Below are 72,089 nucleotides of genomic sequence, written 5' to 3'. Positions count from 1 at the left end.
GTCCGAATTTCCCTCTTAAAAGGACACCAGATATATTGGATTTAATCCAGTATGACCTCACCTTCAGTTGATTACATCTGCAAAGACCTTATCTCCAAATAAGGCCACATTCACAGGTTGTAAAAGAAGATGTATTTTGGGGAAATGCTTTTCAGTCCAGTATAAATGGAAAACCCCAAATTGGTATTTTGGAAAATAAAAATAGAAAAGGAATTTATTATTGTTTTTAAATGATCATGTATTATGCGATTTTTCTTCCTTTGCAAACCTTACTAGAACAATAGTGAAGGAATAAAGCAATCAAAAGGAGATAGCATAAAAAACACCCCCCAAAAAATGAATAGGAAGCAGAGATAATATAGCTCTATTCTTCTTAAACGTGAAAATAATACTGTCCAATAGATATATGAATAGGATGCTGTAAAAAAGGAAAAATCGAGAACAAAATTATGATAGAAATAACATTAGAAAAGGATTGAAAGATAAGTCCCAGGACCAAAAGTAAAACAAAAAACAAAGAAGTAAAGAATAGGAAGTATAGAAAAGAAAATTAGTAGATAAGTCCATGGGGGTTTATAATCCACTTACTAAGAATTACAGACAGAGAAAACAGAAGAGAATGAACTATCAAGAAAACAATTTTTTTTAGACACGAGGGACATAAAGCCCCAAACTGGGTGTGTCCAGCACATGTAGCCGACAGAAAAAATGAAAGAAGACCCCGAAAAACACATGAAATGTGAAATTTCAAAATAACAGCTATAAAGTAGAAAAGAAAATTTCCAGAGAAAAATCACAACAATCACCTATAAGAGATAGCAGCTCAGAATTGTATTAGCCTTCTCAGAACAATAGTGAATGACAGAAGACTTTGGAGAAGTATCTTAAAAATCCTTAATGTAAATGACATTTGATGAACAACTCTGTACTCAGCCAAGCTACTGATCAAGAATGAGAGTAAAATAAAGACATTTTTTAGGAATTCAAGGACTCAAACATATTTATGTACCTTCCAGGCACTCACTCATGGGAAGCTACTGGAGGATATGATGGAATGAACGATGGAGCAAATTGGGAAAGACAAGATGTAGGATATAGCAAGCAATGACTCAAACCCAGAAAAATGGCCAAATTTTTTGAGGCTGACTATGAAGGGAAGTGTCAGGACAACAGGCTGTCGGGGAGCCTCAGGGCAACCAGTCCACACTGGATGAGGAGAACGGACACTTGCAGAGGGGTTCTTGATATATTACTGGTTCAAAGGAAAAGTCCAAATGGCATGAATTATTATGGAATAAAGGGATGTTCAGATGAATTGCAAATGGAAACAAAACTTGTTTTCGACAGCTGGCAGGAAATCAATTAAATCACTACCCTGAGAGACAGAATTTACTTCCCGCTCAGTTACCTGCAATTTACAAAGAGTTGCAATCAGCGCAAAGAAAAGTAAAAGAGCTAGAATAGGATAACCTAAGGGGTTTATTATAAAAGATGCACACTTTTCCACGGAAACACAGGAAAAAAAATTTTCTGCCATTAAACAATGAATACGTTAACTTTGTGAAGTAGGTGTTCTTTGCCGAGGAAGAAACTCAAGCTAACAAACTGGTTATGTAATTTATATTTCCACAGTCAGCAAAGCCATAATGAGTACTGTAAATTGTACATACCTACGTGTGTGTGTATGTGTGTGTGTTTTCATGATTCTCCCTTGATAGTCCTAACTGTGATTTTCTTTTTTAAAATTTCAAAAGATAATAACATGTTCCTGTGTCTTATTTTTTTTCAAAGTTGATATTGACAACTTATCGCCTAGGACCCACTTGAAGTAAAATAATTTCACTTTTCAGGGTCTTTACCTACAGTGAATATGGCCAAATTTTTTCTAGTTGCTTCTCAAAAGGGGAGGCAATTTCAGGACAGCCAGGGAAGGAGCTTGGACATCTGTCAGTCCATAAAGGGCATGAGAGGACACAAAGAATTCCACCTCTTTCCCAAAAGAATGGCAGTCCTTTTTGTATGTGGGTGTGTGTTTCCTCGTGTATAATATCCATGTTTTCCCTTTTTTCCCCATGTCTTTGTAAATTTCGTCTCCTCCACTGTGTTTTCTCTCACTAGTCTGATTCTGATGTCCTAGCTCTGGTCTGAACCTGGCTGTACTTTGCTAACTTTGGGTACAGACTTGCTGTAACTAGTTTATACAAAGGAGGCAAGGGCCAGAGGGACCGTGCTGGTCTCTCTCACCCTTGCTCAATTTAGTTCTGGTGATATTTATAATTATCAGGCAATCTTTACAACAGCCAGTAGGGTCAAATGGCATCCGTCCAACCTATACCCTTCCCTAGGAAGCCACAGAAGCTCCTCCATACTCATACAGTGTGCTGTGGTGGGGGGCTGTTGGGATAACCAGGTGTTTGTAGTAAGTTAGACTCTAAAACTATGACAACCATAAAAAAAAAAACCCATTATGTTTATTTTTTATTTTAAATATTTTTATTTATTTATTTGAGAGAGAGAGAGAGAGAGCACAAGCAGGGTGAGCAGCAGGCAGAGGGAGAGGGAGAAGCAGGCTCCCAGCTAAGCAGGGACCCCCCGATGTGGGACTCAATCCCAGGAACCCTGGGATCATGACCTGAGCCACCCAGGTGCCCCAAGAGTATGTTTTTTAAAGGATGTTAAAGATCCTTTGAAAGAAAGGGAAGCAAGGGGTGCCTGGGTGGCTCAGTTGGTTAAGCATCTGACTGTTGATTGCGGCTCAGGTCATGATCTCAGGGTCCTGAGATCAAGCCCCATGTTGGGCTCTGCGCTCAGGACAGAAGTCGGGTTGAGATTCTCTCTCTCCCTGTGCCCATCCCCCCACTTGTGTGTGTGTGCTTTTTGTAAATGGATAAAATCTAAAAAGAAAAAAAGAAAAAGAAAAAAGAAAGAGAGAAACAAAGAGAGAGAGAGAAGCAAGGGTATGTATGGTCAATTTTGTCCTCAAGTTTTCCTGTTTAGTCCTTCCAGAGAGTTACTGTGCATCTATTACATGCTAAAGTCATAGTTTTATCAGGTGACTCAGAGTTATTAGCATCTTGGGAAATAAGTTCGTATGAATCACCAGAGAAAAATAAAATGAAATGTAGAAGTTTTAATTGGCACTTTCTAAAAATTTGCCAAGATTATATCATTTGTCTGTAATATGCAGTCATGGTAAAGAGAGTTGGGTGATTTCAGGAGATAATGTCCTCAGACTCCTACATTCAGCTATTTACTTCTGTTCGTCAAGGCAGCTGCCGGGATAGCAGGAAGATACGACCACATAATGGACACTGCTTCTCTTCACAGACTCTATGAGCTCAGTATCCTTACACTGTGACAGTATTAACCGCAAATATTTAACAATTGTATTAGTTGTTTAAGAATGGGATGGTAGCTTTCAATAGTCAACATCAGTTTCGGAAAATCTTTTAGTTACCTGAGGAGCTACTGGATAGATACCCCAGATTCGGGGTTAGCGGGTGCTGTCGGCAGCTTCGAAGCTGACCGCCCGCGAGCGACACCGGGTATTTTGCCATGATGCCGTCTCCTCCCCATGAGGGTGGGCTGGACTTAATGACACACTTTTAGTGATTAAAATATGGAAGACATAACGATACGGCATGACTGCGACGGGGTTTTGCAAAGACTGTGGCTTCTTTCTTGGGTGCCCACTCTCTCTCATATTACTCGTTCTTGGGAAGCAAGCTACCAGATTATGAGCAATACTATGGGGAGGTCTATATAGTGAGGAAATGACGTCCGGTCAACAGCCAGAGAGAAACCGCAGCTTGCAAACATGGAGATGAACTTGGAATTGGACTCCTCAACCCTGGTTGGTTCTTGAGAGGACTACAGCTAACAAGCTTAATGACAACTCCTGGGGTAGGACCTAAGTCAGAGTCACCCAGCGGAGCCGCTCCTGGAGTCCTGACCCTCAGAGACAGAGATATTCATCAATGTTTGTTACTTTTTAACTGCTAAATTTTGGGATTACATGTCATGCAGTAATAGATAACTGAGTACCTTGCGCTATGACAATATTATCTTGAATATTTAAAAAAATAATCAGATGGCAGCTTATTAGACATCAGTTGTCCAGTAAGATAGTATCTTATTAGTCAACATCAGTTGCTATAATTTCCTTGTTAGATTTGGAAAATCCTTAATCTATTTAAAGGAATACCTCATAAATATCTTGGACGTTAGATCTATTTGGAAAGTATAACAACTCATCTATTTACAACTTTCCATCAAACTTCCGTAGGTATATTCTCATATGCCAGAGAAAAAGGGCATCAACTCTACCTGATATTAAGAAATTGTATAATTTTACTTAAGCTCATATTTGGAGAATAGATTCAGGCCTTAAAACAGCATATTTATAAGAAAGGTGTTTTCTTAATTTGGGTATCAAAGGGTTGATAGCTTTGAAGATAATTTCACCCTCTTTACTTTTGAGGTGGGTCCATTTATATTCAATTTTGGGTCACTTCCGATGGATGAATTAAGGAGGGTTGCTTTAAAGAATTTTTAAATATTATATGTAATCCCATTCCTAACTTTCTGTAAGTAATCATGTAGGGAAAGAAAGTATTTTGAACTAAGTGATATGCCACAGTTTAAAAATGCTTATCTTATTACATATATTCAAGTCATTTAGGTTTCCAGTTCATAAATACTTTGATTATTGATCAGTGATGGTTCAGCTGTAACAGCCAGATTTATATTGATAATGGTAAATATTTTGCTTTATCATTTCTTTCATATATTGTATTACTTTATTTTGGTGTGAGTTTAACTAATGCCAGGCAAAAAATATACTCATTTTAGAATCATAAATGCCAATATCTCAATTCAATATGTGACTTAAAAAAAATAAAGGAATTTAAATTAGAGATCAATTATATCATTTGAGTTTTTCACACAAAACAGTGGCATCTAGTGGTCTATAAAAATCCTCCTGTTTCTAACTTGTCTTTGCTATTACTTTGAATCAGGCATTATTTGTCTATAGTTGGTTCAATGGCTAGTGAGGTTTACTAGGATCTCCTGCTATAGAGATTCAGACTTTCATAATATTAAATTGATCTTTTATCTAGTAGTTGTGCGTGTAACTTGATGTCCACGGTGCTGTTCTTTCTAAAGGAGTTACTCTAGTAGAGATCTTTATATGTGGATGATGCTAATACTCATTAACTGCTACAAAAATAAATTACTTTTAAGACATCAAATGAAAGACTACCTTAGACCAGAGGGCTATAAAAAGAGATTCACCTTTGGAGGCAATAAAATTCGCCTTTTTATCGCTAAGGCGGAAATCAGTAATGTAAGCTATTTTATCACCACTTGGCATAAATAATATGGATATGCTTTCACTTACTGACTAGTAGTCTGGACACGTGACCACAACATATTTATGTTTTCAACTTTCTTAAACAGAGCTCATTATAAGAAAGATACTGACATTATCTGTAACTTATTATGACCAAGTACAGCATGCACCAATTTGCTTTAAGAAAGGTAAATAAAATATTGTCATTTATACGTAAATGCATTAATTTGTAAAAATAGAATATATTTTTCTTTCAAACTGATACTTGTTTATGTATTTATCTGCATGACCAATAGAAGATAACGTGAGACTGCTTAAAAGTTTTAAATACAGGGATTCCATTTTTGTTTGACAACGTTCTGTTCACTCATATGAATGCTACATGTAAAACTCAGATATCGCTATCACTGTGCTCCAACTCTAAAAACAATTTTAAATAATTCTAACTGAAAAGGAACTCAGAGGTGTGTTGGATGACAATAATTAGCTTAAACAAATTCATATTCACATTTAGCTCCATATTTACTGTATGAAACAAGAACTCTGTAATATTCTCCTTGATCTGGAGGCTGCTTACATGGTATAAATTCGATGTGCTCTACACCCATGGCTTGCATATGCATTTATGCATAACATGTATATTACATGTAAATAACATTTACATTGAAAAAACTAGGGGATACAGAAATTGATCATTTTTTTAAGAAAGTTCTTGATATTACATAAGCACTACTTGAAACTTGCAGTCCTAATGGTGATTTTTAATTGAAAGAATTATTACAGTCTCTTTTTAAAACATCAAAATTTTCATGTCAGTTTAATTCACCTATTTTATTAATTTTTTAAAGATTTTTTATTTTAGAGAGTGAGTGAGTATGAGCAGATAGGGCGGGGCAGAGGGAGAAGGAGAGAGAGAATCCCAACAGGCTTCATACTCAGTGCAGAGCCCAACCAGGGGCTTGATCTCAGGACCCCGAGATCACAATTTGAGCAGAAACCAAGAGTTGACGCTTAAGGACTGAGCCACCCAGGCACCCCTGGTATCAGTATAATTTAAACAGATACTTTATTCAGTTGACCCTTGAACATGGGTTTGAACTGCATGGGTACATGCCATTTGTGAATGTTTTGCAGTACTGTAAATGTATTTTCTCTTCTTTATGATTTTCTTAACATCTCCTATTCTCTAGCCTACTATATTGTATGAGTATAGTATGTAATACATGCAATACAATAAATGTATTCATTGTTTATGTTATTGGTAAGGTTTCTGGTCAATAGCAGGCTATTAGTAGGTAAGTATTTGAGGAGTCAAAAGTTACGCATGGATTCTTCATGGGGGAGATGCCCCAACCCCCATGTTGTTCAAGGGTCAACTGTATTTGTTTTCATACTTCCCATATAGAGAATAACTCAATTGCTTATATTAAAAATAACTTATAGATCTTTTAACATTAATCTATCCCTAGAATTTAGAGTTATTCATTTAGGTAACTAACACCAGACCATAACCAAAGTTTAAGTTATCTTTAAGGCAAGTCATTACTCGGTAGTAGCCAAAAATAATATTTAATGCCAAAACAAGTTTTCTAACAGTGATAAATCTGTGTAGATCTCACAACTAATTCATATAAAAATATTTTTTCTCTTTAGTTGGTACTAAAAATAGGAGAAACAGAAACGAAAAAAATCCTTGGTGCAGGAATTCAAACTAAACCGTATGGGGTAAAGTGTTACTTTATGATTAGATATTAAAAACTCATATAATTCATCTTAGTCATTAACATTCTAAACTTCAAACAGATTGAAAGGTATAATTAGAAAAAAGTATAGTATCAGGTAGTTTCTAATTTGGGATAAATAATTCAGGAAATGAGTCAAACTATGAGCAGTAAATATTCCTAAAATAATGAACTGATGGTCTGAAATGCCTATTTTCATACCATTCCACAATTATAAGCCAATTATTAATTGTATATCCATTTTTAAATTAGTAATTAAGAAATAATACTGCTCTATGATTCTTTTTTTCTTCTAATTAAAAAAGTACCTAAAATTACTCTAATATTGGAACATAGGCGGTACTCCTCCCTGAGAGGAAACATTAATTCTATTGGTGTTTAAGAGACATTAACCTTCAAATCTGCTGATGTAGGTATATGGGGTTTATCAAACATTTTCACATGCCTCCTCTGAGTTTCCTGGCCTTGGCAAGCTTTCAGACCCACCATAGCCATCACTGCAAAATGTGGGGTCTGGCTCCCTGACAGGCTGCCATAGGGACTAGGTAATATGACATGGAGGTGCAGTGTCTATTCTTCTCATGGGGCAAACTGTGCCTAATGATTGGTAAGAGATACAAAGAAGACAGCAGATCATTTCCTCTCTATTCTTCCTGCCAACGGCCTGTTCCATTACATAGGATTTCCAAACATGTCCTTGCAAGGCTTGTCAGAGAGCGGCAGCCAGCACAGCAACACATCACCTTTTATTTTCTTCCCAACTTTCTCTTTCTCTCCCTCATGGTGCCCTGGGATTGTTAACATGCTAACATATAGGTATTGTCTCCCTCTCCCTCTCGGTGCCCTGGGATTGTTAACACGTTAACATATAGGTATTGTCTCAAGATCTTTTTTTCTTTTTTTCTAAAGAACCCAAACTAAGAAAGGAATTCTTTGAGTTCAAGTTATATAAGAACATAATGATATTACTAATGTAATCCATAAAAATAATATCCTTATTAGTGAAATGAATCTTTAGCTTTAATATATAACTATATTTAAATTGCAACCTTCACTTTCTTCAAATATACCTTCATAGAGTTGGCATTTATCAAGCTGGGTTGGAACATTTAAACTTGAGGTGACTATCAGACATCTAAGTAGAGATATAGAGAAGGCTGTTGGTTAGGAGTTTGGATTTCAGAAGAGAGGTCCAGGATGGAGATATAAATATAGGAATCATAGCTTATAGATTGTATATCATATGATGAGATTGAAAGAGATTTTCTAAGGACTAAGATTGATAAAGGGAGAAGATCCCAAAAGGACCAAGCTCTAGAAAACGCTCACATTCTAAGTCAGGATATGAAGAGGAAACAGTAAATAGACTGAGATACTGTCCAGAGAGGTAAGAGAATAACCCAGGGAGTGTAATGTTTTGGATGCTAAGAGAAAAAAAAGAGTGTTTAAAATGGAAGAAAGTCAGCTAATGGGTTTAAGGATATTAAGAGTCAAGCAAGAAAAAAAAAGGGGGGGGGACTGAGAATACAGACAGAATATTACAATGTGAAGTATGACAGTGAAGAAGAGATTTTGTACAGTGAAGGGGATGAAAAGTTGATTAGAATAGATTCAAGAGAGTATGAGAGGAGGAAATGTAGCTACATAGAGAGCTTATTCAAAGAATTTTGGTATAGAGGGAAAGAAAGAAATACACTGTCAACAGGAGGCCATGATGCTACAATGAGGTTTTTTCAAGAATAATTTTGAAAAACCAGTATTGTTATATTCTAAAAGGGATGACCTAAAAGAGAAATTAAAATGGATGATTCAAGGAAGAAAGAGTACTGTCTCTGAGGATGTGAGAGGAGATGGCATCAAGAGAACAATCGAAACCTGGCCCTCCATAACATAATGAACAGTTCACCCACACTAATAGGAATGAATACAAAGATTCAGATAGGTTTATACTTTACTGTTGTAAGCCAATGCTCCATCTTTTCTGGTTGCTTTTATTTTCTTAATGAAATAAACTCTAAGAGAGTGAGGATAAAAAAAGAATTGTAAAAAGCTTGAGAAGAGAGCAGAAAGGCAGAAATAATGTCTAGGTAAGAGAATGGTTTATGGATTTACAATATAGTTATTAACATTAAGGATGATTCGGGTTATGATTATGAACTTAAAGTGATACAAGGAAGTATGACTATGTTTTTCTTTAGTTATGCTCAGCTATGGATGGAATTACACACAAGGAGTAGGCAGATAATTGGTTTTAAGTAAGGTTATGGATTGGCAATACAAATAAAACAAATGAGAAAAGGATAGGGAATTGAGGATATAGACCAAAAAGTAATTATAATGAGCGAGCGTATGATTTAAGCTAGGCAAAGAGAAAAGACATAGGGAAGGTGGGAGACAAAGAGGATGGTATGCTCAATACATTGTAGGTGCTGGTGAAAGCAAATACTTGTGGGGTTTAAGGAATGATTAGGAAGGATTTGGGGTAGTATTGAAGAGACAGAGAAAGACTATATAGGAGTTGTAATTACTGGTATTGACAAGGTCATAGTAGTGAGTGGCTGAGGACGATGCAAAGGATCATTGGTAGGAGGTCCAGGAATTAAAAGCTCAGGGAGTTAAAAGGATCATCTATATGGATATTGCAATCAACAAAAAAATGTAACGGGACTGATGTCGGAGAGCATGACAATGACCAAAAGAGCCAGTGATCCTTATTGAAAGAATAAGGGGGGATGACCTGACCCTGGGAATTACAGATAGATGACGGTAGCAAGGACAGATAATGGGTGACACAAACTGATAACACAAATTCGAAAGCTGGGGACTTTCAGGGAAGAGAAGAGGAGAATGGACTGGAAAAGGCAAAGAGGAGGAAGGAGGATACCTATGACTTCTCTAGGCCCAATTTAAGAAGAGAGTGGAAATGAAATTGGCCATCATTTGAGAAGACGGTAAGTCCTCAGGAAAAAACAAACAAATAGGTTTCCATTAAAGCTAGATGGTACAGTGAGGGTTCAGAAGAGACCAGGGCTATAGAAGAATTTGCTAATAACCTACCATGAATTTCAGTGGTCACAGTGAGAAGAGATGGGAAGAGTGGAATATGAGGTCAGAAAAGGTGTTTGAGGGGCGCCTGGGTGGCTCAGTCATTAAGCGTCTGCCTTCGGCTCAGGGCATGATCCCAGCGTTATGGGATGCAGCCCCACATCCGGCTCCCTGCTCCACTGGGAGCCTGCTTCTTCCTCTCCCACTCCTCCTCCTTGTGTTCCCTCTCTCGCTGGCTATCTCTCTCTCTGTCAAATAAATAAATAAATCTTAAAAAAAAAAAAAGGTGTTTGACATCAACTGGTCGAAGAAGATTAGAGTTTAGTCTTAATATTTCCAAGGCAGAGGGTGGTAGCCAGGCTGTGAGTGGGAGTGGGAGGTCTTGTGAGGAATAGGACTCACTCCGGGCTGCCACATTTCTCCTGCCACAGCAAAGCAGATTTCTGCAGGTCAGAGTCTTATTCCTAGGGCAATCTATCCCTTCTTGACTTCTGAAGGAGGCCCAGGAAACAACACAATACGCACAAGAAAACCAGGAACTTGTTTGTGTCATGAGTTTAACAAGCTTTTCCTTTTCTATTTCATAGTTATTATTTTCATCCGCCAAAGTCTAGAAAGTTGGATGGCAGCTCTCTTTTCTTCTCATCCCTGGTGATCTTTATTATGAATGTAGGAATGTATGCCATCATGAAATTATGATTTAATAAAAATTCAGAGTATCTTTTGGAATTTATTATACCAGCATTATAATTTCAATTAGTTTTGACTGAACTTTTAATAAATATGTCTGTTGGAGTCAATTTTCTCTCTTGAAATTGATATGAAGTACCCATTATATGCTATTCATGTGGCCACAAACTCGGATAGACTGAAGGAACTCACAGTCTAATAAGATTACACTCGAAAAATAATTTCATTTCCCCTATGACATGATGGAGCTACATACAAGAGTCTGTGGGGGGTGGAGAGGTAAAGATGGGTAACTCAATTTGAGATGCTTTATTTGAATCTCTGTAACAAGAGTTCTCACACTGTTTTCTGCCCTGGCTCATTTGACAAATGCAACATGCTCTTTTTCTATGGCAGTGGGTTTCTATTACAATACTTTTCAGTTAAGTGTGTGGAATGATGCGTCATTCTACAGGCAATGGGTCAGAATGGCCAAGTATAGAGGGTGCTTAGATAGTTGGAAAAGCCTTCACCTCTCAGATGAGTATCTTCCATTCTAGAGACAGTTTTCTCCCACCCTGTGAGAATCTGCTTTGTAGGATAAGTAATCTTAATTAGAATTAGGAAAGTGCATTTTTAGGGGTATGATTTGTGCAAAAAAAAAAGAAGCCAGAGGTGTGGGGGGCACAGGTTGGGAGGGGGCTATGGCAAGACATGAGGTATGAGAAATAGGCAGACAATAGAACATGCAATAAATTATCTGGTTAAGGGGTGCCTGGGTGGCTCAGTCTGTTAAGTGTCTGCCTTCGGCTCAGGTCATGATCCCAGGGTCCTAGGATCAAGTCCCGCATCAGGCTCCTCCCTCAGCAGGGAGTCAGCTTCTCCCTCTCACTCTGCCTGCTGCTACCCCTGGCTTGTGCTCTCAATCTCTCTGACAAATAAATAAATAAAATCTTTAAAAAAAATTATGTGGTTAAGAAGGTTTGGTTTAATTTTTCTGAAGGTTATCAGGAATTATTGATGATTTTAAAATAATGGCATGATATAATCAGGCATAAATTCTCAAAAGCTCATTCTGGTCATAGAGTAAGGATGAATTAGAGAACGCTTAGACTAGAAATTGGAAGACTAGTTGAAGATATTGCCCATCCAAGCAACAGTAACAGACTAATGTAAGGCAGTGCTAACAGAAATTGAGAAAGAATGGATTTGAAAACACACAGGAAGGAGACTGAGGGAGTGATGGCTTAGACATGTGGGCACTGAAGAGAGAGGCAACTTAGTATTTTTGAAGGTCTACTATGTGTTTCATGTTAGGCACTTTTATTTATGTTATCATTTATTCACACAAAGCAGAGAATTTAGTGCTGCCCCATTTTGACAGAAGAGAAAATTGAAGATCAAAGAATATATTTTACATGCCAAAGATTATCAATTAAGTAGCAGGAGAGCTAGAATCAAGCCAGGTTGTTTTGGTTTCAAATTACACTCTTTTCCCCATCGTATGATAATTCTTCCAAAATTACAAAATAACATTAAGACTATCAGATCTCTAACTCGGCCAGTTTAGAGAAATGGTGGGGCCATCAATAAAAGTATGCAGTATTGGGCAGAGGGAAAAGATAACGTGTGCAGTTCTGTATACCATGAGCTTGAGGATCTGTGACTTCCCCAATCATATATAGAGAGAGATGGCATTTGCACATGCAACTCCAAAGATCAAAAGATACATACTCTGGGTAAAGATATACACTTAAAGTTATTCATCTACTATTTCAGTGAGCGGGCATAAAATGATAAAAGGACCTAGACAGAAATTTGGAGAATGACACCCTTTGACAGAAGCAAAATGACCCACAAGGAGACCAAGACTAATCAAATAGGCAGGAGGACAAGTAAAAGAAATTATTTTTATAAATAGAAGAGAGAAAAGAGTTTCAGGAGGACTTAATTGTTCACAGGGACAAAATGCAACAGTACATACAAGAAATGTGAGGATCAAAATATATTCTTTGGCATTGGAAATTAGGTCATTAGCGGCCCTAGTGAGAAGCAGTTTATTGGAAAGATGAAGGTAAAAAAGAATTTTAGAATTTATCATGACTACTTTTCCCAAAACAGTAAACACAGCATGGATAACAACTGGATAATACAGGTATGTGGTGGTGTTATATGTTACAGGAAGGCTACTCATCAGAAATCACACTCCCATAATACCTAATTAAATATAACAACAACAAAAAAAAAAACCCAGGAAAAAAAGAAAAAGAGACATCCAGCAGAAAAATGGTCAAAGAACAAGAGGTGACAATTCACACACACACACACACACACACACAAAAGAGAGAGATACAAATTTAAATTTAAGGAAAGCACGTTGAATCTTTTTGAATCTTTTTGGTAAGTAAAATATTACAAAGTAAACCACAATGAGTTTCTCATTGTTGGCAAACAAATTAACAGAAATGTTTAAAACAGGAGCTTAGTTGGTTAATTGCCTAACTCTTGATTTCGGTTCAGGTCATGATCTCAGGGTCATGAGATCCAGCCCTCTGTTGGGCTCTGTGCTCAGTGGGGAGTCTGCTTGAGAGTCTCTCTCTCTTCCTCTCCCTCTGTTCTCTCCCTCTCCCTGCATGTTTTCTCTCTTTCTTTAAATGAAAAATCAATAAATCTTAAAAAAAAAAAAAAAGAAATGTTTAAAACAATAATAACCTGACACTGAGATGAAATGAAAGTTAGTATAACTTTCCCAGAGGACATTTGGGCAATATGTACAGTACTGTAAATTTACTTTGATTCAGATATTTCATTTTTAGAAATTTGTCTTAAATATAAACATATGCACATAAACATGAACAAATATTTAGCTGTGCAATTTTAGCTCTTGTAGCCTATATTAATAAAACTGTTATAATTAGAATATCATCATTTCAGTAATGGTTCGTTAAACCAATCTTGCTTAAAAACAACTACCACAAACCTATTTAATAATGTGGTTTTGATTAAATAATTTATGGCATACCCATGAGATAAAATAAAATGCATATACTAAAATTCCTTTATATTATATAGCATATAGAACGGTTAATAATATTTGGGTACTCAAATGTTCATTAAAATAAAATGAATATAAAAAAGTCACAAAGCAGCATGCAGAAAATTGTCCCATTCACATGCACAGAATGGAAATAAAGACCCCCAAATTAGTAGTAATTATCTCTGAAAAAAAAAAAAAATTCTTGCTTGTGAAGGGAAAGGCATTTGAAGGAAAATTTAGGGTCATGAGACATTTTATATTTGTAGATAAGAGAACTTTATATATTATTTTATTTATAGTTAATTTGATCAAGGACTTACTATTTATCAGACGTTGTGCTGGCACTTTACTAACTTAGGAAACATCTGTGAGATAATGATATGTTTAAGAGAAGCCAAGTATAGAAATTTTGAGACACTTGCCTAAATTAACTAGCTAGAAAGAGAGCCAGGATTCAAACCTGAAGTTTGACTCAAGAGTCTTCATGCTTATCCATCGCCTCTTGAGGAAAAGCAGGGAGAAGCAGAGATAGAAAGTTCTAGAGGGAGAAGACGAATGGATGGAGGGAGAGCTCTGAGTACACACAGAGAAGAACCCCAGGCAGAGCAGGAGTGGTCATTTCTGCGGGTGAGAGAAGGCAGCATTAGTGCAGTGGCAGGTGTCTGTCAAGTGGGGGTTCCTATCTCACTAGAAAACTTTTCTTTTTCACCCAAAAGGTCTAACATAGTTTTTTCAAATAGTTGAAAATTTTTCCATTTTATTTTATAAACCATCTTTTTCCTTTTGTAGGAAATTTGTTTCCATATACTAAATACTGAGAAAAATTACAGAGATTTCGTATTCTGTTCAATTGATTCATCTGTTCATGTACAAAAGCACATTCTACTAGTTACTGTGCCTTTATTTCGCATTTCGATATTCATCCACAAAACAAATACTGAGCATCTACTACGTGCTGCTTGGCGTGGTGCTTAAATATTCACGGTGAATAAGCTCTATAGACATTCATATCCTCAGCTCTCAGGAGGCTCGTGAAGTCTAGGGATCCACAACATTTTCCCATAAAAAGACAGTAAATATTTCTGGCTTTGCAATTAATTCCGCCTCTATTGCAACTAACTCAACTCTGCCATTGTAGCTGACAGAGTCCAGACAGCATATGAAGAATGTGGCTGTTTTCTGACACAGATTTATTTACAAAAACAGGCAGGGGACTGCATTTAGCCTGAGAGCCTTGTTCTAGGTTGGCAATGGAATTCTCTGTATCATGAATTGTTAACAGTGAAAAAAATTGTGGAAGTGGCAATGGAAATTTAAGAGACTCTATATTTTGTTGTTATGTGGCTCTAGTCCTTTGTCGTGGATTAAGACAGAGTAAGATACATCTTTGTTTGCCCAGGACAGTGCAAGTTAATGCCTGTCATCCTGGTATATGAACAGAGCTCCTCTTTTCATTCTGCAATTTTGCAGTTAGGGTGGCAAAACTGTATGGTTATCCTAAGTTCAGGAGCTAGAACAATGATCTCCTCAATAGGAAAAGGAATCAGATACCAGTTAAGGCAAAACTAGGACAGGAAGATATAAAGGATGTAGAGAAGTTTCTTTACTGAAGAAGGGTTTCCCAAGGGTATGTTAGGAAAGGACTTCCGGGAAGGTCAACTGGAATTCTCATCCAACGGTGTCTTAGTTCAGGCTGCTATAGCAAAGCCCTATAGACTGGGTGGCTTATAGGTAACAGAGATTTATTGATCACAGTTCTGAAGGCTGAAGTCCAAGATCAGGGCGCCAGCATGGTTAGGTTTTGGTGGGAACCCTCTTTCAGGATGTGGACGGCTAGCTTCTTGCTGTGTCCATACATGGTGGGAAGACTGAGAGCTACCTCCAGGGCACTCATCCCATTCCTGCAGGCTCCGCCTCATGACCTAATTACCTCCCAAGGGCCCTGCCTCCAAATACCATCCCACTGGGGATTAGATTTCAACATATGAATTTGGGGGAAGACACAAACTTTCAGTCCATAATAAGTGGTGTCTATAAAAAAGGAAGGAAATAGTTGGAGGATGGAGAGTAAAGAAAGAAGAACAGTAAAGAACTAAAGCCTGGGAGAAATTAAAGATACACTGATTTTTTGGATCATCACTACAAACAGAACAATATTGATAACCCGTACCTACCTTAAAAAAAAAACCAATCTAGCCTAAATACTTGCCTCATCCTTACTCTGAAATAAGGCAAGTGTTCTTCGGGCAAAAGTTCATAGGGGAAGGAACAATTGAATGAAAGAGTTTATTCCAGGAATATTTACATTTCTATTTGCCAAATGTCATTAGTTTTCTGAAAACAACTAGAGTTGAGATAAACATTCAAATTTAGAATGTTTATCCATACCAGATATTTTAAAGCTACACCCATGGTAAGTATTTCCTGTTGATTTTTAAGATCAATATTTTCCCACTACCTGTTGCCTCGGTCTGCCTGCAACATCAGAGCTGCCCTTCATAAGGTTCTCTCGGACTCCCTCCGGCAGGAGTGGCCGTCGATCTCCGCACTCCCCTGTGGCGCTGTCCACAGATCCACTTGGAGATCGACTGGCTGTGGAGAGCATGACGCTTCAGAGTCTCAAGGTGAGCCCCCTTCCCAGCCAGAGGGAGGACCGGCCCACATGCTCACCTGGTTCTACGTTTTGGTGAAATTGGCAAATACAGGATTTTTAAAACTGTAATTGGACAAGTCACACCTTTTTTCACTCCACCTTCTCCTACTTTGTACTTCTCTAGTGTCCCTGGTTTGGGGGAAGCTGCAGGCATTTCTGGGATCTGGATAAGGGGAGAGGTTGAGCGTGGGGCTATGTTGAAAGGGTTCAAAGTCCTTTCCAAGTGCAGTTGCCTTATTGATAGCCTAGCAGTTCCATGTGGAAATAGCTTCCAGCTGTCTCCTGTGTGGGCTCCCCAGCCCTGCGAAACACCCCAAAAATGCAGATCAGAAGTTATCCCATATGTAGGTGTCTTTAGGTGAAGTGTTATGTATGTGGAAGAGAAAGAAAGATCGGTACAAGGTCTGCCTCAGTGGCAGAGAGCCGCCTCTGCCGACACCGTCCTCGGACCAGCCTGCGTGGAGTGACTGAAGCAGGAGGAGGTAAGTGGCCGATAGGGGACCTTTCACAGGCCACATCCCAGCTTGGCAGAGTCAACGGTGGGCCTGCTTTGCAATCCCACTTACTCCCTGGCCCAATTCTGCTTCCTCTCTTTCCCTTTCACTTACTAATGTCTGCTAAATACCGTATACCCCGATCTCTGCCTCAGCATCTGCTTCCGCATAATCCAACTGTGGCAATAATCTTAGGAAAATGCTGTTGAAGGATAATTTCCAGAAAATGGTAAAAGGACTCTGAGGCAGATATAAAAGTGAACATATGTTGAAGAACTTATTTTACCCATGATATGAGGCAGAGGCTACAAGTGTTTCAAAGGAAAGTCAAAACAGTATGAATTAATATGGAATAAAAGTATGTCAAGATGAATTGCAAATGGAGACAAAACTGGCTTTTCCAGAAGGTGGAGGAAAGGAATTAAATCACTTGTGGAAGAGCCAGAATGTGCAATTATCAGCGACCTACAATTTATTAAAAAGAATTGCAAAATAGCTCAATGACAATGAACAGGATTGGAGTCTTTTAACCTAGAAGAGTAGAGTATAGAAGATGCATTTTCCTGTTGAAACACATTTTTTTTGTACATCTCTTATTTGCAAAAGTGCTTTCCATCCTACCTTCCTTTTACTTTCAAAAGAAATAACAGGTAAAGTATAGTCAGCAAATTCTGTTGGGATTCCAGCACACACACATAGATTAAAAATATTTTATAAAATTCCAAACAGGACTGGATTAATAAGAAAAACTCAACAAAACCTTAAATAGCTATAAATGACTATCATTAAAAATTAAACATAATATTAGTCTAATATTTGCTTTATTATTCAAACACAAGCTTTGTAACAGAATCATAAACCCAAGCAGGCTCTTTTGAACAACAGAAAAATATGATTATGTTATAAATATAAATACTGAATTACATGTTGACTAAAATAGAAAATATGCAATATAGAAACATAATTTATAATAATATTGTCAATATGTTGGTGACCTAGGAAGGTGGTTTAGAAATGTATAAAATTATGTCCAACTGACATCTCTTTGGGGCCCAATTCATTTGTTTCTTCCAATCGTGTTACAAATTCACAAATGAGATAAGTTTCTGGTGAGTTTCTCATTTTCAAGTTCAATTTTAAAAGTACAAATACTGTCATAATTAAAACTATTAGAAAAAATATAAAGTCTTCAGAAGTTTGTGGACTTTAAAATTGAATTTTATTAGGTGGGAAACTGTTCATAGTGGGTATTTTATTAATATTTTGTAATGGTAATGCTTAAATTTTCCAATTCAAATGTTTGAAGTGTGACAATAGATTTTAAATGACTGATGTGAGTAATTTTAAATGTGTTTAATATTTTAAGGGTGCTATTTACTCCTCACAATCCAGTGATGTGTATGGGTGGTTATCTGTACAATTCTGTCACATCAAATGGAAGAATAGAGTTCTTTGTATTCAAGAAGATATTTGGAAGCCTGTTCTAAAGATATAAAATTGCTCTCGGAAAACACTAGGAGAAAACAGGCTGTATTGTTCTTCCTCAAAGAGCACAAAAGGCAATCAAACAAGGGAACTAGAATATGGTAATTATTGAGAATGTTGATGGTACCCTTAAGATTAAGCCACTGAAGATAAATGCTTTTCTGGGGATGAATTTTCTGAAAAAAATCTATTAAGTGGGGGGGGGGGGGGGAAGGCTGGCAAACTTCTGCTTCTACCTTGCACAAAGCAATCCATTTGTGTAATCTACCAAATCATATTTCTTGATTTTGCTTATAGAGCATGGACGGTGAAATCGATTACTAAGGAGATAACAAATATGAGGAAGGACAACAACAACAAAACAGGTAAAACGAAGGTAATAAAGGTGTTATTTCCTGAAGAGCTTTGGCATGTCAGGATTTGAAAAGGTAAACACATATGTGCTCCCTTTTGTTTGCAAGGCAGCCTCTGACAATGAAGATGAATTAAAGACTCAGGAAGCTAATGCCCTTGATGTTAATTTGCTTACAGTTCTCTTTCTTGCAGAAGCTCCTTGGAGATCAGATGGCTAAGACTTCATCTTTATTTCATGTTTCTGTAACTTTAAAACGAATTTCTCTCCACTGCTTCTCAGATACTGACAATAAATCCATAATGCAAATACTGAGAATGCTAGATTTTGAAAGAAACCAAAGAAACAAAGCCAAAACCTTATTCTTGATGAATATATATTTTTGAATCAGTAACGTAATGGCTAAACAATCATATTAGAATTGACACTTGCAGTTTTAGAGTGGGGATAACTTGGTGGCATGTAAAGTACCCTCGCAAAGGTCTCAGGTGATGCATTTTGGTTGACTGACTCTATTATTGATGAAAACATCAAGGCAGCTCTTCACTGGGTCATAAAATATTGTGACTATTTTAAATTGCCCTCATTCTTTTTAGTTTTCCAACACTCCTACTTTTGACAAAACCAAGCACTATGGCGTGAATGCTTATGTTCTCAAAATTCCTAGGTTGAAGTCCTGACCCCCAGGTGATGATATTAGTTGGTACCTTTGTGAGGTGATTAGATTATGAGAGTGGAGCCTCATGAGTGGGATTAGCGCCCTTATAAATAGAGGCCTCAGAGAGTTTGCTGATCCCTTCCACCATGTAAAGATACAGGAGAAGTTAACAGTCTACAACCAAGAAGAGGGCCCTCACTAGACCTTCATCTTGCTGGTACCCTGTTCTTAGACTTCCAACCTCCAGAAATGTGAGAAATAAAAATCAGTTGTTTATAAGCTACCCAGTGTCTGTTTTTTTTATAGCAGTCCAAACAGACTAAGACACCAAAATATTTCCAGTGTGTTTTAAAATATAGAAGCAGCTACAACATAATCCCACTTTTTAAAACAGTAGAATAAATTTTAACAATTATTTCATACTTGTAGGAAACCCTCTTGAGAAGTCCCTTTAAAGATAAAAAAGCATGGGGACATCTCTGGGTGGCTCAGTTGGTTAAGTGTCCACCCCTTGATTTAGGCTCAGGTCATGGTCTCAGGATTGTGAGATCAGCCTTGCTTTGGGCTCTGTGCTGGGTATGGAGCCTGCTTAAGATTCTCTCTCTTCCTCTCTCTCTCTCTGCCCCTCCCACCCCTCTCTTGCCTGCTCTAAAAAACAAAACAAAAAAAGACAAAAACAAAAAAGACCCCACATGTTATCTTAAATCTCCTAGTTCACACTATCTACTAGTTGATTATTAACATGGTCCATGATTTGAGTAAGTATATGAGGAATGAGAATTTTTTTAGGCTCACACATACACATATTTATCATAAGCACAGGGCATTATACTATTTCTTGCAATATTATCATAAAGCAACTTTATCATTTGGACTCCCACCACTACTTTAAATTTATTCATTGGGACCATGTCCTCCCTCACATGTGGATGCAGACTTATACTGAACTATGACTTGACTTCCCTGTTTTAGGTTATTGAAATCCCTATGGGCATGTTCCCATTTCAATTCCAAAATGAAGCAAACTTGATTTTAAATTGAGATTTCTTCTTTTCCTTTGGCTGATTTCTTATCAGCTTACTGCCACCTCTCATGTAAATAATACTGCTGCTTTCATTCAAGATTTTTTTTTTTTTAAGCATCTCTTCCGTACTGGTCACTGTGCTAGGCAAACCAGACACAAATGGTCAGTTCTTTCAAGGAGCTTACAGTCTGATCGGAGGAGAAAGATAAAGATTCAAACAGACAAGTAAAATGAATAAATAATTGTCATGCAACACAAAAATGGAAGAAACACATGAAAAGCTTTGACTGACCTGTCTTCGGGGGTAGCCCAAATCCAATGGTGATCTCAGCAGATATTCCCATCCCAGCTTCCTAGAAGATCAATGTTGTATATTCCCCATAGTACAACTAAAACTGAGCTTTGAAATTTAACTGAATTTTACAGAAGGCTTGGAATAGCCTGAGTGCATCACCTGGAATAAACACCCTCCTGCATTAAGTGGTGGGTCTTAGAACCCACGGGACAAAAGCTGCGCACAGTCCCTACCTACAGAGTGACGGTCAGTTTCACCAGCATGAAGCCACAGACATTTCTCAATTTTACACCATAGGCCTGTTAGAACAGAGTGTAGTGTTGGCCTGGGATGATGGAGGGTTCATCCTTTTACTTCCCAGGTAACACATTCTCATCATCGTGAACGAGCAAAACACACATGACAACCAATATCACACATTCAAAACCCAGGTTACTCAGCTTTTAATAACACAATTCTTAGGACAAAGCCTACTCACTCTTAAGGAGCCCTTCTCTAAACCCGGCACAATTCCTTATTGTAATATGTGCTCTGTTATAAGTAGAAAAGAGCCCTCCTGTGCATTCATATGAGCGATTTAGACCAATCTCTCTTTTGAGGAAGTTCCTAGACGAAAACAGAAAGATATTCCAGGAACAAATCACAATCTTCACATACAGGTCAACCTAAATCCACATTTAAATAGAAAATATTTTCTAAATATCCAGGGACACACGTGATTTACATTTCTGTGTAAATTCAAACCATGGGGTTTGAAATCAGCTCACCAGTAATCAGAACTTGTAATAACAACGCATAGGGAATTGCCTCATCATATCCTGTTGGCTATCATCAAAGGGTTGTTTTTAAGAACAAAAGAAAGAACTTCCCTAAAGATATTTCAGTATTCACTGTAAAGAGCAAGAAGTGCTTGTGAATTCCTCCAAACACAATTTTTCCAGTCCAGATCCATCCAATTTAATCCACCCCATTAAACATATTTGACTCTACACACAACTGAGCCTTTTAAGGCCTGAATTCTTATATTTTTATCTTTGTGCTCTAACATCTAGTCTGCCTAGCTGCAATATTTTTATAAAAGTCTGAGTGAAGAAATCAAAGAATCACCTCTATCTTAAAGGTGAACCACTTAATTGCCTCATGACAAGGGTTAATTATTTAACCAATCAAAGGCTCAATTTCATCACCTATACATATTCCATACAATACTACCTATTTGGTAAGTTGTCATTATAAGCGAGAGCTAGTGTTATTAGTATTGTTGTTTTAAACAAATGAATCTGATTAGAGTTAGATTTATAAGTAGTGTGTTCCAATCAGGCAATGGAGAATCAGGCTGGAGAAGGTGTCTGGGGATCAGTATAAGCATCTGCTCATATTAAAAGAAACTGTAGTCAGGAAACCCCACAGACATGGTGTCAGATCCTTGACTGTGACTCCACTGATTTGGGAGGAAACATTGTGGCCAATGAGATCCACACACATGCTCTTTCTTATGGAGTCTTAACTATTTTTTTCTCATTGTATAGCAATAGGTGCTTCTTTTATGTCAGTAGACCAAAGACATGTTACAGAGTCTTTTGAAGGTAGCCTTCCAGCAAGACTTTCACTTGCAAACAAGCCTCAGATACCAGGTCTGTCATAATCTTTCTAAATTTCAGACCATTTTTTCAGGCCAATTTTAGTGGACATATGAAATTTCACAGATGGTAATATGTTAGTGAGAGATGGATGTTCTTAAAAACACATGTTGACAAGGAGAACAGTTCTTTATGTCAAACATATTGGAGCCTTTTCCTCCTCCTACCTCATTCTAGTTTCCTCCTAGAAATGTCCTATAAACGTCTAGGATAAAAAGGGATGACTGGGTGATGGTTACACACCAATGTTCATGTATTTAATGCCAGGAATCGTATGCTCAAAATGGTTGCACTGGTAAATTTTATGTTATGTATATTTTACAATTTAAAGAAACAGATTGTAGAAGTATTAGATGCCTGTGTAAATATGATTGTGCTAAATAATGAAGCCCAATTTATTTTTATTGCTTAAATAAATATCCCTCATTGGTTCAATAGAGGGATAAAGAAATAAAAGAAAGTTTCAGCCAGGTTTAACCTCACAAGATTAAGCAGTTGGGGGTTTTGTCTGTTTTTAGATAAATGCCAATATTTTCCCTTATCAACAGCTATAGGGACCAGCCTGAGTTGACGTTTTTGAATGCAAAGAGAAATTTATGCTTTAGTGGGAAACTATGGATTTCTAACATTTTAGAGGACACCTCTTCGGGTTGTCTTATTCTGATTCTATGGAAGCTATTTTGCAACTGTGTATAGATAACTCATAACAATGCAAAATAATTCTTGTTTGTAGACATACAAATTCTTTCCTGTCTGGGTAAAGGTTCATCTGATTCTACTCTTTCTTCCCCATCTTGTGGAAAAACCAGTTTGCATCCATCTGCATATTTATTTCAATATTCCTTATCTACAAATGTGTCTAAGCTTTGGATTCTCGTCAGACTGAGTTATAACATCTGCCAGGTTTTTTCATTGATTACAAGTTAAATAACATCCTTAACACCTGTTCATTTTTATATCTGTATGAGAATCATGATTTTTATCTTTTTTGAAAATTGGCTGTTAACAAGAACAAATGAAGAAATTTATTTTCCTTTAGACATAAGGGAGAGAAAACAAGGAAGTCTTTAAGTTTGTCATTTATTCAGCCCTGTGTATCAGTTAGGAAAAGATTCACATCAGAAAGTTAATTCTGTAATAAGGATTATTTTACTGATGGAAGTTTATCTATAATGACTAGTTTTCTCAAATGCATGTTGCTTCTTGAGCCCTTTTTCAGTTAAAAATTTATACCATGGCTCATCTGTTACTAAAATTCCAAAAGATTATGTAAAATGAACCATAGGTAGCATTTTAATTTTTTCTATGGAAAATTCCACAGCAAATAAGCTACCTGAAAAAAAAAAAGTGTGGTGCAGATTTTGACAGCAGCTGGTTAACTAAAATTCAAACTACTTTCAATAAAGCATAATTAGATTTTAATTCTAAATAAAATATGATGCTCCTTTTCTCATCTAAATATTTATGGATGGTACAAGTGTTTGTGGGCCCATGTGTGCAGAGGAGAGCAGAGCACATGGGGAGACATTTTTTAAATCACTGAATTTCAAAAAGCATGCATTAGCTTCAACAATGTTTTTTATAAGTACTTTTGGGATGGATTAAATATTTCCTCACAAATGTAAAAAAAAAAAAAAAAGTCAAGGTACTATTGAATATATCAAGGAGAAGAACGTCTACAATATACGCCTTTGTAGAACAACTCAGAAATCTGTTTACCCGAGTATCTTGGAAAATATTTAAAGGCTGTCAAAGACTTCTAACTATGTCAAGTAACCGTATGTTTTTAATCAAGATAACTGGAGACAGTGGTCGAAATAGTAAGTATTAAAGAAAATCTATAGTGAGCTTGATCAGCTGTAGGGAGAACCCTCACCAGGCTCCTTCATTCTGCCAGTTTCTCCAAGATAGGTGTAGTAGGGTTCTCTAGGGAAACACAGCCAAAAGGATTTAGATATAAATACACATAGACATACATATACCAACACACACACATACACACACACACACACACACACACACCCCATACGCTTATCTCTATTAGAAGATTTTTTTTTTTAAGATTTTATTTATTTATTTGACAGAGAGAGAAACAGCCAGCCAGTGAGAGAGGGAACACAAGCAGGGGGAGTGGGAGAGGAAGAAGGTGGCTCCCAGCAGAGCAGGGAGCCCAATGCGGGGCTTGATCCGAGGACCCTGGGATCATGCCCTGAGCCGAAGCAGACGCTTAAGGACTGACCCACCCAGGCTCCCCTCGATTAGAAGATTTCTTACAAGGAACTGATTTTTGGGGATTACAGAGGCTGACAAGTCCTAAAATATGCAAGTTGAATCCCGGGAGAGCTGAAGGCTGGCAGGCTGGAGACCCCAGAAGAGTCACTCTTTGGGTTCGAGTCTGAAGCAGGAAAGGACAGATGTCCCAGCTGAAGGCAACTAGGCAAAGCAAGTTCTCTCCTACTCAAAGCAGATTCTGCCTGTTTGTTCTACTCGGGGTCTCGACCAACTAGGGAAGACCACCCACATTAAGGAGGGCAGTCACTTTTATTCAGGCTACCGCTTCAAATGTTAATCTCATCCAGAAACACCCTCCTAAAGGCACTCCGGATAATGTTTAACCAAATGTCTGGGCATTCAGGTTGACACACAAAATTAACCAACCCAGTATGTTAGCAAGGCCCAGGGCCTAAGAGAATTTGTGTTAATGAAATTGCTTAAAAGCATAAAGTTGAACAAAACATCAAAATGGCTCTACTAATGTTTCAGCAAAGCTCGATTTTAAACTAAGTAACCTTTTTCTTCTCTTCCACAAACCTTCCCTCCTTCCTCTTCTTAGCCTTTTGTTTCAGGAACCCATATTCACCCTGAAAACCTGACAAAGGAGGCCAGCAGCACTTTCGCAATTCCTGTGGAAACCCGTTAGATCCCTTTACCCTCCAACCCTTTCCTACAGGTGGGCTTGTGGTTTTGAAGCCCTTAGCCTGCTACAGCTTCCTTTGTCCAGCAACCTACAGAGCTATTGTTCCTCTTTACACCCAAACTCTGTCCTCCGTTACTCATTTTGGCTCCTGAGCACAGAGGCCAGTTTTCAACATGAACACATCTGTTTGTTCCCAAATTCTGTCTCTCTAGATAAAACAGGTCTAGAATATTCACCTGCACACACAGAGTTTTCCCAAAGTTATCTTCTGGATATTCTAACATGTTTTGATGGTCGGGGCTTGGAGGGTAAGTAGAATCAGTTATTTGCACGTTTACATTTGATTTTTCAGTATAGAATGTCATGTTTGCTTTCCTGTTACCGCGGAGTCTCTGGATCACTTATTGCCATGATTCCAGAAAATGCTGACAAATAATTTTCCAGCACTTCAGCTGGAAAATGATGTAAAGAGAGTAGGAAACACGCATTTCCTCAGATAAGTGGAGAACACAGACAAGAGAACATAGAATTGAATATATTGATACAAACAAGGATGAAAGAAGGAGAATCAATAGTTATATTACATCTGAAAATTATAGATAGTCTAGGAACTTTTCATAAATTAACTCATTTAATTTTCATAATAACTCTGTTTGGTAGTTTTTGTCCTTCCTGGTTCATAGATAAAGCAGCTTATAAGAGGCACAGTTGGAATCGCTGCCCTGGTCTGTTTGATTTTCAAAAACACTATGTTCTTCCCATTTCATCATTGTTTCTGCAGATTCTGTCTCCTCTCTCACTCTTTTTTCCCTTTGTCAAAGCATCAAATATGGAAATCACATAAAAGCTGAATGTTAATGTATTTATTACCTTTTCTATGTTTCATAATCATGCAAATATCCTTTAACTTGGACTATTTAGCATGTGAATGTGTATCATCTTGAGAGTACGAATGCACGTACGTGTATATACTCTAAGCATGGCTCGTAAACTTGGTGGTTGTGAATAGAAGCTGGCCACCAATAGATTGGTGAAATTAAGATTCTTGACTTAAAAACTAAGGAACAGAACTTGTATCCATGGTGACTCCACGAATGCGCCAACACCTGGCAAAGCTCACTCGGAAACATCTTGTCAGCTTCTGTCAGAAATGCTCATAAAAAAGAGAAACAGGATAATAAGAAAGCCATTGAAAAGCAAGTTGTGAGTAACAGAAATTAAGAAAATACAATTAAACACGTGTTTGTTTCCCATGTGCAAAGTCACTGAGGAAGCAGAGAAGAACAAAATATGATCCTAGCCCTCAAAGAGCTAATATTTTTATAAGGGGAGAGACGTGTGTATAGAAGTCACAAAACACATTAACAGTCACAGTGTCTAAGTAAAAACACAAGGCGTAAAAGGTTTGTTGACGGTAAGAACTTAGATCGGGGCTTGAATGAACGGTAATATTTCCAAGGGGGCACTGATAGGTGAGGGCACTGAGAAGTCAGGAGATGAAGTGCCATGAGGCGGAGGTGAGGCCGTCGGGAATGTCCCACGATACGGTCAAGCCAAGCCACCACTCCACCTATCGACTGGCGTGTTGAAGAGTTTTAAAGTGACTTATTCTACAGCCACCAGTGACCTTTACATGGCCAATCTCAGTGGATGTATTTCAGTTATTAATGCGATATGTCAGCAGAAATTAGGGCTGTTAATCACTTCCTGCACCGAGAAAGGCTTCCTTCCTTTAGCTTCTCTGAATCCTTAGTCTTTTTTTCCTCTATAGCCACTCTCCAATTCCTATGTCCATCATGTCTCCTCTGAGCTCCAGTGTCACCACTAAGAGCTTCTAGTGCCAAATAAAAGCCATTATACCTGAAACTGAAAGTAAAGTTATGTTCTTTTCCCTCCTCTCCCATTGTAAGCCTGGGATTACTCCGGTGTTCTTTTTCAAAGCAAATAACATGATCACATCCAACTAGTGGCTAAAATCAGAAATTCAGGCATTATCCTTAATACCTCTCTCTACCTAACACCACCAGGTCCAGTGCATCTAGATTCATGTTAATATTCCCTTCAATTATCCCTCATCCACATCTCTCGCTCTCTCCCTCTTTCCCTATGCTTTAGCCGCATCGGCTCGTTCTGGTGTTTTTGCATGTGCAGCAAACACCCTTCGGCATTTTCTATCCCACCCGCCCCACCATTAATAACCACTCTTGTTTTCAGACCACAGCTCAACTACAGATTTCCTGGTGACAACATTTATAATCCTCCTCGTTAGATCCTTTTTCTGCTGCATCTTATCCCAAACCCCGGTAGTATCAGGATCGTACTGTAAAGATCAATTTCATAATTATTTATTAACTTAGCTCATTAATCACCACTAGACTGTAAGTTGCCTGAGAGTGGGGAACGATCTGTCTTGTGTTGGTACATAATAGAATTTAAATACATATTTGATGAATGAATGTCAGAATAAGCTAACACCTGAACTAGAAGCAGGGAGGGTAGGAAGTAGGCAGGAATCTAGGCTTGTACTACTGTAGAAATAGTTGGGTTGGAATAGATGGTAAAGTTTTAGGAAATGGTAAAAAAAAAATACAATTAATAAAAATGACTGTTTTCTGGAGGTAGGGATTTAGGGAAAGGGAGAATCAAGGAGAACTCCTAAATTTCAAGGTTATTTGAATTTACTCACTGACTGTTTAGTGTAAGATGTGCTTAGGGCTGAGGATGGACCAAGGAATACCAAGAGAAGAAGATGGGTACAGTGGCAGAGGAGAACCAAGAAAGGAAAAACATGAGGGAAGAGACAGTCTGTATGATGAATAATATAAATACCCTGTTCCTTATCAAAATTCTAATTTATATAATACAGACTTGTGGGTTTCTATTTTATTCAAAGGATTATAATACATTAATATCATTTATTTTGAGGCTCCAATTATCCGAGATGTGAGCAGTGGGAGTCATTTCATTTGGCTTCTGTGCCCTTTTGACAGTTCCCCATTACTCTCTGAACATTTCCTTTCTTTCTGATGCAGCAATGTGTTCCAGATTCATCTTATACTTTTTTTCCCCAGACTTATTGAAATCAGCCTTCTTTCATTTTGTTTTTCTTCCCTTTTTTTATGTTTTTATTTTTACAAGGAGTCCTGGTTCCTTTCAGTAAAAAATATTAGAAATCAAGGTCTGGGTGCCAGGTATACACACACACACACACACACACACTGTATGTATGTATGTATGTGTGTGTGTGTGTGTGTGTGTGTGTGTGTATGTATGTGTATATATATATATATATATATATATATATATATATATATATGCATTTATATCTATAGCTATCTACCTACCTGCCTATCTAAAACTTTGCATTAGCACTGGTATCTGCAAATTTGAACACCATAGGATTCCTTCTAGTTGTCTTCTTTTTCATATCAGTCCTTCTCTCCATTGACAGTAAGAAACCAGACTCTCATTATTCCTAGTTATTAATTTTATCAGTCTCTCTGAATATAACCTCTGACCTGTATATAATCTCCTGCCACTTTCACCACTGTCTCTGCACTAACACTTCCTTTTCCCTACCGGGGTTATGACATTCTTCACCAGGCCAGTGCCTGCATGGAAGCCCTCCCAACCTCTCTTGGTCTCTGACACCCTGAGCTGGCCACCTCCCTATGCAAAAGCCCTCCTCACTCTGCTGCGGCTCCCACATTCAATGTCAGGGCACCTCCTAGCACAGATGCCCTCCTCATTGCATAACGGTTCTGGTATTCCACACTGCCTCCCGCCACCCCCCCCAACTACCACAGCCTGCATAGCTCAGACTCCTCTAGTGTCTTTGGAGCAGAAGAGTCGGAGAAAGACAGACGATATAATCTTCGTAAATCTACTTTTTACAATATGTAATTAACATTTCCTATATTATTGAATTCCCCTCTCCTATGTGACTTTTATGCTATTTCATTTGATTAATGCTATCTTTTATAGGATGTTCTTTTTCCACCATGGGAATGATTGACGATATCTGAGAAGGTAAATGTGATTTTATAGAGACTATGTAATCCATGCACATTCCATCTTGGTTTTTCATTCCTTTAGGAAGATAAATGTACTTTGAGTAAAAATATTTTGGTTTGAGTCCCAGTTTTGCTGTGTGATCTTCGATTCCCAGTATCTCAGTTTCTCCTCTTAAAATGAAGGTGTTCAATTCATTTTTGTGTCAGGGACTTGGTGCTAGTTGCTTCCTTTGCTTGGATCACACTGATTTTGGATGTGAAATTTATTTACTCTGGTCAGTCAGGCCTCAATTCTCTGAAGAATTGGCATTTGAATAAGGATTTTCCTTTACATCCTTTGTGTGGTGCATGAAAGTCTCAAATCAGCTGAGAACAGTCGTTTAGTGAGTTGGTAGTGATGAAGATTGCAAATGACATTTTAAAAAATAGCAATTCTGTAAGGAAATTGCTGTATTAGCTTAATAAACAATAGAGACTAAAATGTTATATTAGGGCAAACAGCTGTAAATGGTAATGATGGTTGAGATGGTGACAAATACCAAAACACCTTGGGGAAAATTTTGTAGCTTCTAGGCCACCTAGAAATATGTAATGTATAGTCTCCTATAACTCCTCCCATTGAGACTTAGGCCTTAACATCTCAAGTTTTCCATAAGCCTCAAGTCTGCTGGGGGTTGTAGAAATGCTGAAAACACAGTTCTTCTCTAACTGCATTTCTCTACCTCTTACCACCTGCTTATTCATATCCTCACTATTTTCCTTTTTAGAGGTTTTTTTTCTCCTCATCACCGCAGCTCAGCATACCATTGCTGACCCCAAATCTACCTCACGGCATTATTTTAGCTTTATTTCCCACTGATAATGGCTTCATTTTCCCCGTATGTTTTCAATTCAAATTTCTGTGCAGGAGAATATGAATGCCCCACCTCTCTGTGAGAAAATGCCATAGGATCCTGTCACACCTATTTGTGGCCAGGGAGAAGCGTCACCTGGTTTATATCACTAGAGGCAGTAGAGGGCACAGTGTGGCTTAGAAAGGACAATGGTCAAGACAGGTATAAATGGACTTTTTACTCTAATTTAAGTAATGACGTTAACAACAACAAAAAAACCCAGAAGCAATTGCAAAGTGGAAGCACATTAATATCACAGTTATACAGGAGGCTCAGATTGTCCAGTCAGTTTCTGAAGTATATGGAGTCAGTTATTGGTATTGTGATGAGTTTTATTCTTCATTTATAAAATATGTAAAAATTATTTTAAATGCTTTCAAGTATAGAAAGCTGTTTGCAATCTGTACAGCTTTATTCCTTTCAAGGACAAGATTATGTGATTTGAATTTCTGGATTTTGTTTTCCAAGTTTTTATTAAAATAATTCCTACTATACTTGGTTTACAATACCAATATAGACCTACTAAATTTTCCCTAAGCAAGTATCTCTCACCCATCTGCATATAGTGATTTCTGTGTAAAATTAATAACTATTATTCACCTTACCCTGTTAAGTACTATAAGTTATAGACATAGGCAGAATCCTGACATTCGTATTTACAAAATAAATACATGTAAAGAATATTTTGTAATTCTGACAAGTATAGTACTGAGATATTTTTCCAAACCAGAGCAAGAGAGAGGGAAAGGAATGGGGTGGAGGGCATGAACCAATGGGGTAGAAGGAAGGAGAGGTTAAATACTAGAGGCAAAACCAGGTAGGCAAAAGGATCTTAGAGCCCAGTCAAAAGCCGGTGACCACACTGGCAATTTAGTGTCGTCTGTAATCTGAACCTGAATTGGATTAGGGCCTGCATCAAGCAGGACATGTGTATGAATTTCGGGTGACTTCCAGCAGTCTTCTGGAAGAAAGTCTTTATTGTTTACTAGAGACTGTTTCAGAGCCAGGCACCTGTCTCCACATCTTTAGCTGTGTAATCTAGAGGTCATTCTGGAATACTGACCTATTCAAGGAGATATCTCCTAAGACATTGAAATCTATAGCAAAATATGGTAAATACGATTAGGAAGTAAGTATCCTACCTGGCCATCCGCTACCATGTTATTTGATCTCCTGATTTTTTACTAGATTTACATTTAAAGATTTTAGTTATGTGTACCAAATTGATGAAATAGGCCTTATTTTATGCTTAGAAAACCTGAAGTCACATTTACAAACCTTAAGAAATATTTGTTGAACTGAATGTTGAAAAACAGCTGTTTTCCACTTAAGCTTAGTACTTTATTCTTTCTCCTCCCCCCCCCTTGTGAATACGAATGTCAGGATTCTGCCTATCTTCTATAACTTATAATACTTAACACGGAAAGGCCAATAATATTTATTAATTTTACACATGGGGAAGAGGCCACATCGGAAAAAGAGTGAAGACTTGGTCTGGGAGTAAAATGAACCCTGGTTGTCCTCGGCAGGGAGGGAGCTGGTGGTGCAGAGAAGGGCAGAGAACAGACTTTCACACCAGGGAGCCCAGGAGCAGGGAGGAGGAATCTCTATAATATTTGCCTTTGAAAGTGAGAGGCACCTAATCTCTTGAGTTCTTAAAACCAGCAGGACTTAAATGCTGGAATTTAAAAAATCAGCTGGCTGCGCTCAGGGAGAGTCTGACCGGCATTAAGAAGCAGAGCCCCCACCCTTAAAGAGACAGCGTGATAAACAGCCTGGTAGATACAGCATAGAGCCAGCAGTTTGAAAAACAGCCAAAGGTAGACAGGAGGGAGAGTGATTTGCTTATCTCAGAGGGTGGCCTGGAGAGACGGGGATCAAGCGGAGAACCCTTCCAGGAACTGGGGAGCTGGCAGGTGTCACTTCCCTGCCCCCTGCCATAAACCACAGCCACCTGCAGGAACCCGCACAAAGCCCACACTTTTACTAACTTGTTTGCATCACTGCCTGCCTGCCCCCAACTGTGCGTTTTAGCAGATCCACCCTTTCCAGTCACAGGTCCCTCAGTCCCGGAGCTGCGGGCCTCTCCCCTGGAAGACCAGCAAAAACTGACAACAGCACATCTCCTGACCTGCACATTTTGCTAGATCTCCGTTCTGGCAGCAGGAGCAGGTCTCATTTCATAAGCAGACCCCTGCACACCTTGCTGCCCACAATAGCCAAAGAGGGCCTGTGCAGAAACTGGGCTGAAGGAAAAAGAGGCCATGACTGGACAGCAGAGCCCACAAAACATGCGCAGAAGACACTCCCTGAAGTGGCAGGCCCTGGGGAAAAGGGGACACTACAGGACTTCTTCATAAGGCTGTTATCGTTGAGAGCAAGAGAAGTGGCCGACCTTCCTAACACATAGAAACAGAAACAGGAAGTCAGACAAAATGAGACAGGCAACATCTTCCAAATGAAAGAACAGGATCAAACCACAGCAAGAGACCAAAGCAAAATGGATGTAAGTAATATGCCTGATAGAGAATTTAAACTAATGATCAAAAGACACTCACTAGACTGGAGAAAAGAGTGGAGAACATCAGTGAGACTCTTAGCATAGCGATAAAAAAGAACCAATCAGAGATCAAGAACACAATAAATGAAACTAAAAATACACTTGATGGAATAAATAACAGGCTAGATGAAGTAAAGGAGTGAACCAGCAACCTGGAAGACAGAGTAATGGTAAGTAACCAAGCTGAGCAAAGGACAAGCACAGAGATTCTTCAAGCTGAGTCTAGTCTTAGGGAACTCATGTACTCCATCAAGTGTAATAGCATCTGCATTATAAGGATCTCAGAAGAAGAAGAAGAGATAGGGGGCAGGAAATTTATTTGAAGAAATAATAGCTGAAAACTTCCCTAATCTGGGGAAGAAAACAGATATCCAGACACAGGAGGCACAGAGATCCCCCAAAAATTCAACCTGAGGAGGGCCACACAAAGACACATGGTAATTAAAACGGCAAAAAGCAGCAATAAAGAAAAAAAAAATTAAAAACAGTAAGAGAAAAGAAGACAGCTATATACAAGGGGAAACCCCATAAGGCTATGAGTGGATTTTTCAGCAGAAACTTTGCAGGCCAGAAGAGTGGCATGACATATTCAAAGTGCTAAAAGGGAAAAATCTGCAGCCAGAATATTCTCTCCAGCAAGGCTATCATTCAGAATAGAAGGAGAGATAAAGAGTTTCTCAAATAAAAACTAAAGGAGGTCATGACCACCAAACCACCCCCACAAGAAATATTAAAGGGGACTCTTTGAGTGGAAAGGAAGACCATAAATGAGAATATGAAAAGTAAAAAAACATAAAAGCAGTAAAAATAAATATTTGTGTAAAAATCATTCAAGATTCATAAAATAAAAGGATGCAAAATATGATACCATATACCTAAAACATGGGAAGGAGAGGAGGAAAGAATGGGTTTAAACTTAAGTGACCATCAACTTAATATAGGCTGCTATGCGCAGAAGATGTTATATACGAACCTAATGGTAACCGCAAGTCAAAACCAGTCGGGATATGCAAAGAGTAAAGAGAAAGGAATCCAACTATATCACTACAGAAAGCCAACAAACTGTGAAAGAAAGTAAGAGAATGATCAGAGAAAATCTATAGAAACAACCACGAAACAAGTAACAAAATGGCAAAAAATGCATATCTATCAAATGTAAATGGACTAAATGCTCCAAGCAAAAGAAAAAGGATGACAAAATGGATGAAAAAAAAAAAAAACAAGACCCACCTATGCTGCCTACAAGACACTCATGGGACACTCATTTCACACCTGCAGAATGAAAGTGAGAGGATGGAAAAACATCTATCATGCAAATGGATGCCAAAAGAAAGCCAGGGAAACAATACTTATATCAGACAAAATAGACTTTAAAAATTCTGTAACAAGAGATACAGAAGAACACTACAATAAGAATAAAGGGGACGATCCAACCAGAGAATATAACGATTCCAAATATTTATGCACCCAACATGGGAGCACCCAAATACATAAAAGAGTTAATAATAAACATAAAAGAACTAATCGATAGTAATACAATAAGAGTAAGGGACTTTAACACCCTAGTTACACCAATGGACAGATCATCCAAACTGGAAGTCAACAAGGAAATGGTGACTTTGAATGACACATTGGACCAGATGGATTTAACAGACATATTCAGAACATATCACCCTAAAACAGCAAAACATACATTCTTTTCAAGTGAACATGGAACGTTTTCCAGAATAGATCACATATTGGGCCACAATACAAGTCTCAACAAATTAAAAAAAAATCAAAGTCATACCATTTTTTTTTCCTGACCACACTATGAAACTAGAAATCAACCACAGGAAAAAATCTGGAGAGAGCACAAATAACCTCTCTGGAGAGAGGTTAAATAACATGCTAATAAACAATAAATTGGTCAATCAAGATATCAAAGAAGAAATTAAAAAATACATGAAACAATTGAAAATGAAAGCACAATGATCCAAAATCTTTGGGATGCAGCAAAAGTGGTTCTGAGAGGGAAGTTTATAGCAATTGAGGCCTACCTCAAGAAACAAGAAAAATCTCAAACAAACAACTTAACCTTACACCTAAAGGAGCTAGAAAAAAAGAACAGTAAACAAAACCCAAACCCAGTAGAAGGAAGGAAATAATAAATATTAGAGCAGAAATAAATGATATAGAAACTAAAACAGCAATAGAACAGATCAATGAAGCCAGGAGCTGGTTTTCTGAAAAGATCAACAAAATTGACAAACCTCTAGGAAGACTCATTAAAAAAATAAAAGACTGAGGAACTAAATAAACAAAATTATTAACGAAAGAGAAGTAATAACCACCACCGCAGAAATACAATTATAAGAGAAAATTAGGAAAACCTATATGCTAACAAATTATACAACTGAGAAGAAATGGATAAATTCCTAGAAACATATAATCTACCGAGACTAAAGCAGGAAGAAATAGAAAATTTGAACAGACCAATTACGAGCAATGAAATTAAATCAATAATCGAAAAACTCCCAAAAAACAAAAGTCCAGGACCAGATGGCTCCACGGGTGAATTGTACCAAACATTTAAAGAAGAATTATTACCCATTCTTCTCAAACTATTCCAAAAAATACAAGAGGAAGGAAAACTTCTGTGTTCATTCTAAGAGGGCAGTATTACCCTGATACCAAAACCAGATAAAGACGTCACACAAAAAAGAAAAATACAGACCAATATGTCTCATGGATATAGATATAAAAATTCTCAACAAAATATGAGCAAACCAAATCCAGTGTATAATAAAAAATCATACACCACGATCAAGTGGGATTTATTCTTTGGGATGCAAAGGTGGTTTGGTATTTGTAAAACAATCAACATGATACCTCACATCAATATGAGAAAGGATAAAAACCATATGATCATTTCAATAGATGTAGAAAAAGCATTTGACAAAATACAACATCTATTCATGATAAAAATCCTCAACAAAGTAGGTTTAGAGGGAACATACCTCAACATAATAAAGTTCTTGTATGAAAAACTCACAGCCAACATCATACTAAGAGCTTTTCCCCTAAGGTCAGGAACATGACAAGGATGTCCACTCTCACCTCTTTTATTCAACATAGTACTGGAAGTTCTAGCCACAGCAATTAGACAACAAAAAGAAAGAAAAGGCATCCAAATTGATAAGGAAGAAATAAAAGTCTCACAGACGACATGATATTACATGTAGAAAACACTAAAGACTCCACAAAAAAACTGTCAGAACTGATAAATTGATTTGGTAAAGTCACAGGATATAAAATTAATATACAGAAATCTGTTGCATTCTTAGACACTAATAATGAAGCAGCAGAAAGAGAATTAAGAAATCAAACTCATTTACAATTGCACCAAAAACAATAAAATATCTAGGAATAAACTTAGCCAAAGAGGTGAAAGACCTATACTCTGAAAACTATAAAACACTGATGAAAGAAATTGAAAATGATAAAAAGAAATGGAAAGACATTCCATGTCGTGGGTTGGAAAAACAAATATTGTTAAAGTGACTTACCACCTAAAGCAATCTACAGATTTAATGCAATCCCTATCACAATACCAACAGCATTTTTTCATAGAACTAGTAAAAACAATCCTAAAATTTGTTTGGAACCACAAAAGACCCCAAATAGCCAAAGCAATCTTGAGAAACTAAACTGGAGGTATCATAATTCCAGATTTCAAGTTACATTACAAAGCTGTGGTAATCAAAATAATATGGCACTGGCATAAAAAATAGACACATAGATCAAAAGAATAGAATAGAAAACCCAGAAGTAAGCCCACAACTATATGGTCAATTAATCTTCTGACAAAGGAAGAATGAATATACAATGGGAAAAAGTTTCTTTAGCAAATAGTATTGGGAAAACTGGACTGCTACATGCAAAAGAATGAAACTGGACCACTTCCTTACACCATAAACAAAAATAAATTCAAAAATGGGTTGAAGACCTAAGCGTGAGATCTGAAAACATAAAAATCCTTGAAGAGAGCACACGCAATATTGTCTGACACAGACTGTAGCAACGTTTCCCTGAAGCAAGGGAAATAAAAACAAAAATAAACTATTGGGACTACATCAAAATGAAAACTGTCTGCATAGTGAAGAAAAGCATCAACCAAACTAAAAAGTAACCAACTGAATGGGAGAAGATATTTGCAAATGACATATCCGATAAAGGGTTAGTATCCAAAATATACAAAGAACTGATACAACTCAATATCCAAAGAACAAATCATCCAATTTAAAAAAGGCAGAAGACATGGACAGACATTTCTCTAAAGAAGACATCCAGATGGCCAACAGACCCATGGAAAGATGCTCAACATCACTCATCATCAGGGCAATGCATATCAACAGTACCATGAGATATCGCCTCACACCTGTCAGAATGGCTAAAATTAAAAATGTAAGAAATGGCAAGAGTTGGTGAGGATGTGGAGAAAAAGAAACCCTCTTGCAGTGTTGCTAGGAATGCAAATTGTTGCAGCCACTGTGGAAAACCGTATCACAGTTCCTCAAAAAATTAAAAATAGAACTACCCTTTGATCCAGGAATTGCACTACCTGGTATTTACCCCCAAACTACAAAAACACTAATTGAAAAGGATACATGCACCTGTATGTTTACTGCAGCATTATTTACAATGGCCAAGATATGGACGCAGCCCCAGTGTCCATGGATAGATGAATAAAGAAGTATATATATACATGTATATAATACACACACACACACACACACACACACACACAATGGAATATTACTCAGCCACAAAAAATAATGAAATATTACCATTTGCAACAACATGGACAGAGCTACAGAGTATAATGCTAAGTGAACTGAATAAGAGAAATATAAATACCATATGAATCACTCGTATGAGGAATTTGAGAAACAAAACAAATGAACAAGGACAAATAGAGAGAGAAGCAAACCGAGAAACAGACTCTTAACCATAGAGAACAAACTGATGGTCACCAAAGGGGAGGAGGGTGGAGGGATGGGGGCAACAGGGGTTGGGAATCAAGGTGTGTACTGTCACGAGGAAATAAAGAGAGGGTTAATAGGTTCTGAACAAAGACCAAAGGAAGTGTTGGCAAGTAAACTATATGACCTTTGAGGACGTTAAAACTCTTGACATCTTGAAAAAATAGAATAAAATAAATGTGTAGATAGCAATAACAAAACAACAATCAAGAATAAAGAGTTGAAAATAGTAGGAGAAATGATTCGGACCCAGAGGATGAGACAGGCATAAACTAGGAACTACAGAAAGGAAGGGCAGAGTGGACAAGAGGCAGTTGCAGAAAGAGTTGAGTATTTAGATTTCTGGGTTTCGGAGAACCCAAACAATAAAGTTAACAAAAGGCCAAGACTTGATACACTTGGGGAAGTTTTAGAATCGCAAAGGTGAATTTACAATCCCACAGCATGCACATGGGTGACAATGGTTATCTACAAATGACAAAACAAAGCTAGATATTGCTCTAAGCAATAAATACTAAAAATGAATGGAGCAAAGTCTTCATCATTTGGAGAGGATGTTATTTTGATACAAGATATGTCTAGCTGCATGGATAGGTCTCTGCTCTTTATGTTTGCTTATTTTTGACTTCTTGACCTATTAATAAGTTATTATGTTCTTTTATTTTCAAGAATCCTTGTTAAATATCTATGTGTGTCCCATACCTAGTATTTTTGTCTGCAGAAATATTGAGCTATAGTTTCCTTATAATTAAATTCAGCTATTTAAATGAACCTGTGTTGAGTTTTGGTGAACAAATGCCTTTTGCCTCTACTTCATGGCATTCTCATGTGATGTCGGTGTTCAGCATTCCAGCAGCCTCATGGCAGAGAAAGTGTAGACAACGTTGGAAGCATAAAGCAAACGTTACGAAGAGTTTTCCGTTGTCTCATTTCTACTTCCTCATCCCCAGCAAACTAACCCCAGAGGAACTGCACTATATTCAGGAGTGCGGCTACTTTGAAGGGGCTTATGGTGCTTTAGTGGGGTAAATAGCACCCCCAGCAAAACATAACGCACACATATGCAGGCAAGGTAATTAATTGTGTGTGTGTGTGTGTGTGTGAAACATTTTACCAATTATCTCACTGAAATGTGTCTGTTACAGGTTGAATTTGGAATGCGCGGGTATATGTAATACTCTTAAATTGTAACTCTGTACCAGTGATCTTGGCAGTTGAACACTTTGCCATTGTTAAGAAAAGGGATTTCAAGCTTGTGATTTATACTATTTTGAATGAATTAAATTTTCTAAGCTCAGAATACCTTGATTGTAACCTTGCAAGACCCTAAACAGAGACCCAGCTAAGTCATACTTGGACTCCTGACCTATAGAAACTGGGTAATAGTACACGGAGGTGTTTTAAGCTATGAAGTTTGTGTTCATTTATTACTAAGCAAAAAGAATACAGTAGGCCTGTGTTAGTGGAAATGGCCCTAGAGTTTCCCTATTAAGAAGGATGATGGATTAAGACTGATCTATCAGATTGAACATATGACCTAGAAGACAAATTAAACATTTTCAAAAACTGAAATGAAAATAAAATGAAAAACAAAAAGCAAAAGGAAAAATAAACCCCCAAGCTATCGTGTTAAATAAAGATAGAGGTGTGGGGCAGAGCTGGACCCTTTTACCTTTTACTGTATTTTCTCACTTCTGTGTTGTTTTTGACACATCTCTGCTCTCTTTGAGAGCCTTTACTCATATGGAGTCTATCGATATCTATAATTTCACTGAAACTATAGTCTGTGGATTTATTTTCCTTTTTTGGGGGGGATATTTTCAGGTGAAGGAGAAATATATTGATTTATCACAGATATATACTAATAGGACATTCTGACATCTTTTAGATATCTCCCTTTCATTTACCTTGAAAGGTCATAAATGTTTCCTCCTTTAGAATGTCAAGCTTTAGCTATTTTTTTCTCTGAAGTTTGGGAGCTCAGAATTCAACTCCATATAAAATACAATTTTCTGACAGAATAATAAAACTGCTTTAAAATGGGCTAAGGAGATTAAATATATATATATATATATATATATATATATATATATATATATATATATATATATATATTTTTTTTTTAAGATTCTACCATTTGAGAGAGAGAGGCAGGGAGAGGGAGAAGCAGGCTCCCTGCCGATCAGAGAGCCTGACATGGGGCTCCATCCCAGAACCCTGGGATCATGACCTGAGCCGAAGGCAGACGCCCAACCAACTGAGCCTCCAGGTGCCCCAAGGATTAATATTTTTAAAAATTTTAAGTAGTGTGTAGATGGAGATGAATTACATATTTTTGCTTATATAAAGCCTAATTAAAAAATAAAGAAATTGAAAACTGTATGATTATGCTGCCATGTGAGGCATTGCATTTTCTCTAAGTAAAACTGTTTAACAGGAGCTGGAATAATTAATGATAAAGAATATTTTTTTTTAATGATCGAGAATATTTTAAAATCAGTTACAACATTAAAAAGTCTTATTCTAGATGACATCCAAGGTCCCTTTCAGCTTGAGAACTTTGCTATATAAAAACACATTTTAAATTTAAATTTAGCTGATTTCAGAATAGATGGTTCAAGACAATGTTTTTAAACTTCTTGCGCTGTTTTCAAATTTATTGCGAAGATTGTTTTTTCTTGAGAATATGAGCTACAGATAGTGTCATTTGAATGAGGGCAAATATATAAAATGTTACAGAATCAGAGTCCAGGGAACTTTTTTTTTTTTAAATGATAATAAACTGAACTGATTTCAGGCATTGCTTGATATTCGACATCACAAATGCTACTTTGCCACCTAGTGGTTGACTCTGATATTTCCTTTAGAAAAACTTTTTTTTTTTTTTTTCCTAATACCACAAAATAGTTACTACATTCCTATTTAGGATGAAATGATTCCGGGAATCACTCAATTTATATTTTTTGTATTGCATCTTGGTAAGCACAGAATACCTAAAATATTTTTATTGAACATCAAACTGGTGCAATTTAAAATGCTTAGCTTAAATGTTCCTTTGAAAAAACGTCTCTTGCTGCTATCCTTATTTGAAGGAGTAAAATAATCAAAACTATTATATTACCTTAAAAAATAACTTCTAGATGATGCCTGGGTGGCTCAGTCGGTTAAATATCTGCCTTAGGCTCAGATCATGATCCCGGGGTCCTGGGATTGAGTCTCACGTCAGGCTCACTGCTCAGCCAGGAGCCTGCTATTCCCTCTGCCTGCCACTTCCCCTGCTTGTGCACCCATGCTGTCTCTCTATCTCTCTGTCAAATAAATAAAATATAAAAAAAAATAACTTCTAGAGAGTGGTCTCCCATGGAGACATAAAAATAAATGTGTTAATTTTATTTAACCTAATGATGAAACTGGTAATGTCTAACCACTAGTTCAAAGGAAACGTAGAAAAACAGACACATTCATCGTTAAATTATTGTGCAAATGGAGGTAAAAGTACCTCCTTCTGGAGTGGAGAAAGGAAGAAATTAGATCCTTTTCCAGACCGACATGATGTGCATGTCTATAGACAATAATCATTTTCCACAGTTATCAGCTATCTACACTTTACAGAGCTGCAAAATAGCTTCCAGAGAATCAGATCAGATGTGAGCTATAGACATCCATGTTCTTCACTAAAAAACAAAATTCTCCTTATCCATTATATAAGTTCTGTCTTATAGCTCTCCCCATGTATCAGACTATGGTATCTGTATTGTTTCAAATATAGTTCCATCATTTGAAACTAGAATCAGCAACTGGGCACACATTAGTCATGCCCAGTTTCTATTTCCACTGCTTAGAGGACGCGAAGTCCCAAACCACTTATCTTCTCCCCCAGGTGTTTCTGCGGCAGGCTGTGGGAATCACTGGGCTAATATTTAGCCAAGGTTGAGAAGCATGGACTCCAGGGCAGAGGTGTGCAACCCTGGATGCATTAGAATCACCCGGGGAAATTTTAACAAATGCTCACATCTGGGGCCCACTTCAACGTAATATCTCTGGATATAGAATCTAGACATTGATGCTAAAAAACAAAGTCTTCCATGTGGTTTTAATGTGTGTCTGGTTTTGAGAAACATCACTCTGATGGCCATTGGAGGGTTCAGCTGCGGTTCCTTACAGACTCTAGTCCATGAGTATGGCCGTGGAGGAGGATACAGCGTAGACAAAGGATGATAGCCCACTCTCAGTAGCAAAATCACGATTAGTGTGTGATGTGGCTTCATGTTTTAATACGCAATTCATCAGAATCCAGATTCCTTAAGGAACTTCTGTTTATCGTTTGCTTTCTCATGTACCATGCCAATAGTTAAGAAAACACTTGGATCACATTGCACAAAAACACATCTGGTCTTCTTTGGGAACATTTCCAGCTTGGATTCATAAATTGGCTCTTGGGTTCCTTTACGCAAATCTAATAAACTTGATTAATATGAATGTACTTAGAGGTGGAGTCCAAAGGGTGTAGTTCTCTGGGGGTGACATCCCTACATAACCCTGTACATGTATACATTGTTTTTTACCCCAACCTGGTTGTGGTTTATGATAATTAAGAAACAACATGTTTCCAAAGCACACAGATGGTCCTTGTATTTTAACTAGTGCTTCATAAATGGCAGTATTACTATTTTGACCATTCCCTTTCTGCAAACACTACCTTACATCAGAGGGCTTCTCCCAGTTCAAGTGCTTCCAGACATCTCACTCTTAAAATCCTGGTTTAAGCTCTGTAGGTGATTTCAGTGTTTAGCCAGAGTGCAAAGTCTTGCTCTAGACCAGTGTTTCTCACTCTGCATCGGAAACAGCGTGGGGTGGGGGAGGGGGTGCTCATTAAAACTCAAGAATTCACAAATTGCTAAATTTGCATTTTTAACCCGTTTCCAACTAGTGATGGTAAGGCTAGTCCAGGAACACTTCGAGAGCTACGATCTAAACAGTGCTGGGATCAGCTTTTGAAACGGGTGCTTCACAATTAAAGTTTTACTTTTAATCTGTTTAAAACTAGGCTAAATTATGTTTAGGGTAGTTAGGGTAAAGTACACTCTAACCTGGGGCCTGTGTCTTTTCATAGACTTTGAACTGTCTGCTTCTCCGCGGCAGGTAGCCTGGCCGTCCTCCTTGAACCGAGGCCCACCTCCGTCCACTTCGGACCCATGCAGACCACCGACCCTACTGCCAGCCCTGCTCCAGTGTCTGATAGGTGACCTTCTGATGTCAAGGAGCCTGAAATCCCCACCCCTAGTTGTGCCAACGCCCCCATCTTGTGAACATGCCACGGAAAGCATCACGAGCAACTGCGCTGAGTAGATCAACGATTGCATCGTCTTTACCTCCCACTTTGTAGCTTGCGATTGACCACGTCTGCCCACGCTCTCCCTGCCAAAGAATCCCCCCACCCCACGCCTGTCCTTCTCTTTTTTCCCCTTCTCTCTCCCCCGCTTTTTTTTCCTGGGGAGAAAGACTTGAGATTTTTCTTCCGTCTTCTCATTTGGCTGCCTCGTGAATTACACTTCTTTGCTGCAAGCCTGCAGTCGGGGCTCGGCCTTGTTACGCATCAGGCACTTAGGCCCTCGTTCCATTTTGCTTTGCCTATGTTTTCCTTTTTTTTTTTTTTTTTTTATTTAATATTTTAGAGAGAGAAAGAGCAAACGAGAGAGCAAGCGGGGGAGGAGGGGGAGAGAGAGAGGAAAAGGGAGAGAATCTCTATCAGAGAATCCCTGCCAAGCACAAGCCCAACTAGGGGCTCAATCTCACCAAATCATGACCTGAGCACAAATAAAAAAATCTGAAGATCAACCAACTGAGCCACCCAGACGCCCCCTACGTTTTCCTTTATGACGTGACCTAAGCTCAATTTCAAATGGGATATTTGTAGCTGGTTGGCACCCAATCTCAGCGGACAAATCAACTTGATCCACACCTACCAGATTAAATGACAAATTTTAAAGAGACATAAGGGAATGCTATGTGAATCATAGATGCTTAAGGGAATAATATTGGAACTTATTTCAAAACTCCACTTTGTTATTAGTTGTGGTAATTCAGAAAACTTATTATCTTTGAAACCTACTTTCCTAATTTGTAAAATAAAAAATGATTTTTTGGTGAACATTTAATAAATCAAATCATAGAAAGACCTTAGCCTATTAGGAGAAGCTTAATACTGTAATTATTAATTTCCTTGCCTTATTTATAAAATTATTATAGACTCCATTACAGTGAATATAGGGGTAGGAAAAAACATCTTGGGTGTGGTTTCTAGCATACTTATACAAAAATACAGCTTGCTGGGAATTCACATCTCTTAAGTCATACTTGATCACATAGAGAACACGAACAAAGCATTTGCAAACACAAAGGAAAGATGTAGCTAAATATTTACTTTCTCCTCATTGGTCCATCCTTCTGTATATGTTTTTCCTTTTGAACCTTGCTCTCAAACAGAAATCAGAGAACATTAAGGGCAGCCAGCTGTTTTCCATCCTAGCAACCACCGTCCCCAGCTCTTATTTGCTATTTGAACCTATTATCCTGCCGCTGTGATGTGCCTCTTTCCCTGGGAGCCCTTCGGGTACCTTTGCCCCGTGTGTTAGGCGGCAGCGAAGCAGAGAAAACAAGGTGGCCTTAATGGTTGACTTAATGGTGTGTTAAGTGTTCATTTCTGCTGAACTGAACACAGGCTTTGGTGTGAGTGTCTAGTTTTATGGGAGTGCTGTCAACCAACTTGCATAGAGTACTAAATTTCGAAGAAATCTGTGTTTTGAGTGGAGTATGAGGAAAAGAGCTCAAGGGTAGAATAAGGTGATCACAGTCGATAAGCCTAGAATGTTTATTTCCCCTGCCTCCAAGCATTTTTTTTTTTTTAATGTAAGCATGTGTCAGGTATTTTGCCTTGAAATTATTTTCTTCCCCTGAATTAAGAGAGTTAGAAAAAAAGTAAGAGATAGCTAGAAATACTGGATATCTTATTTTGCTTTACTTTGCTTCTCCACAGGAAAAAAAATCCCGTAATTTTAATTATTTACTTTCATTTATTTTAAAACACTTAATAAAAGAAGAAAGCTATATTAATTTAGCATCCATGAAATGCTTTTAAGTATGTGAGGTTCAAAACAAAATTTAAAATGTAAGAGTCTTAGTGGGTGAAGTATATTTCAAACATGTCCACTGTTTATGAGAATAATATTTGTTGAAACATGAATAAGCAAGTCATAATTTTATTAGCCAAGCATCCCTAACTTTGAGAATAGACTGATATATTAGTGAAATGGTAACTTTAGGACTTATTTGTAATATTTGAGCAATGAGGGGAAAAAAAACATGAAAAATATGAGCTTGATGATGATTACTAACAATGACCTTGGTGTAATTACATACTATGATTGATAGAAGATGATGTAAGACAAAAAACAAATTTGCCATATTTTTGCTCATATCCTTACAACAAACCCCTCAATAATTAGATGTCAGTGCTGTCCCGTACAAAGTAAGAACTGTAAATTAAAAAAACATGATTATATGTATATCTATTTTTTTCACTTGAAAAACTCTAATCGTTCATTAAAATCTTGTTATGGATTTTATGCTAATTGTAATAGCAGTGAGAGAACTGAAATTTTTATAACATTACCATGAGTTAAAGAAATTTAATCTACTATGAAACATAAGTTTATAGATTATATCTCAAAGATTCTAAAAATATAAAATGGTAAATACTCTTGTTCAGTTATCTGATCAGAGGACTGGTGTTTTATGCAGAGATCTTCATGAATAATCACTCCCTCCTTCCTCAGAGGCAGGTGGGATCCTCCATACTTTCCAGGAAAAGTTTCTGAGGTTTATGAAAGTTCCCAGAAAGAGTCTGGGGTTGTTACACTGGGAGTCCATAATGGGTGGCAGCCTTTATGGGAGTCACAAAGTCTTGAAGTAAGCACACAGCATAAACCACTGGGGGACTTGGGAAAATAAGTGGACAAGAAACCTGAACTATTTGACCATCAAAATCAAAATCTAGGCACGAGTCAGACTATTAAAAGCCATCAAGATGTCTATCACTATAAAGAAATCTCATGAAAGGAATAATAGACTATTGCAAATGGGAATCTCTGAAGCCAAAGCTACAAGATTGATGGGCATGGGCTAAGCGCCACAAAGCTGTTAGAGCACAGGCCACCTAACTTAAAGATTCTCTTGCTAGGATAAGCTGGTCACAGAATGGCTTAGATTGACATGAGGTCATTCACCCACATCAAGAAAATTTCCATGCACCAAGTTATACTGTAAAACACCACAAAATCCCCAACCCAGTAGCACATCCCTCTAGGTATTAATTTAACTCTGAGAGACCCAAGGCTTAGCTAAAGAAATGGGATCCTCATGTTTCAAAGGACTGAGAGCTCTACCTTCTGACACACCTATTTTATGTCTAATAACTGTGGTGACAGAAGCTATCAATGACTGCAAAACTGGCAAAATCCTACAAAGACAACCTGAATTATAAGGGCCATGATGGGAAATGTTCCAATTTAACACGATCGTTCATTTAAAAAGTGCACTTGAAAGCAGGGGTTCCCAAGTCAACAAAGAGAATGGGATGCCTATTTAATTGGTGTGCAGAAGCCTCCAAAAGGCTTCAACATTCCAAAATGGCTTCACTGAAGGACTCTTCACAAAAGTTAAAGACACAAGAGGCACTTAAAACAAAAGACTACACAACTGATGGGACCCTGACTACTCCTCTCTATCCTCTTTTACTTGAGTACTCACGGTCTACTCTCCTCTCGCTGTGTTGCCTTTCCACGCTGCAGAGCCCACAAGACCATAAACCAGAGACTACCAGCTTAGTGGACTTACAACCGCAATAGCTCCAAGGCCAGAAAAAATGAAAATAATGGGGCCTCCCTCATGACACCAACCTAGGGGTCCTTTTATCAAAACCCCAGCCCAGAAATTGGTGTCTCATTTATAATCAATAGTGGAAAAAAGATTGTCCTGGAAGGTTTTGTCAAATTCTTTGACACACTTACACTAAAAATGCTGCCATATTTACTCTCGAAAGAGGGTCTCCCTATGGGCCCCTCCAGTGTTGGTGGGACTCTGAGAAGTCCCTGGTAGTTTTCTACCACTTATTCCCATAAAAAGACAAGGGGAAACTAAAATTAAAATTAACAGAAAACTTTGCCAAATTCTGGTAGATACCAGGGCTACACTCTCTACTTTCAATCCTACTTGCTCAGGAACCTGCAGATGGGATCCTGGGAAAACTGGCTTCTGCCAGCAAAGGGTGAGTTTCTTACAAGAGTCAGCTCTCCTGGCTCTCCTCCATCACTGGTGAAGAAAGGAAGTGATCATCTGTATATTGGGACCCACATCACAAATATAACCCTAAGTCAGCCTGCATTTACTGAAAACACCTGTCAAGGAAATATAACACATACCGCTCAGAAGCCTCCAACTCAGCTTTAATAGCTTACCTTACCCTACAAAATAGGACCTGCTAGCCTTAGAAGGAAATTCCCCCCGCCCTACCACGTTTCTGTGTTGCCTCTTCTGACAGTCTACAAAACTCTGCCTTTGCCCACAATCCCTCAGGAAGAGAGCTCTGCTGCGTGTGAAGCACACGACTCTCCTAAGCCGTAGACTGTTCGTCCTTGAATAAAGGACATCAAACTCAGCACTACATCATTTCAGTTTTTTCATTGGACACAAAGTAACATTTCTTTTTGTCCCTTCCCAATCTACACTCTTAGGAATTTGGTTTCTTGTTGTCCCTTCCCAATCTACACTCTTTTATGAATTTGATTTTGGGGGTGCCCAATGGTTATTGATCCTTCCTCACCCAGGAATAGTTACTGCCTTCTTGTCGCATTTGTGTCCCGAAAACTTGGCTTGGCTTTCTGAATGCCTGGGACACACAGGGGGCTGGTTCTTGCTTATGCGGGCAGCTCAACCGTCAGGTTGGGGGCCCCAAAATGGGGCCAGACGGAAATGTGGCTTGCACTCCATTTGTAGCCAGGGTCCCACCAACGGCTGCCAGCTCTAAGGGGATTATCTTTCTTTCTTTGGCTATCTTTGGGAGTGGCTCTGGATTTTGGGAGGATCATCACTTTTGCACCCTCTGCGGGGATGCCTCTTGAGTTCATGGGGTCATTCAATACTGCCAGGAGTATTTACTGTTTGTATCAGCTAAAACCTGAGAAGATATTTGAAAGGATTTTAAAAATTAGTATGGTTGAAGTATCCTTGACATACAATGTTACACGAAAGGATTTTTTAAAAGTAGCTCTTTGGTCAGAAGTTAGCTAAATTAGAAACTGATATTCAGAGTCTGATAAGACATTTTTAGGCCTTCCTCCCTAAGCTAAATGAAACTATGTACCCCTAGGGTAAGAAAAACACTCCAAAAAAACAAATGGCTCAAAACATAGAAATAAGAATCTTCTGATTTTTATCTTAGTTGAAGATCTTCCTGATGTACGGAAGCAAATTGAAGATAATACAGTTGGGTGAATGGGTTGATGTCTTGCAATCACTCAGATTACAGTCCAATTCTTTGAGGTATTAGAAATAGCCATCCTTTACTTTATAGGACCAGAATTGTGGCCTCAGAAACAACTCAAAGACCACTTACTTCCTCTATCCCGGGTTCCCCCTGTTGATTTCAAAAGGCTTGGAGGTGTTCCAGGAGCTTCAAAGCAAAGGTCCTTCTAGGAGGAACTCGCATTCTTTCTCTGTGCCTTTGAAATGTAAATGTTCTGCCTGGTCTTCTCTAGGACCTGAGGGCCATCTCTTTGAAATACAAACTTCAGGGAGGTAATTCTTATCAGAAGAAAAAAGGACAAGGGTTATTTGGAAACTAGGCAAACAAAAAAAGTCTTAAAAGTCTTATTTAAATTGTAAAAGGTCTGGCCATCTGAGCAGGTAACCTTTTTTTCCACCTGCCAGAGACACAATTTGGATCCAACTGTTCTTTTATAAACTAACCACTTTTACCTTATTGTTCCTTTCTCAAGGCTAAAATTTTAAAATTAAAGCTATAAGATCTCTTTGTATCTATCTGTATGTTTATGTATCTCTATTTATGTACAGTATAAATGTGTAATATTTTTTTACCTCCCGGGGTATTTAAAAAGAGCACTGTTCAGGTTCACATGATCTAAAAAGTCTTTAATAGATAAAAGGTAGTTAAAATTTGTTGATTCGACTGAACTAGAACGTCTTTTGAGTTATCAGCATTAAGCACAATACTTTTATTCTACCCAGGTTTCCTAAAAGTAAAATAAGCTCTTGTTGTCTCTGTTACACAATTTATCAGCAAGAAAGGTGATTAGCTGTTTAACGTCTCATGAAATTTTCATGAACAGCCTAAACATAATTGTTAAGAAGCAAATTAAATAGATGTGAATTTATAAACTTTTCAACAATAATTATGCTTTATAGCGTGTCTACGTAAAAATAGTTTCCAAAACCTTTTTAGTAGTTTGAAATCTTAACGCTATACTGGATATTCAATGAACATCTAGATCATTTCCGAGTAAGATAAAAATACTGAAACATTAATTACTGAACATTTATCCATTTTTGGTTTCCTTTTACAGAAGAACTAAAGATATTTGGGCCTATAGTAAACAAACTTTGGGCCATATTGAAAAATTTACTGTGAGAAAGAACATACTTGTAGAAATTATGAAATGTGTTTATAAGTTCGCCAGTCTATAATTGCTTACTTCTTAGTTTCCACTAGAAATTAAGGATTTGAAGGGTTAAGAACTCTAATATGTGTATTTACAGCTACTAGAAAATAATGAAGGTGTGAAAAAACAATTGTGTATGAAAAGTAGCTAAGGAAAGTAGACTGCGTTTTTTGGATAAGGAGAGGTATGGTGGACGTGTTTGTTGTTGTTATTGTCGTTTTTGCTTTTGATAAGGGAAAAAAGAAAGTAGTTTTGTCTTAAAGTGAAATGCTTGTTCCAGAGTGCGAAAGAAAAAACACTATAGACAAAATATGAATAGATATAAAAAGCTGTAGGTCTGTGGAAAAGGAATCTTGGGAAATGAATTGTATGTGTGGTTAAGCTGGCTAAGATTGGAATGGATTTAAGTTTTATAAAAATGAGCTTTAATACGCGGCACCTGGCTAGCTCAGTCAGGTAAGCATCTACCTTTGGCTCAGGTCATGACCCCAGGGTCCTGGGATCCAGCCCCACATGGGGTTCCCTGCCCCACAGACAGCCTGCTTCTCCCTCCCCCTCTGCCAGCGGCTACCCCTGCTTGTGCCCTTTCTCTGTCAAATAAATAAATAAAGTCTTTTAAAAAAATGAGCTTTAATATCAAACATACACTGTTCTTTGTTAACAGGGCAAAGACTATTGGACTGCTCTTAACACTAAACTGTGAACAAAGTATTTTCTTCACCTTTTAAGTCATCTGCCTAGACAGCAAAGATTTTGTGTTTTACCAAAATAATTTCCTGCCCTTCATGCTTGTCTTTATTAGGTCTTTAATAACTTATGAAAGCCCAGTCTTCTCAATATTAAGAGAGCTAAGTTTTTCACATTACGTACACTTCTGTATTTGCCTTTAAAATCTCCCATTGGCACTTTGGTTAAATAGATAATTAAGTATTATTTCATAATTACTTGTGATCCCATTTAGTCAGATGATCAAACCTTTTGATGTCTCGACCACTTTCCCAAATCAAATTCCAAATGGATTCCTTTTGCTGTCAAAATCCCTTAGGTTGCCCAGAGGACCCCTGGAAAGTCTCAAAGGATTTGTCTCTCACCTTATCAAAGAGAGATGTTAAACTAGTTAGACTTGATATGTTAAATTACATAGGAAGCATTGTCCCATAAGAAGTGATGTTTAAACCTTCTTAGGTTATATTTGTATTTGTTATTAATACAAGTGTTCCAGAAATTGTATAACCTTTCTAAAAATCTGATATCTTGGTATGTTATCAGTCATAATTCCAGTTATTGTCCTAAGATGTTCTGTCACAAATAACCAAATTTTCTTATCAATTACATCATAACTAACTCTCATCCCATCTTTAACGACGGTCATTTTAAAGTCTTTTGTCATTTACAGTTATTATTTGACTCTGATGCTTTTGCACAAGAGAGTCTGGGAAAGGACCTACCAAGTACACTTGACCACTGACACTGCTGTGTAATCACAAGGTGTCAAATAAACTTGGGCGCCTATTTCACAACTGAAGAAGGCTCCACTTGATATCTGATTCTGCGCAAATGCTGAAGACCTCAAAATCAAATTGACGGAAGGGAAGTGGTTGACATCAAGAGAGACTGTTTCTTCCCATGATGTCACATCAAGAGAATCAAGAATGTTTCTTTCCATTCCTCCTTCTTTTGCTGACCATCTTTTTCTCCTCCTTTTGTATGCTGTACTTTTCATCTCTATGACGCATTTATTCAGTAACTGTAAGTTTGTACCTCTTACTCCCCTCAATTTCACTCATCGTCCTACCCATTGCCCTGCTGGAAACCAAGTTTGTTTTCTGTATTTAAGAGTGTGTTTTGTGTTTGTTTTTTAGATTCCCCATATAAGTGAAATCATATGGTACTCTTCTTTCTCCGTCTGACTTATGTCACCTAATATTATACTCTCTAGGGCCATGCATGTTGCTGCAAATGGGACAGTCCCGTTCTTTTTTATGGCTGAGTCATATTCTATTGTATATATTTACCAGATCTTAATCCATTCATCTTTCAATGGACACTTGAATTGGGTCTATATTTTGGCTATTGTAAATAATTCTACAATAAACACGGGGGTGCAGATCACTTTTTGAAATAGCGTTTTCATTTGCTTTGGTTAAATACCCAGTAGGGGAATAACTGGATGATACTGTGATTCTGTCTTTAATTTTTTGACCACCCTCCATATTGTTTTCCACAGTGACCGCACTAATTTACATTTCCACCAACAGTACATGAGGGCTGCTTTATGTCCATATCCTTACCAACACTGGTTATTTCTTGTCTTTTTGATTCTAGCCAGTCTGAAATGTGTAAGGTAATATCTCATTGCAGTTTTGATTTGCACTTGCCTGACGGTTAGTGATGTTGACCATCTTTTCCTGTGTCTGTTGGCCATTTACCTGTCTTCTTTGGAAAAATGTCTATTCAGGTCCCCTGCCCATTTTTAAGTCAGATTGTGTGTGTGTGTGTGTGTGTGTGTGTGTGTGTGTGTGTGTGTGTGTACGCGTGCGTGCAGAGTTGTGTAAGTTCCTTATCTATTTTGGATATCAACCCCTTATCACATATATCATTTACAAATGTCTCCCATTCACTAGGTGGATGGTTTCCTTTGCTATACAAAAGATTTTGATGTTGGTGCAGTCTCAGTAGTCTATTTTTTGCTTTTGCCCTTGCCTAGGAAGACATATCTGGGAAAATGTTGTTACAGCTTATGTCAAAGAAATTACTGCCTATGTTTTCTTTTAGGAGTTTTACAGTTTCAGGTCTCACATTTAGGTCTTTAATCCATTTTGAGTTCACTTCTGTGTATGGTGTAAGAAAGTGGTTCAGTTTTTCCAACATCATTTGCTGAAGAGACTTTTTCCCATTGCAGAGTCTTGATTCCTTTGTCATAAATCGACTGTATAAGTGTGGGCTTGTATCTGGGCTCTCTATCCTGTTCTATTGATCTATGTGTCTATTTTTGTGCTAGTACCATACTGTTTTGATTACTACAGCTTTGTAGGTTATTTTGAAATCTGAGCTTGTGATATCTTGAAACTTTTTTCTTCTTTCTCAAGATTCTTTGGCTATTTGGGATCTTTTATGGTTCCATACAAATTTTAGTTTTATTTGTTCTAGTTCTGTGAAAAATGCTATTGGTATTTTGGTAGGGACTCATTAAATTTGCAGATTGCTTTTGGGTGGTATGAATATTTTTATAGTATTCTTCCAACCCATGAGAATGGAATATCTTTCCATTTGTTTGTGTCATCTTCCACTTCTTTCCTAAATGTTTTAAGGTTTTCAGAGTACAAGTCTTTCACTTCCTTGGTTAAGTTTATTCTTAGGTGTTTCATTTTCTTAAATCTTTTACCATGAGGAGCTTAAGGACTCTTTTGTACATCTTTTTCCTTGCCCTGGCTTGAAAAGATAATGCCATGTGCACATATCTCGGACCACTGCAAAAGGGGGTAATCCAACCTACAACTGACTTAGGTTTGTTATGATGCTGGTGGATCCTGTAGTTCTTTCTACCCATCATAAACTTCTTCCTGTATTTCCAATGTTTCAGTTCCTCTGGAACAAGCTTGCTGGATAAACACTTCTGGGGAAGCGGAGACACAGCTACACAAAATACATAAAGAGGGGAATTGGCTTAAATACCTCCAACTCCTTCAGTATAATTTCTTTCTTTTTTTTTTTTTTTTAAGATTTTACTTATTGATTTGACAGAGAGAGAGAGAGAGAGAGAGATCACAAGCACAAGCAGGGGGAGGGGCAGGCAGAGGGAGAGGGAGAAACAGGCTCCCCACTGAGCAAGGGATCATGACCCGAGCCTAAGGCAGAGGCTTAACAGACTCAGCCACCCAGGTGCCCCAGGATAATTTCTTATTGATTCTAGCTGGTTTGGGTAATGGGGACTCTGGCACAAGAGTGCTCTCCAAACCATTGGCATTATTTTATTGTTGTTAATTATTATTTCCCTGATACACTGAGTTCTTTCAAAGGTTTTAAATGCATGTGGCAGCCATTGACCAGCTGACAGATGTCTCTCCTGACTAGAATAAAAGAGAACAGAAGAATGTAAGCAGCTCCAAGAATAGGAACCTGACATAATCTTTTTGAATAATACACTGAGACCCAAAGAAGCAATGGTAACAGAGTCACACTAAGACTGATATTTTTGATCAAATTTCTTGAATAATCAAGAGGATGATCCAAAGAGGGAACTGTTCAAGTAACTTTCTAGGCCCAAGATGGAATCACTCCTGCCTGGGGTGCCACACCAGCAAACCAAAGTTCAGATGACTTTGTTATTCCCATAAACACTTCGCTTGATCAGAAAGATGGTAAATTCAGCAGCCAATCTCCAAATACCAAGTCAACTCTGTACCTTTTCTTTTTTTTTTTTTTTTTAAGATTTTATTTATTTATTTGACAGAGAGACAGCCAGTAAGAGAGGGAACACAAGTGGGGGGAGTGGGAGAGGAAGAAGCAGGCTCCCAGCAGAGCAGGGAGCCTGATGGGGGCTCGATCCCAGGACCCTGGGATCACACCCTGGGCCAAAGGCAGATGCTTCACCACTGAGCCATCCAGGTGCCCCAAACTCTGTACCTTTTCATCCCAAACAAGGTTTCCTGATTGGCTCCAGCCAAGCAGATGTTTTCTGTTTGTTTTTCCTTGTTTATTCTTTATCCTAAAAAAGTTTCTTGCCTCCCACCCCATTTTGCAGTTCTTGGAAAGGAGACTGTCCACTCTGTGAAGTGTTAAGGTCTTCTGTCTCACATAAATTGTCTTCTTCAATCCTTTTTAACAAAGGTAACTAATTTATAGAAGACTGAAACTAAAATATGTATAACAAGTCATTATAAACCTGTCTCAGAACTCCTCATTTTGTGCAGCACTGCCTAGGACCACTCTCCATATTTGTGTGATGTTGGCAAAGGCTGTAGTTGAGTCAGTGAATATTTTAATTGAGGTAACCACATGCAGGCATTCCATATTAGCACACAATCTGTCAAAATTTGCACTTGCTGACCAAATAAATATTTTCCACAAGACTTTACCAAACAATTTCAATTAGTCTTTACCCCAGAATTCATTGGTTTTGGAATAGTTATTCTGATATCATTATTCTTGATGAAGTAGCTGATTACACATGACTTGGGATGTGTTCCAGTCTCTTCAGAGCATTTCAATTATTAATAGCATCATGAAGCTCTTCACCACACAGGCATGATTTCTGTCCTAATGAAAATTAAACGAGAATCCTTTGTGGTACTATGCAATTGCCTTATTGTCGAAGAATGTCGAGGAATGACGCCTTCATGATTTGCAAGCACGAAAGTATACAAACTCCAAATCATAACTTTTATTTTAATCCCTTGACTGAATTTAAGGAAAAGCCCATGAGGCATCCGACATATAAGCATGACACATTTTAACGTTTATGTGGAAAAATTATAAATATGCCCTGACATTTAATAGAACAATATGTGAATTATGTACCATTTAAAATGTTTGTAATCATTACGGGACTATCTCCTGGGATGTCAAATCCTAGAGCTTAATTGTCAGGGAATTAGGGTTAAATTATTGTAGGAGGGAAGCTAAAGGTTTTCCCTGTAGCCTGGGAAACAAGCTGAACTCTGGGAGTCTGTGCACATCATATGTACCCATGCATGTGCGCCTCCATTGTTTGTGAGCAGGGACCATGTTTGAATGGCAAAAATCAAATAGTAGAATGGTCCTGCTGCCCCAAACAGTAAAATGTGGGTGTTTGCCTGGCCCCCTCTTCATGGAGACAGCACAACAACTCTCAAGATTTGGAGACTACACTGTTTTCTTACCAATAATTTTCTGAGGGTAATTTTTCCAGCACTGTTAACACAACAGAGCTACTAAAAATGGCGAGCCCAAATAACCAATACATTTTGTTTTCACTTTTGATCTAACTTCTGTTGCCAAGTCAGGAAAATGTCAACGTTTTTTCTTTTCCTTCATTGTGAATAATTTGGGTTTTAAGAAATCTCAATCATCCTGAATAAGGTGAATTCACCGTATAACAATAACAACCCAAAAAGATTACCTTAGAATTCACCTGACCTCACGTGTCTGGTAGATAGTTCGGCTTAAAATGTAACATGGTTTGTGCCGCCACGAAAAAATCTCTGGATAAAAAATGAAAAAGTCCTTGAAATTTTTCTAAATCAAGGATAATTTATTACTATTCAGAAGTAGTATTTTATTATTGTTAGAGTATCTAGCGAATCATTATTTAAATGTTGCTCTTGTGTTTACCTGAAATTTTCTTTGTTCAGTATTCCCTTTCTTAACGCTCTTTTAGTCATTATCAAAACACACGTCTATTAATAAAGCATACTGCATTCACAATGGAAGAGTTTTTTCCTGGTTGTCTATTAGCAAGTACAGTGCAATTTTTAGCATTGGGTTTTCTAGGAGATTAGCAATAAGTTAACCTTAATGGTTTTCAAAATTGTAACAGCAATGCTGTGATATGCATTTGCAGCTACTAATTTTTAAATTACTCACTGTGGCCACTAGATAGCAGTATAAGTCTTTGGACTCAATATGAAATATAACCTGAATACTTTTTAAATTCTATGTTTCATAATAGCATTCACTAAATCTCGCCAAAAGGGAAAATCTGAGGCAAAAAGCCAATGTTACAGTGGAAAGTAGTTCTGAGTTGTGTTCCACCTTGGTTTGGTATTTTCCTTTGCGAAATTAAATAATTACCTAGTACATTTTAACTATGGTTTATAACTCTAATTTATTTCATTTAACCTGTTCATAAAATGGAAAAATAGAATGTATTTATTACTGAGTAGGATGTTCAACAATGATGTCAGAGACTAAGTTGAGATTCTTTAATATACACTGTACTTTCAATGTTGTCATTAAATCACATCAATGAAAAGACATTGCTCGTCTTAAAAATGTGTGAGTATGCTTGTTGTAAATTTCTAACTTATGCACATATGGAAATAAAATACAGAGGTTTAGACTATTGATCCAATGACAGCTGAAACTCCCAAATCCCATAAAAATGATAAAAGAAACAAAAACGAGCAGCATCCACCTCACTGTTGGAAAACGTAAGAGGATCTCATATGTGTGCTATAGAAGCAGTGGGTTTTTCATAGAGTAGATGGAACTCAATGGAAATGTTTTTAAAAAAGAAAGCATATCTGTGCTCTGAGAAATCCAAGATCAGCAAACACCAGAGGCACCAGAGAAGCGAATAGATCATTTTCCCCAACAATCACGGAGAAAGCTTAGTTTGGCAGCATGAATGGCAAGTGTGACAAATAAGGGAATTTAGAGACCATGGAACCGTGTTGGTACACAGCTTTGCGCGATCAGAGCAGGTGGCTGTGATGTTTACTTACAGATTAAAGCTGGCCAAATTTTCTCTACGGTAAATAAATGAAGCACCTTACAAGATCCTGCTTTGAGTATCAGGGCTTGAAAGAGACTCTGGTTATATTTAAAGTATATCAAGACCACGACAAGTATTGATGAAATTAAGTTATTTCTGTAACAGGAAGGAAAAGCCCCCGAGTTTAACACAGAGAATTTATTTTGTAGCTGGAAGAACAGTGTTCCCTGTCAAGGAACACTATAGTTCCCACTTTTCTGAGTGACAGTGCTAAAGGTATTTAGGTTTCCTTAAAAGGTCAATATGATTAAGCAAAGGGAGTAAGTCCTTTATAGAATATTCTTCATTAGAATTGCTGTTTCAAAATGGCTTTATTTCTTGAACTGCATGATTAAATTTTTCCTTAAAAAAATTTTAAGACCTTGAGGTAAGTTTAATAGTTCATCCCTATCATGTTTAACATAAGAAAGAATTTTTGCTCCATTGCTTTGTGAAAAAATTTAAGTACTCCAGGAGAGTACCAAAATCTTCCTATTAGCTAAAGTTTCTGAAAGCTTACTATGTATCAGGCACTATCCTAAAAAGTTCTTCAGATCCATTTAAAAAGTTGTTAAAAAAAAAAAAAACAGCAAAAAGTCCCGATGGTATCGGTCATATACTATCACCTCAACAGGCCTCAGTAAAATGCTAGTAAATTCTTAGTGAGTTATAATCCATATACGTGAGTTTCCCAATCCATGCCCACACTACTTGTGGTAGACACAATAACCCCCCCACTAAAGACCTCTATGTCATAGTCCCCAGAACCTGTGGCTTGGTTACCTACATGGCAAAGAGGAATTAGGGTTGCAGGTGGAATTAAGGTTGTTAACCAGCTGACTTTACAATAGGGAGATTATCCTGGATTATCCAGTTGCGACTAATGTAATCACAAAGGTTCTTAAGAGGAGAAGCAGGAGGCAGAGGAGAACAAGAGAGAAGGCAGCATGAGAAGGACTCAGTCTAGTACTGCTGGCTTTGAAGGCAGAAGAAGGGGCCACAAACCACAGAATGTAGGTGGCCTCTAGAAGCTGCAGAAGGCATCAAAACCAATTCTCCCCAGACCCTTTAGAAGGAGCACAGTCTTGCTTTTAGTCACTGAGACTCATTTTGGTCTTACCTGCAGCTCTGCAAGGTAATAAATCTGTGTTCTTTCAGGCTATTAAGTTTGTGGCACTTTGTCACAGCAGCAATAAAAAAAACAAAACAAAAACAAAACCAACCAAAAACCCCTTAATACACTTTTATACTACCATTTTTCTCTCTCTCACCAAAGAGCAAATTATCAAGTCTCTTAACACACTTCAGAGATGATTTCCATCATACTTAGTTTGAGAAGGTCTTCTATCCAGCCTTTACCTCCCTAAAGTCCTGAGGCTTCCCTGAAGCTTCCAACTGAGTCAGGGCTTCCTGAAGTAGCCCAGTGAATAACAAATATCTCTATGAAATCTCAGAATCCTGCTCTCTAGGCATTGCTCGTTGGTAAAAACTCTTGACTCTTCATTGAGCTCAAATTTGATTTTATGAGTATATTAGCATCCACCATTCTAAAAGTCTGCCCACAATAGTGTGATCGCAAAGTACAAAGCGCCATTTGTCTGAGCTGCTGGACTCTCTTGGGTCAACAGCCAAGAGCAGCCCCTCAGCACCACTGCACCCCGTCCCCCGCCCCCCATCAAAATTACCTGTACCTAAATCATTCGGCCAAACTGTTGCCTGTTTTTATTTGAGCACCAAGTTTGGCTAAATATTGTATTATTCCCTTTTAGAAAAGAAATTGCAAAACAAGTGACAATATGGAAGAAACATGGGCGCCTGGGTGGCTCAGTCGGCGAAGCATCTGCCTTCAGCTCAGATCGTGATCCCAGGGTCCTGGGATTGAGTCCCGCATGGGGCTCCCTGCTCAGCAAGGAGCCTGCTTCTCCCTCTACCCTCCCCCTCTGATTGTGATCTCTCTCTCACTCTCTAAATAAATAAAATCTGTAAAAAATATATAGAAGAAACATTAGAGAGGGAATCTGGTCCAGATTCAGTCTAAGTGGTCTGTCACCCCTCGTGGTTACTTAATCTTTTTAAGTTACAGTCTCCTTAAGGGAAAGTTAGTACACCTGGACAAGAGCACTAGTTCTAAAACTTCTAGCCACAAAGCTGCTTCTTCAGAAATCACAGGCAGCTGAAACTGAGAAAGGTTAGCACCCTCTGGCTGAAGGAAGGAAGGAATGGCCCGAAGTCCACTCCCTCTGCTTTCCCTCCTGCCAGTCGCCTGGGGTGGGGGGTGGGGGTGCCCTGGGGAAGTGGGGAACACCACTTGAGAAGTCACTGCATGATCAACTCTCTCCAAAGTCTTCCATGGAAAGATGTTCATGATGGACACGTGGTGAAAGGGAAGGATATATAAGTTGCACTCTATTATATTGCCATTTAAAGAATTTTGTTCTTTAAATATTGGTTAAATGAAACAATGTAGTACAAATATTTAGAAGGTACTTCTTTCAAAGCAAGTAGAATATCCTCTAGAAGAAATGGAATTTCAAATATACCTTCAGAATTGAAAACTAAACAGAAAATACAGAAATGGGATATGACGCTTATGAAGTCCAGCACACAGGTGATTAACTTTAAAAACAAAACTCTGTTCCCTTCGGCACCTTTATGTTCCTGCTGGGAGCAGATGCTCTTACTCATTACCTTAACTCTCCGGTCCACCTCCCCTAAGTTTTTCTGCTCCACATGGGTAGGACTTCTTAGTATGGATTCTGACCCCACATTTGAGAAACTGTGAACTCACAGACTTGTGCAAAGTTACCTTCCCTTTAAATGGTCCAGAGTTTAACATAGAGAACAAATGCTTCCTCATTTATTTGTACTATACACATCATTTTCTGTGTATTTCCTCTTATTGCAATAAGAAGAACTCAAGAGTAAGAGGACTCTTGGATAACTCTAAAGAAGGATGCTTTAGAAGAGCTTAGAACCACAAACTGGGTAGTTTTAAAAACATCATTTTGAATAAGTGAATATATCTATATCTACATATTTTAGCTTATCATAATCCCAAGGTCTGTAAATTTATTATGGAATTCTAGACTTGAATGCATACATATACACATCTATACACACACATATGGCTTAGTTCTTTGATAGAGGTAATATATAATACTATCTAAAATTGGTATGTGACTGTTTCAACAGCTCTATCCATGAGAAAGTTAAGAATTACGCTCTCTAGGGGCACCTGGGTGGCTCAGTCGTTAAGCGTCTGCCTTTGGCTCAGGGCGTGATCCCAGGGTCCTGGGATCGAGCCCCGCATCGGGCTCCCTGCTCTGCTGGGAGCCTGCTTCTTCCTCTCCCACTCCCCCTGCTTGTGTTCCCTCTCTCACTGGCTGTCTGTCAAGTAAATAAAATCTTAAAAAAAAAAAAAAAGAATTATGCTCTCTAGGCCCTGCTCACTGTTGAGAACTCCATTCTTCCATATGTGGGGCTAAACTATGACCTTATGAGTATATTAAAGACTCAACGGCATCCACAGAATACGTGCATATGTTTGGAGTATAATGTCCACTGCATGCTAAGTTCTGCTGCGAGTGACTTTTACTCATGTTGGACAATAAACCTGAGGAGATTAAATAGCTGCTTCGATACTGCGACCTAACTGGATTTTCAAGAGAGTACTTTCAGGAAAAATTGGGGAGAACATGGAAGAATATATCAAGACCGAGGGGACCATAATAAAAGGACATGTTTACACCAGCCCAAATCTTTCCAATCTTAAAATAAAAATTCTTCAATCTGTGATGATGCCCAGTCTATGATGATAACCAAATTGGAGTGGGGATAAAATGCTTTAAAGGTTGAATTCCCCCTTTTCTCAGCCAAAAATACTGTAAGCAAGACCCTTGAGCCTTCAGAAATTGTCTAAACCGCAAGAAGGATCGTCATCTTTTTTTTTTTTTTAATTTAGAAATCGAGAGTGTGCATGAACTTGTGTGAGCAGTGAGTGGGCAGAGGGAGAGAATCTTAAGCAGGTTCTGTGCCCAGTGTGGAGCCTGATGTGGGGCTTGATCTCCTGACCCTGAGATCATGACCTGAACTGAAACCAAGAGTTGGACACTTAACTGACTGAGCTACACAGGCACCCTCACAACAAGGATCTTCTTGATATCTTGGGCAAACACCGAAAAAGATGGGTCATCTTTTAAGGCATTTAATATGTATTTGAGTATTAAGTAACTCCTGTAAAAAAGCTACATACCATGCACTCTTTATTTTGAATGGTTTGCATTATAGTAGAGATTTTAAAACAAGTATCATTAAAATAATTTAGTAAGTAGCTGTATATATATTTGCCTATGTATAAAAAGTTACATCAACAATGGGAGTGAGCCAAACTTATCCTGGAGGAACTGGCAAATTACTGCCTAGTGGTTTAGTTCCATGGATAGCACCTAAAGAGACTGCTGAAGATCGATTATGTTCGGATTCCTATATATTTCCTATTAGAATAAAAGAATGATGATTTCTGAAAAGAAATTATACCTTTATGTGATTATTTTGTTGAAGCTCAATGGGAAAGAAAACTGAAGTGCCTTACACCTGGAGTCATGGGTCTGTTTTGTATGAACCTCTAGCCAGTAGCTGCAATTGCAACTATTTTTTCTTGTGTACCACACATTGTCAAAATCATCCTGCTGTGAGAACAATGAAAAGACATAAATGGGGAGAGATTTTGCCATTGGTATTGTGCTTCCTGTTCATACATCTGCATTTTAAATGCCTGCCAGTGCCTTTGAGTAAAAATATAACTAAAGCAAGATAAACAGGTCAGAAAACTGACCTACTTTCTTCATCTCTCTGTTTAACAGTGTATGGCAAGGCTTAAGAAAGTGAATCTCGGTAGTTTTAAAAACTTGACAATTGTAGGAACAGGCAAAGAAGATGTACTGTAAGCTTAGCCACCCCTAGAAAACAAGCAAGCAAACAAACAGCTATTTACATAAGATGCTGGGGAAGATTCTGAATGGTGAAAATTTGTAAATAACTTTCTCAGAAAATAATTTATTCAGTTATGTTTACTTAAATGGAGAATGATTTTCATAGAAAAACTAATTACTGGTTGTTTGTTTTTCTTAATTATAGTATGTAGAACCAAATTTTATTCATTTAACAAAATTTCTTGAAAGACAAATACAGGACCCTGATTCCATAGTAACCGGTCACATAATCTTTGTCCGCAAGGATTTTTTGACAGAGTTCCCACACACACAGTTGCAGTCCATAAGTGCTGAGATATATGACTAACGGAACCCTGCAAACACTAGGAAACCATCACAATGTTAATATTTGAGTTCAGGTTTGAAGGACCTGAACCGGCAATTTTCAAGCATTTACATTGAGAGAACAGAACATTCAAAGTGGTGAGCGATAGGTTCAGTGCCACAGTGATGCAGAGCACAGGGCTACGCAGGATGATGTGAGAAGAAGCTGGATAGGTGTGGGTAGGAAAGATGATCAAATTTTGCATTAACGTAACATCAGCTGTTACAATATACTATATAATATAGATACACACATACATATGTATACACATATATACACTCTAAGTCATTCACCTGTGGGCTTGAGCCTCTGGGGTCCTATTTGAGGGAAGCTCCCTCAGTTTTAACACAGAGCTTCTGGGCATCAACACATACCTGGAAGCCTGGCCTAGAAATGGTCTCTTACTTCTGCCCACGTTTTCTTGGCCAGAACTCAGTGACCTGACCATGTCTTATTGCAAGGGAGGCTTGGCAATGTAGTCTGGCTTCCCAGGATGAATGGAAAAATGATAAATAGCTGGATTGCCTTTGCCACAGGCCTGACGGGCTCTGCTAGTGGAGACTGCCGGTTTTCTCATGTTGGGGAGTCTCACAGTCAGACGTGCTACTAACGAAGATCACTTGAATAGAGTACGAAGGATATACTAGAATAGGATAAGACTAGTAAGGGGGAATCTAGTTCATAGAAGCTGGTGATTAGAACAGAAAGAGAGTGGCAGCATCAGAGGAAAATAGAGGTAAAATACAGAAAATATTCCTGAGATACATTCAGCCGGATTCAGTGGACTACATACTGTACGGAGGTACAGAGAAGGGTAGAAAATGACTGAACATTTTACTGAAAGAATGTATTGATGGTGATGCTGTTAAGACAAGAGGCATGTCAGGTGAAGCAGAAGCATATGTGAAAAAGGGGAGCACGCTTTTAGAAATGGTACGTTGTTAGTATTTGCAGGACATCTGAGTGGAAACGTCCAGTGGGAGACTGAAGCTACAGATCTGAATCGTAGGGAAATACATGAGGTGTGCTTCTTGGGGGAATGGCAATCAACCAAGAGTCTATAGCTAGGAGGCCAGAAGCAAACACCCAAGGAGAGGTCTTGGAGCAGAAGAAGATGAATTCTGCAGCTCCTGGTTCTCCTACCCCCGGAAAATTAAGAATAGGACTTTCCTTGCTGGCAATAATATCATCTTTCTCATTCAGTTGCTATAGGGATGAAATCAATCACATGATACATTTAAAGGACTAGTCTCCTGTCTGACAAATGGGGAGAATGTAGTCAATGGGAGCTTTAACTCTAACATGAATAAGAATGATAATCACCATTTGACCCTGCGTGCCTCTGACCAGTGTGTGGGGAGGGCTCTACTTCCCCTCATATCTACCTCTGCTTTTATGGATTCTGCTCCATTCCACAAGCAATGCTTTTCCTTATGTGCTACATAAATGTTCTGCTTGAATTTCTCTGACGCTAAAGGAAGCTGCCCCGTGCACTGATTGCAAATTCTACACAATTAGTCTTCACAGTGCTATACCTACTGTCTGGGATTATAACGGCCTCTCAGAATTCTAATAATATTCTTTATCAAGTGATCGCTTTGTCCACAGTTGCCACATTAAGAAACACAATTAAAATTAAAGTCAAAATCAAAGCCAAAAATCTAGGGCAAATGTGGCAATACTTTTTATGGTGGGAGGAACAAGATGTCTAACAGAGCTTTCATGCTGATGTATAATGCACCTTTACCTCACGTTTGATTCCTGTGGGCGTTCAGTTAATATGGAAACAACAAACATCATTTTATCTCCTTCCTTGAATTTTGCTATTAGAATGACAACTATCAATACATTTATTGTTCTACTAGGCTCTTCTCAGTTTTTATATATATATATATATATATATATATATATATATATATAACTGTTTTATCATAGGAGATAACACACAAAAAGGAACTAAGTTAATTTTAACATGCTATTCAAATTTAAGTTATTATTTTATCACTTAAATGAATCACAGCTAGATTCGTTTAAGACAGTGCCGGTGGGGCGCCTGGGTGGCACAGCGGTTAAGCGTCTGCCTTCCGCTCAGGGCGTGATCCCGGAGTTCTGGGATCGAGCCCCACATCAGGCTCCTCCGCTATGAGCCTGCTTCTTCCTCTCCCACTCCCCCTGCTTGTGTTCCCTCTCTTGCTGGCTGTCTCTGTCTCTGTCAAATAAATAAATAAATAAAATCTAAAAAAAAAAAAAAAAAAAGAGTGCCGGTGATTTTGTCAATCTATTCAGAAGACTGCTGGGTGTAAGGGATATGCCCTCAGGAACTCGACAGCAGGGAAATGGAAGGGCTTCTCACTCTAACATTATGTAAGGAGCCTGATCTGAAAGTCAGGAAACTAACTTGGAAGCACAGTGTGACCCTGCGAGCACAGCTAGTAAAGAAGCAAGTTCAAGAAAGACTGGCTCATTCAAAACAGAAGAGGGTGGGCAGAGTGCTAGTCAGGCTCTTTTCTTCAGGAGACCAGGCACCCTGACAGAGATGGACCTTCTCTGAGGGACAGATATCACAAATAGTGGGGCTCACGACCTCTGGTATAGCTTGGTGCCATTACATATACAAATCACACAAGTTCTGATCAGATGATCGTCAAGGAATCTTTTGATTTTAATTTGGCCTCTCATGGTTTTTCTGACTCGGAAGGGAACATTCTGGTCAGAGATACCTATCTTCATCTCTCATCCCCGTGGCAGATGTATTTCTCAATATAAGTTAATAAATTAGGCCAATTTAGTGATAGTTTGTTTCATGGGAGTGAGTTTGTATGAATCTCTTACAGTCATCTGTGATGACAAAATCAAATTTCTGAGGCTGCAAAATGGAAGACCAAACCAAAGAACAAGGGATATCTGGATCCTAGGAGGTCTCCTGGAAGAATGTCAACAATGAGATATTCCCCTTTAGACATCCTTATGACCAATATTATTTAAATATGGAGGTTGACAGACCAACTTCAGTATAGGAATACCGACAATTTGCAAGCACAGTTTTTATTTCAGCGTGATAATAGCTGACACTTATGGAGTCTGAGGAAAATTAAACTGTTCAGCTTAAACAATGAGTATAAGGTGCAGGTTTTATGGGCCTGAACGCTTATAAAAGCTCAAGGATTTATCACTTTACCAGCCAGAACACTGTGCCCAATCCTCAGTTCTCAACTGATTACCATCTCATTCACACTAAAAAAATAATTGAAACTACAGCACTTAAAACCTTATTTTAACTAGAGTGAAAATACATACATTTTAACTTCTCTTAACTACTGTCTTGTCTATCACCCATTTAAAAAATGGTATAACAGTCTGGTAAAGACTCAGGATACTCCATAGAGCTGTTTTGATTGCTCATCGTTTTGTACCCTAACAAAACGCACTATATATAATTAGAAAAAATTACTTGAAGTCCACTAATTTTATTTTTTGAAATGTATTACTGAAGTATAGTTGACATGAATTTTCAATAAAAATGTGGTAGGAGTAAAATGAAATTATTCTGATCATGTACAAAGATGGAAAAATAATCATTATGGGTTTGGTCTCTTAGTCCCCGAATACTAATTATTTTTAGGAATATCGTGCATACCTCTAGTCATTGCTACTCCACAGTCCATTTTAGGCAGCAAACACCACTCAAATATTCTAGCAAGCACACGCCATTATATTTTTAATTTGTAGTTTTCAGCAATTACCAGAATGGGAAAGCCAAGCCTTTGCGGTACTTTTTTGCAGGTGCTGAGTATTAATGTTTCATGCTTATCTTTGAATGGCCACTGGACTATGCACATAGAAACGCGAAAATGGGGTGTATCTTTTAGAATCCCTGCATTTGTACTCTCTCATTTTACGATCAGGTGTAACAGAAAGTTAGGCGAAGATTAAAAAACTTCTTACTGATTCACGTAGTTGTGCTTCTTCAACATAATTGTTTATTGTAAAAATGCTATTTTCACCATCATCGCCTATTTGATTTCGAAGGATATTAGCATGCAACTTCCAAGGGGGAAAAACGGATAACCATTTTGAAAATGGATTCAAGATGATAATGAAAACAGAGGAAGCCACCATTCTTTATCTCTCAAACATTTTTCCTTGTAACAAGTAGAATGTACCTACTGTTAAGGTTTGGTAATAGCTTGTTTTCTAGTAGGCATATGCATGTATATGTAAATATATGTATATGTGTGTATACACATATCATCTCTGAAGCAACCCAGTCTTCAGTGAAAAATTGTGAAATTATCAGCTTTTCACTTACTGACCTTTATTCCGGTTTCAAAAATCATCTATTAAGTTTCCTTTATATAGAAAAAAATTTTACAAAATAATTAAAAGCCAAGTATATTTATTCTTTTATTTTCAGGAATAAAACCTGCATACACAAAAGCGCGGTAACACTTGCAAGCTGTTTTTATATTTCCATTACATCATTCAACTGAAACATAATACAGTGTTGTGCGTAGATCACAGATCCTCAGTACAATACCTGTGGGTAATTTTGTTTCTTCTTAAAGGAACTTAGGGTCACCAAATGAGTCACTGTTTGATCCCAATGATCAAGCAAGCACCCATTGTGACATGTTGTGCTGTTCTGAATATGGGCGAATAAAGTCATTTTTGTTTCGAAATAGGTCTATACAAATAATATCAATAGCTATCATTTAGTTTTTACTTTGCAGCCAGATATGGCATTAACAGTTTTGTAGGGATGTCTGTCATTTAATTTAAAAACTTTGTAAAGGAGATCTTATCCACGCCCACGGTACAGAGGGGAACCAGGGCATCTAGAGTTCAATGGTTTTGTCCAACATCGCAGTGGGAAGAAGTGAGTAAAACTCATCCTCATTTCTTTTTGACTCCAAAACATGTGCTCACCACAACTGCATTTTGTTACGGATGTTACCAACACAGTGCACACACTCGACACTGGTTATGTCTGTGCAAGCACAGGTAGGGCACGTTCACAGAAAGATTTACGTATGTTTTCAAGTCATTCCCATTACTTTATAGCAACACTTCACATATTAGTGATAGGTATGTACCCAATCTCAGAATTTCTTTCCATTATTACCAACATTTTCAAAGACTTCAGAGAATTATTCTAGCAACAAGATACATGTGATATGGGACAAAAATTTCGGTACCTGTGGCCTGAAACAGAACCCAAACCTCCCAAGATTATGCAATCTCTTTTCTTTTCTTTTTTTTCTTTTTTTAAAGATTTTATTTTATTTATGTGACAGAGAGACAGCCAGCGAGAGAGGGAACACAGCAGGTGGAGTGGGAGAGGAAGAAGCAGGCTCCCAGCCGAGGAGCCCGATGTGGGACTCGATCCCGGAACGCCGGGATCACGCCCTGAGCCGAAGGCAGACGCTTAACGACTGCGTTACCCAGGCACCCTATGCAATCTCTTTTCTTATAAGCAACAATTCCCGGTGTAGTAAAATTATGAAAAAAAAAATGCTCACAATTTTTAAGGTGATTTCTAGAGAATCTAGACAGAGCATATTTTTAGAGTGCCATCTATTCTAAAACATTCAAATTTTCTCTTGGCCTGTCTATGTTACTCCTTTTGGAAATAAGAAAAAACAAACAAACAAACAAACCATAGAGGATCACAGGGAAAGGAGAGCAAGGAGTGAGAGAAGCATATGGGGGAGCAAGGGGAAAGTGGAAAAATGTATTCTACCCCCAAGCTCCCTGTTTTCATTAAATCTTCGAGCCTCCAACAGAATCTATCAGATTCTAGGAGAGGGATTCTCAGCACATTCATTGTTACCTCCCTCTAAATTGTGACAATGATCAAAATGCCTGTGTATAGTTCTTGACAAATGGAAAAAGAATTCTGTCACAGAGCTTCTAAACGGTTATTAGAAACATGTCTGAGTTGTACTGACAGACTGGCTTAGATTCTAAGCCCTGTGGGGGAGGGATTGATAGCTTTCCGGGTGAGGTTGTCAGAACTTACTTCAACACTTAATAAAAACAGCAGTACAAACAGAGTGGGGGAGTGGGGAGAACCCTTTGACCCCAAATTGCAAACTTGGAACAAAATCCTGTACCTTCTCCGGAATTTCATTACCAGAGTTGGTACGAGTTTTAAGGGGATGCTGCATTTAAAACATATTATTTGTGATACACATTCTGGGATAGAAGTTCACATGAAGCAAATACGATTATTCACAGATTCTTAGTGGCCAATAAAATTAACCACTCTCTTCAGTGATATTAATCAGTGGTGGTTCCAATATGCCCGAACAAACAGAGCACCTGACTGCCGACGAACCGCGCCTAAAGACGGCTTGTGCGTGTTAGCGTATCGGCAGACCATATGGCAAATGAGACTTCTCTCTGGTAATTTACCCGAAGGAAGCCAGAATAATTAGAAATCACTCTCAATAGCTGCAGTTGCACACAGCAACTCAGTCACTGAAATGACACAGTTTGCAGAAATGCCTGGTTTGCAGGTACATTCCACACAGCAGGCTGCAGACTCGCTGCTTGTATTACACATCATCATGTAAAATGGGCCTGCAGACTGAATTTTAAACTCTGAAGTTGTTCTCCGTCTGCTTTCTCTTTTGATTTGACTTTGAAAGGTTTTGTTTTCTGGTCAAGAGAAAACCTGATCGGGAGGGCGCCAAACACGGTCTGTCCATTTCCTTCTAAGGGACAGCCATTGGAGGGTGATGGAACCGACCCGCAGTTACTCAGTTTATTCTGTCCAGGGATGTGCTCTATTATACTGGAAAATTTTCAATAGTGAATATCATAAATATGAAGACACTATGGCTCAGTGCTTCTTCATTTTTTAATGTGCTTATGAATCACCTGGACATTTTGTTAAATGACGAATTATGATTCAGCAGGTCTGGGGGCTCAACATTTTATGTGTTGCTGATGCCGGGCTGTGAATCACAATTTGAGTTATAAGGCTAAAATAGACGCACCACACTTCACTGAGCAAATGAGTGCTCACCAAAAAAAATAAAAGGGCATTTGCAATATTTGCAATGTCTTCGTCATGAGAAGCAGTAAATGGTTTTCTCCTGCCCTTTGAACTTTGTTGAAAATCAAGGAGTACCTTATCTAATTCAAAACCTAAGTGTCATTAACCCCAAATGACAGAAAAGTCTTAAAGTATTATTAATACATTTATTCCATAAATATATTGGCATCTCCCCCAGGTGAGGCACAAGAAACAGAACATGGCTCTTGGCAACATGAGGCTTATAGTCCAGGTGAAGAGACAAAATAAATATACATAAATATGTATTTCTTTGGAAAGAGGAACTGAATACTAAAGAGGCAAGAAAATCTAACCTAGTAGGTCTATCTGGGAAAGTGACACTGCAATACACATAAGCATTATGGAAGAGGAGGCCAGGCAAGCAGGCCGGGCCACACAGGGAAGTACCAGGGTCAACAAGGAGGCATAAGGTTGGGGCCGGGGTTGGAAGTATTTTGTGTGGTTTCCTCAGTAAGTAATGGGTGAGCAGGGTAACGAGGTTTAGGATTTGCTTGTTAAAATACTCGCAGCAGACTCTGGAGTATATGGGTTGGGTCCCTAGTTGTCTGGCCCTGAGGTGATTAGGGCAGGGGAGTAGTGGCCTAGAGCATAAGAACTGATGAAGGATGTGGTTGGGAGTATGGGCTCTGGGGTGCTGGGTTTGCATTTCAAAGACATGCTCAGGAGAGAGTTAATTATCTTTAGAATTAGCTAACCTTGGGAGGGGCAGTCCCTTTGTGTACAACAAGGCCTCAGATGTCAAAACACCAAAATACAGAAAATTAAAACAAAAAAACCCCAAAGCTCAGTTAATGCAGTCAGCGTAATAGAAAGGTGGATATATACATTTGAAGACCAAAAAGGTTAGGGTCAGACTTAAGTTTAGGAACTATAAGCATATGGATGTCATTTAAAGCCTGGAGGTGATTAACATACCCTCTGGTGAGAGTACAGAATGGGGAGAAGAAGGTCTTGGACAGATATGATCAATTAAAGTTTGGAAAGAAAAAGAGAAATTCTCGGTTTACTGACAATGATTAGTTAGAGGAGTAGGAGAAAGTCAGGAATGTGTAGTTTCATGGAAATCAAGGAAAGAAAAACAAGGCTAGCTCCATGAATGGCATTAAATATAGATGAACAGAGAAACAGGAAGAGAGTTTGTATCATCATGCCGATTTATGTTTTCTTTAAAAAATTGTTTTGTTCTTCAGATAACTAAAATGACTTTTGCAATGATGTATTCTCTTCAATCCACTGTTCTATTTGTCTTATAGCCACAGATGCTATTGGGGAGTTTTAAGCAATTGGGATATTAATCATTATAAATACTATCATTTAGAGTCTAAACTTTATTAATACACAATGAAAATTAGACTGAACTTTCACTGATTCCTTTATGATGACATCCTATATTCATTGTTCTGTCTTGAGCTGGGTGAATTTTAGACATGAAAGTGCTCCTATATTTACTAATTCAACAATCATTCTTTAACTAGATAGTATGGCCATAGTCACAGAAACCATGTAGTTCCAAGATTACATTGTTATTCAGTTGATTTAGAAAGGTTTAGGAGTCATAACTTATATATGATATTTGGCTTTATTAACATCTTTCAAGGGTCACCTTTTTCAGCTGATGCAAACTCCAGTAATAGGCCATCCTTTTCTCTTTCAAGGTAGTTCATTTAACCTGACACCTCTAATAGTTAGCCATTTTAAGTTTATATCCACTCAAGAGCCACCTTTCTAGAACTTGACACTGGGGCTTGCCTGATTGACTCTCTTGTCATCCTGATAGGTACCATGAAATATTCCAGGGCTTATCATGTCTTTTCTCCCTACACATCCTCAAGTACCCCAACAGTCTTCTTATATATGGCATGGCTTCAGTTATATCACCATATTCATTAGTTTGGTACACTATAGAATTTATTGGCCTTTCTAGCTAAAGCCAAAAACTAATCTCACTCCTCTAGATGTGGTCCAACCAGTACAGGATATGACTATTAACTTCCTTGTCTTGGACACTGTACAAAGACTATTGCTGGCTTTTTAAATAGCCACATTATGCTCTTGATGGGTTGAGCCTACACTCGTGCAAAATTCCCTAAGTTATTTTTTGCAGATGTACCACCATGAATTTTGATATGCTCATCTTGGATTTTTATTTGATTTCCGTGAAAAGATACATTACGTTTCTATGGCCTCTATAAGGTTCATTCTGTTTGATTTCAATTACTTTTCCTATCAACCCTTTCCAGATCCTTTGAGTAGCTTACATCATCTCATATATGATGATACCTCTTAACTTCCTGTCAATTCTCAATTTGAGAACCATTATTATCTTGTCATAGGAGCCACCGATGGTTGAGTTTTTCAGTGATGGGCCAGTGAAAGGGCCCTTCTACGCGAGGTTCCACAGTGATGTTAATGGGAACACCAATCAGCTTTCTAATTCATGTTTCCTCATTCAACCAAAGTGCAAATCAATAAGCTATACTATCATTCAGCCAATGTTTCTGCATTGTGCTCACTAGACTACTGCGGAAATGAAGTCAATGCTTCATTGAAATAAAAGCTCCACATTTACTACCTTTCTGTCACCAGTCAATAGTAACCCCATACAAATAATGTGTTGATATTCACAGAAGAAAGAAACTTGGACACAAGA

At 38.0% G+C, this 72,089-nt stretch overlaps 1 long non-coding RNA gene across 1 annotated transcript; it reads left to right on the top strand.

The window, feature by feature from the left end:
- Positions 1-16,720: 16,720 nt before the first annotated feature.
- Positions 16,721-45,488, top strand: LOC123001315 (uncharacterized). The gene is made up of 3 exons (XR_006410062.3): positions 16,721-16,981; positions 18,776-18,843; positions 42,997-45,488. It is a non-coding gene; the product is annotated as an uncharacterized LOC123001315 (long non-coding RNA).
- Positions 45,489-72,089: the final 26,601 nt, after the last annotated feature.

Source organism: Ursus arctos, unplaced genomic scaffold (genome assembly GCF_023065955.2).
Source record: "Ursus arctos isolate Adak ecotype North America unplaced genomic scaffold, UrsArc2.0 scaffold_3, whole genome shotgun sequence".
Lineage (NCBI taxonomy): Eukaryota > Metazoa > Chordata > Mammalia > Carnivora > Ursidae > Ursus > Ursus arctos.
Note: the sequence above shows the minus strand (reverse complement) of the source record. Positions and strands in the feature narration are given on the sequence as shown.